This window comes from Puma concolor, chromosome C1, assembly GCF_028749965.1.
Source record: "Puma concolor isolate L17-30 chromosome C1, mPumCon1.1.hap2, whole genome shotgun sequence".
Taxonomy (NCBI): Eukaryota; Metazoa; Chordata; class Mammalia; order Carnivora; family Felidae; genus Puma; species Puma concolor.
Genome location: NC_141674.1, coordinates 16,621,642 through 16,692,418, shown reverse-complemented (window position 1 = coordinate 16,692,418; position 70,777 = coordinate 16,621,642). Strand labels below are relative to the sequence as shown.

The following is a 70,777-nucleotide window of genomic DNA, read 5'->3' as shown; positions in this document are numbered from 1 at the left end:
GCAGCCCTGCCTGCTCTCCTCAAAGCCCCTGAGCACCTGGAAGGCCGAGCTGTCCAGGAAGCAGATAAGAAACCTGTAGCTCCTGGGGGCTGGCCCTCAAGTGTGGGTGCCTGCTGGGACAAGTCTGGACTCTGCCTCTGACTTAGCCGGCACAGACCATTGCCCAGCTCTCTCCAGCTGCACTCCCAGCCCCTGAGCTCACCAGGAAAAGTTGGTTGGACCCATGGCTGGAGGTTATACGGAATGATCAAGGCCATTTGGGGAGTGCGTGCCAGACCCTGCTTTCGGCACTTTATAGACTTGCTCTACTTTAAGCCCCGCACAGCCTGCAGGCGAGGTGCAGCTAAGGAAACTGAAGCAAAGAAAGACCATCGTCATTCGCCTTAGATCACACAGCTGGTTAAATGCTAGCAAGGAGCTCAGATCCAGATCCACTGGACTCTAAAACCCACTTCGTTTCCGTGCATCTTTCTTCGTTATAGAAAGGGGGAAGATAGCTCAAGTTAGGAGCCCTTTCCTAGCACCAAATGCCTCAGACCAACTGCTCAGACCACCTGCCTCAAAGATGTAGTAAGCCCTCTGTTACCAGGAGCATTCAAGCAGACACTAGCTAAAAGCCGTGCAGGGATGCTACGAAGAGGGGGATGTTGGGGTAGAGGCAGCAGATTGGACTAGACTTGGAGAGGCGAACTCAAATGCTCACGTGAGACGGGCAGGCAGCCCGATGAAACCAGCTAGGGGAGTCTTTCCAGCTTCAGCCACCATTGCCGCGGGGATGGGGGCCTGATTTTCTGTGCTTTCAAGAGAGGTCTTATAACTGGAATTTTTATGTGGTTATCTCCCAAGGTACAAATCTGGCAGTGAATGCAAACCTTTTAATAACAGCACAGTGTGGGCAAACCTGTAGGTGAAGTGGCCACAGCTACCAGGGCTCTAGATCTCCCTGCGGGGCACCCCAGATGGAAGAGTTCGTGGCTGGCAACTCGCTCCTGGAGCACGGTGGGGAGTGAGCAAGGCAGGACCGGAAACTGCAGACAGAGCGCAGGATGCAGTCACGAGCACTTGTGGGCATCTCCTACCCCGGACCAGGGCTCCCAGAAATATTTGTTGATGGGAGGAGGCTGGGGTTCTGCATTTCCAGGTCGAGGTGGAGCCAGCCAAACCTGGGTTTTGCCCATATTGCAGTCTTCTGGAACTGGGGGACCCTTGAAGGACCGGGTGAGCGTGAGGGGCCATTCTCTGTCAGGCAGGGGTGTGCTCCATATTCCGAATCCTCTCTAGCAAGATTAGAAATGTATCTCACCCGCGTTCCGTCGGGGGGAAGAGCGGCTTGTGTTCGGTGGTCTCCTCGCCCTCCGAAACTCCCAGGGTGTCCCAGCCCAGGTGTGCCCTTTCCCAGGGTCTCTCCCTCCCACGCCCTCCCCTTCCACCTGTCCTATGTTTCCAAGTGGCAACTCGCCCACCCACCAATGGGAAGGAAGAGGCCACTAGACCCTTCTTCTAGAGAAGTGGGTGTCTCAGCAGAACCTTCGGGAAGAGGGGGCCTTCCTTCCTCTCCTGAGTGGTCAGGCAGGCAGGGCAGCTGGGGAGGGGCCGTGGGTGAAGGCAGGGGCAAGGCTCCCCAGTGTCATGATCGCCGTCACCGTCACCGTCAACGCTGTCATTCACTGTGCATCTCCCAGGCTCGACTCTGCATCCCTTCTCTCACGCACTCCCTGCGCTCTCCCCATGTTCAAGGCTAGGAGAGGAAGACTCGGGAGGCCCTAAGGATGGGGTGGGAAGCTCTGTGAAGTGCACCGGCAGGACTTGGGATGCCTGTGGCTGGTTTGTCTCCCCTCCCTGACTGGACTCTGAGCCTCTCGAGGGCAGCGGCCACGGAGGGTCGCTGGCTGGGTGCTCCGGGAACGTTTGCTGAGTGAGTGAATGAGTGAGCAGCCGGTCGAGGGGCCCACACCCCGCTGGCCAAGTGCTTGAGGCCACGGTTGCTGAAGGCCATGCTGGGCTGCGGGACAGCTTGCTTTCTAGATCGCTGTGCAGGTGTGCTAGCCAGGCCTGCTAAGTGGGCTTGACCTCGACTCTCCAAAAGGCGAATCTGAACAGCGCCCAGCCTTGTGCCAGCACGTGGGCCCCTTGGGACCTTGCTCTAAGGGACCGGGTAAGGTGGGGGTGGGGCTCCGCCTCTGACTCCTTCCCCACTTCACAGCTCCTCCCCCCCCACCCTTGACTTTTCCATCTAGGAGTGGGAAGGGGAGTTGCAGGGAGCCTCACACAAGCCCCATTATATTCTCCATTTCCTGGGAGAAATGCCCTCTCAGAAGTACTTCTCACTTCACCGTTCTGAGCCTCAGTTTCCCTCTCTGAGGATCATGAGGATGTGTACCAACTCGAAGGGTTGCTGTGAGACTCATGTGTAGTCACAGGTGCAAACACGCATGGGAACCTGTAAGGAGATCTGAGATGGGGCGCCTGGGTGGCTCAGTCAGTCGGGTGTCTGACTTCAGCTCAGGTCATGATCTCGCGGTTGGTGAGTTCGAGCCCCACATTGGGCTCACTGCTGTCGGCGCGGAGCCCGCTTCAGATCCTCTCTTCCCCCCGCCCCCCGCTCCTCCCCCACTCATGCTGTCTGTCTCAAAAATGAATAAACAAAATTAATAATAATAAACGTTTTAAACAGAGATCTGAGACAGGAAGGTGCTAACCGTGTTTTAGAGGATGGGGCTGGCACGGGGCAGTCCTACACCCAAGGGGAGAACTCCACAGGGCACCCCTTCCGGCGTAGGTAGGAGGGATGCTCTAGCAGGAGGTGGGTGGGTGTGAGTGTTGGGGTAGGGGTAGTGGATAGTGGTTAAACCCCACCCTAACCCCCCGCCCCGGACATCCTGTTGCCCCCAGGCCGTCTCCCTCAGACTCCTGATGAGAAGCCCACCCCACGGCCCCTTCTCACTCTCCCTGGGTTTACTCTGTGAGGGGACTGGCTGGAAGGTGGAGCCTCTGAGATCTTAGGAAGAGCCGGATTCCTAGCATGAGGCCCCTGTTGCTTCCTCGCTTGGGGCCTCAGTGTTCCCATCTGTAACGTGCCCCCTCTACCATTTTCTTCTAATGGGCATTTCTAATGGGCATGAAGGGCTCTACCATTTCTAATGGGCACGAAGGGAACGTGCTGGTGGCCCACTGGAGATACGGCCCTGCCCAGGAAGTGCTCACAGGCTGGAGGGGAGACGGGCACCGGGACACGCGTGAGGAAGTTCCTTCCGTTACATAGGGAAGAGTCACCCGGACCGCGGGGAACATGTTGACGCTTTGTCCTCTGCCTCTAGAGCCAGGGCAGGAATGCCTAAGATAACCCCAGCAGATGGAAAGGTCGTGTGTGCCACCTTTTTTCGCTTTTCTTTTCTAGTAGCCGTGTGACCAAAGTGAGAAGAGAAAGAAAAGAAAGAACGGAAAGAAAAGAAATAGGCCAAGTTAAATGTGATAATGTTTGTTGAGTGAATGTTGCCTGGTATGCGATACTAATTTACTAATCCATTCGCTAATTCAACAACTCCGTCTCGAGCCCCTCCTGGGGCGCGCGCAAGGTGCTGGGATTAAGACGGTGAACCACGCAGACGTGGCCCTCCTTCTCACAGAGCGTCAGCCTAACGGGGAGGCAGATAATTAAACAGGCAATTACAAAATCCCTCTCCACATAAGGGAGCATTTCAGAAACTGTAGGCACCAAAACTTAAAATAAAATTTACAATTTAAAACATTTCAAAAAAAAAAAAAAAGTCCTCTTTTAAGCAGAAAATACCGAATGTAATTTAGCCCTTGCTCAGTGGCTCAGAATCGTCACTGTGAACAAAGGATCATTGCATATTGATGTGGGAAAGGGACTTTGAGATGAGTTAGTTCAAGCCACTGGTGGTGGGACAGCGTAAGACAGAGGTGCCTTCAGGACCACGGGTGGGGGACCTGCTGGCCCTGTTCGCTACATGCTCCCGGGGCTTCTCTGCTAGAAGGTTCCGTGTCCTTCCTGGCTCCTCAGCTGCCAGCTTCTTTCCCTCTGCCGCAGGGGCTCCTGCCCCTGACAGTTCCCACCTGTCTCCTGAGTTGCCGCTCCTAGTGTAGACTAAGAAAAAATGAGCGCTTATTAGAATTGTATGTAAAGTAAGACTCAGTGGGCTCTAAGTGAGGGACCTCCCTGTTAGTAAAGACTGAGTTTGGTGTCCATGGCTGTGGCTGCTCAGAGGTCCCTTCGGTGTATTTCTGGCTGTTCTCAGGATATTTGTTCTCAGGTTGGAGGGTAAATGAAGTGTTCTTATAAATACCTAAGAGGCTTATTAATGGCCGGGCATGCACCGACTAATTGCTTCCTCCTGTTTCCACATAATCAATCACTTCCACCGTGTGGAGCCACAGGCAGCGGCAGAACGCGGTGGAAGGCAGACGACACCGGGATGGGCCTCCGAGCTCTGGGCGGCTAACTCCTTGTGCACAAGTCCTTCCTGTCCTGGAAAACCAAGCCATGCCATCCCCTTGTGCCTCATTCCCCTGACCTGGGCTATCCCCCTCTCTCCTCCCCCTCCCAGGAAACTTCATTTTTTTTTTTTTTAAGTTTAATTATTTGGAGAGAGAGACAGAGAGAGAGAGACAGACAGAGAAAACATGAGTGAGGGAGGGGCAGAGAGAAAGAGAGGGAGAGGGAGAAAATCCCAAGCAGGTGCCTCACTGTCAGCGCAGAGCCCAATGCGGGGCTTGAACTCACAAACCTTGAGATCGTAACTTGAGCTGAAATCAGGAGTCGGATGCTTCACCAACTGAGCCAGCCAGAGCCCCCCCCACCCCGCCCCAGTAAACTTCTTGAAGGAATTGTGTCTTCTGTGGACTCCACTGCTTTCTCTTTCAGTCTCTCCTCATCTCGTGTCACCTCCGCCACCCCTCAAACTCCACCTGCCCCAGACTCACGCCCCACGGCTCTCTGCCACGTGCCTGGCCCTCACCCAACATTACCGTCTACCCAGCTGTACAAGTCAGGAACCTGAAGTTGGTCTTGTACCTCCTTCTCCATCGGCCGAGTATCCAGGACGTCCCAAACCCTTGGGTTTTACCACCAAAACATACGTTGCCACCTGCCATGGCCACCAGCCTGTGAGCCTCTGAGCCCCCATCACCTCTCACCAGGGCGACTGGCCTCTGTGCCCCTTCCCTGGGTCCCTTCAGTCACACACCCCAACTCCTTCCCCGCCGCTGATGAGAGCCTTTCTAGAGCCTTCCCCTCTTCTCTCTGGACAAAGACCCAAATCTTTATCACGCCCTACAAGGCCCAGTTCAGGTGGTCTGGACCCTGGCACCTTTCCAACACTTCCTCTTCCCTCTCGGTGCTTTCTTGAATGTGCCGTGCCCCTTCCCACACACAGACTTCATCCTCAGTTCCGTCTTCTGGAACATTCTCCTACCTCCATAACTCCTGTTTGTCCTCAGGAAGCCACACCCGACCCCTGGCCCAGGTCAGCTCCCAGAGAACCTTGCCTATCTCCATCAGCACCCTTGGCTCAGTCTGGAATTCTGCCTGCACGTATGTGATTCCTTGATTCAAACCACCTTCTTATGAGAGCAGGGACTCCCTCTGCCCTTGCTGGGCACCAAGCCTTTGACACCTGGCACACGGGCAGCCTTCTAGAAGGACGTTTTGCCTCATCCCTGGCTCCCTTTGTGAGGCCTGGAACTGGAGCTAGAGTCTCTTTGCCACTAACTGCCTGTGTGACTTTAGGCAAATCTCACGACCTCTCTGGGGCGCTGCTCAGCCTGGGGGAAGGTCTCCAAGGGCTCCCAACATCTAGGATGATATGTCGTGTCGCAATATTCACTCTGCTTGTTAAGCTAAACAACAGCCCTTTGAAGTAAGTTCTGTTATTATCTGTACTTTATATATGAGAATAATTGGGAGCGGGCAAGGTGACATATTTGTCCAAGGGGCCACAGCCACTAAGTGGCAGGCTCAGGATTCGAACCCAGATCTGTGTTTCCAGAGCCCACACGCTTAGTCGTGAGGCAGTGGGAGGGCGCAGAGCGGTGGCTGTTCAGATGAAGGGAAAGTTCGGAACTTGGGGTCGGTCATAGGGAGGGAGCAGATACCACGGGGGCTACTGATCTGTGGGTCACCGGGTGGGTGTGCTGACCCTTCCCCCAGACTTTTGGGGGAAGGTAAAAAGAGCTCATGGCCCCGAGGGGAGGCCACCGTTAGGCCACCACAGGGGATGGGACAGGGAGGTTCTGCCACGTCTGGTGTCTACAGGGCCTCGGCCCCTGTCAGAAGGCTGGATTACCCAGCCAGGCCCGGGGCCAGGGCCAGACTGGGCCTGACCTCTCAGCTGGACGATGGGGTGGAGCGGGGACCCTCCCTGTGGAGCCTCAGGATAATGGGGCTCCTGGAAGCAGTTGAGGGAAAGTCTCTAAATGTGTTGGGAGGCGGCAAAGAGCTTGAGCTCTGGAGTCAGACCCGCTGGCATCCCGGGCCTGACCCTTGCTGTGTGCTCTGTGGGCTTCGAGAAGCCACTCCCCCTCTTTGAGCTTCAGGCCCCGCCCTGTCCAATGGAACCGCCACCGCCCGCCCTTGTATCGCGAACGTTGAAAGGGTGCCTGGCACCCAGGGGGCCCTCCTGCATCTCAGCCTTTTGACACCCCTCCCAACCTCCCTCCCCCCGCCTCAACTGCCCCCAACCCAAGACCTCCCTCAGGGAGCAGGAGGGATCAGGCCACGGCTCATTATCAGAAAGAGGAGTATTAATATCCCTGATATTAAAAAATAACCTTATCATCATTCTGCCTTGTCGGGAGGAGATGAGCCCACATCAGCATTCTGACAGATGGGGAGCAGCTCTCTGTGTTTTCGGGTATTTGCGGGAGAGAGGGAGTGGGGGGAGGGAGCGTGCGAGCACACAGTGTGTGAGAGGGAGAGCCTGGGTGACAGTGACTTGCGGATGGGGAGGCCGGGGTTTATGTGGGTGTGAGTGCAGGGGTGGGTGGGTGGGTGGTGACGGCACCTCTCCAGAGCAGAGTTTTAGGAGGGTGACTTGGTAATACCCATTATTGAAGGTATTGAAATGCTAAGCAGCTCTAAAGATCTATGTCTGATTTTCATTAAAGCTGCTGAGGCCGAGGGTGTGCTGGGAGGGCAGTGGCTGCCTGGGCAGGTCTGATGACAGGAGCCAGAGCCGGGGTCGTGACCACGGTGAGGTCCCTGCCGCCTTTCCCGGCCCACCACTATTATCGTCACTAGTCACCGCAGCCCACGGGAAACCCTGGCCCTACACGAGGACGTCTTGGTCACTGAGCTGGCCCCTGCTAACCGATGGCTGCCCCCCCACCCCGCACTCCATGTGGGCAAATCGCCCTCCCCCACCTCTGGGGCCCACGTGCTCCTCTGTCACATGGCCAAAGAACCCCTGTCCTGTCTCCATCTCGTTCCTTCCGTGCATGTTTTCTGAGGCCGGGCAGTGTTGGGGCAGGATCCGGGGCTGCTGGGAGCGGAGGACATGTCCACTGCTCTCCGGAAACTGCTAGTCTGATGGCACGGACAGATCCAGAATAGGCCATTTCCTGGCGGTGGGTAAGAACTCCTAGAAGCTAAGGGAGGAATGCTAAACAGCAGGGTGATGGTGTGCATGTGGGAGGGAGGAGGAGAATAGTCACAGGCCCAGAGAGGGCAGCTGACTTCCCCAATGTCACACAGCCAGCAGCAAGTGTGGGATCAGAACCCAATTTCCGGGGTCCGAGCCCAGTGCCCTACATGAGACCACCTCGTGAGAGCAGCCAGAACATGGAGAAAGGGCCGGGCTATGGGTTTGTTCACGCCTTGGGGCGAGGCACCGTAGGGGAGCCTGTGTCCTGCTCCCCAGCAGGGCAGGAGGAAATAATCAGCCGGAAGGGGTCGTCACTTGTGAGGCGTCCACGGTGGGCTGGATGGTTTGTAGTTCCCCTCTCCAGTAACCCCACTCCAGGGCCTCTTACATTAGGCCCCCAAAAGACTCAGAGCCGGAGAGCAAGCTGTCCAAGGTCACCCAGCCAGGAGGCAGCCAAACTGAGATGTGAACCCAAAGGTATCTGACCCTCAAACCTGGGTATGTGTCCCGCTCTCGGCCAGACAACCCACTGGGGGCAGGTTTCTTGGGAAGGAGACAGAGTGTAACTTGGAAGCTGGAGACTCTCAGTGGCTCGGGGTCACCTAGAAAGGAGCTCCCAAGGGTCTAGTTTGATTTGGAACTGTCCCCAAAGCAGATTTACTCCCTGGGATACAAGTGGAAGAGGGGCTGAGAGCCCCGGGCTGCTGGGGGCCCAGGCTGTTTGAATTCTAGCCAAGCTGTTCCGTTCTGGCCCAAGGTCATTTGTTCAGGGAAGAAAGCTTCTCCGTCCTGCGAGCCCCGCCCTCCCTGCTCTGAGCTGGGAGCTGGGGGAGGCTGAAGGACAATGTTCCCGGTGGAAGCAGATTACCCCGCGAGTGTGAGGGGCCGGCTGGGCGGGATGGCACTGTGGTGACAGATCCATCAGGCGCGCCTCGCCTCTCCGAGGGGATGTTTCCTGGGGCTCCTGGTGACAGCCTCCCGGGCTGTGGAGGGAGTGCTGATGAGGTGGAGGCAGCCTGGCCCTGGGGCTGGAGACAGTGATCCAGCCCCTGGCCTCTGGGCAGGGCCTCCTCCTGAGAAGCCCCAGAAATCACCCAGCCACCAGCCTGGTCCCAGCTCCCACCAACCTTTCATTGCATCTGGCCCCTCTTCAACTCCACCCCCTCCCCCACTCCTGCCCACAGCCTCCCTGCCTCCAGGTGCCCCACCTCCAATCCTGCTCCCGCCCACTGCCAGGGTAATCTTTCTGGAACACCACATGCCCCTGCTCACCTGCCTACAGCGGCCCTACTGCCCCAGCAGAAGGCTTAGCTCCTTGGCCTGCAACGCAAAGCCCTTGACGGACTGGGTCTGGCTTCTGCTTCTCTCTGGGGCTCCATCTACTCTTCTCTCTCTGCTCCGGACCTTTGCACATGCAACTCCTTCACCCCCATGGGGCCTAAAGCCTACTTCTCCCTCAAGTCTCAGCTTGGACTCACCTCCTCCTTGAGGTCTTCCTTGACCTGAAACCCTGCAGCCCGGGTTGGGGTGGGGGGGGGGGGCAGGTCCTCGGCACTTATCCCTTGTCATCCTGGTCACTGTCACTGTGTTCATCCTGACAGCTGGCTGCAGTAGACTCCCACGCCTGCAGGGCAAGTGCTAAGTGCCCACATTGCCTCGCTCCCTCCGGCTCCGCCCAGAGCATGGTAAATGCCTGTGTGTCCATCTCACCCACCAAACTGGGGTGCCTTATGTGTACCCCCTTTATAAAGAAAGAAACAAAGACTTGGAGGGGGAGTGATTGCTCGAAGGCACCAGCAGGGAAGTGGCTGAAGTGAGTCAAGAGTTCAAGGGTCCTGACTGTCCACACTCGATGCCGGATCCCACCCGCCCTCGGTGTCTCAGCTTCTGGGGGCTGTTGCCCAGTTCTGGCTGGAGGTCAGCCCTGTTCAGCCGGACTTTGGCAGGGACCAGCCCCCCCACCCCCAACCCCAGCAGCCGTGGGCCTCTGGGCCCTGACAGTTGTAAACAGCTTTCCATGGCGGCTGGAGGTGGGGGTCGGCCGGGGCAGGGAGGAGCTGAGGCTCCCAGGGCAGCCAGGAATCCATAGCCTCTCCTCTCTGGCCCTCCTGGCCCCTCAGCCCCTCAGCAGACTCCTGGAGCTCCTGACCCCACCCGGTCCTGACCTCTGGGCTCCTGGACCCTGCCTGCTGCAGATGCAATAATTCCGTCCTCGTCCTCGCATTTCCGACCAGACCTCAGCCCCACCCCCCACCCCTCTCCAGCTTGCGGGCCCGTGTGGTGGCTGGGGTTGGGGGTGGGGTGGAGAGAATAAGCATTTCTGACCCTGGATCCTGCCTGAAGCCCTGCCCCTGGCCCTCAGTCTGGGCTTGGGCTTGTTCCATCAGCCTGTCCCCACCCCCCCACCGGAGCTTTGAACCCCAACACGGAGCTTAGCACTCTGGCCCCACCTCCTCTCCCTACCACTGCTGAGGGGCTGGGGGGGCGGTGGGGGCTGGGGATGATGAAGTTGTCTCAGAAGGAAGAAGCTAAAGATGTAAACGAGTCCGTGAAATCCCCGATGACAGCCGTGACCACTGTGGCTCCCGCCATTAAACACGGAGCTTTAACGGCCCCTGAAATACACCTGGGGCACTTGTCGGCAGCTCCGGCACATGCGGGCCGTGCACATGCGTGCAAACACGTGCGTGCACACACGGTCTCGGCGAGCACCACAGAAGGGGAGGATAGGGGACCTCGGGAAATGGTTCCAGTGGTCCCCTTGGCCGAAGGATGGGGAGACCAGGGTCCGGGTGGAGGCCCAGGCCGGCTTCCCTCAGGGCAGCCTCCTCTTCCAGACGGCACTTTGTGTTTGCACCGCGCTCACCCACCCCCCGCATCCTTCCCGGAGGCTTCGATGTGGGTCAGCTGCTGTTTAATATCCATGCCTCCTCCGGCCCCACGGCACAGCCTCCGAATGTGCAGCGCGGGGCCGGGCACACAGCAGGCACGGGAGGGAGGTGCCGACGGGGTACGTTCGACAGCACCAACCATCAAGGAGAATTCCCGAGACCTGGCACCTTGGTCTGAGACCTCCCCGCAGTTGAGTTGAAAGCTCTGGCTGGGGGGCCTGGGCTCTGAGTTCTGGCCTTGCCACTAACTCCTCTGCGTGACCTTGGTTGGCCTCCCCCTGTTTGGCATCAGTTTCCTTATCTGCAGAGTCCCCGTCCCGCCCCAGTCATTGGAGCATCGAACCCGTGGCTCCTGCAGCCTGGCCGGGAATGGCGGCCCCAGGCCCCTCGGGGCTGAGGAGGCTCCGTCGGGGCTGCTTCCTCTGTGGGCAATCATTCTTCACACAGAACTTAGCACAGGCACGTGGAACAGGAGGGACGGTTGGTCTGAAAGTCGCCACCAAATCCCGAAAGGGTGAATTTTCAGGAAGCATCTGGGAACCTCTTCTGTGTCAGTTCCCCACCACGAGAATTCTGTTCCTGGCTCTCGCTTGCCTCTCCAGGCAAGGGTCTCACCACCCCCACTTCCTCACTCAGAGAAACAACCGCTCGGAACTTGCAGTCTCCCCCCTCTGCCGCAGCCAGCATACTCCTCTGCCCTGCCCGTTTGCCTGGTGAGCTCAGCCTCGGCCTGCCCAAACTTCTGGTCTCCAGAAAGCCCTCCCTGGTTCCCCACGTCTGGCTTGGGTGCGTCTTCGGGAAGCTCGGCCTCCCGAACTTCTGCCGTCACAGAGCTGATCACAGCAGCACGTCCTTGCTGGCTGGGCCGTGTCTCTCCAGGCGCCTGGGAGTGTGAGCAGGCGGGCGTGGGGTCGCCCCCATGGCTGGCCCCAGCGCACGTGGGCATCGACACGGCCTTGCTGAAAGAATCAATGACCCAAGAGTGGCTCGGGCTGGCAGGTCTCTGGTTCCCACCTCGTGACTGTAAAGCCCACCTGGCTGTGTAAGCACCTGAGGGCCTGCCACACGTGGCCGTTTCTGGGGCCCAGATGCCTTCCTGGGCTGCCCGTTCCGGAGAGCCCAGGGCTGCAGTCAGTCTCGGCCGGGGACCGTCCTTAAGTGCCGGGCACAGGGCCGGTGCAAAAAAAAGCCAGCCGCTCTCTCCCGGGCACCATTTCCTTCCAGGGCCGGCCCCTCTCTCCGGCTCGCCAGGGCCTCAGGGCCCCATCTGCCGTCTGTCTCACTTACTGTCGACCTTCCCAGGGGTCACTTGTTATAGATCACAGGAAGCAGGGTGCCAAGGACTTTTATTTGAAAGTTCTTGCACAGAAAGCTGCCCATCCTCGCCTGATGGTAGCTTGTGACAAGACCTAACTGCAGAGTATTATCTGCGGTGGAAAATGTCAGGCAGGTGGGGGACAGGTCACGGTGGGAAAGCAGGCAGGCCGTGCTGGAAAGTGTGATGGCTCCGGGCCAGCGGAGAGAATGGCGACAGGCCCTCGTTCAGCAAAAGCCACGTCCGCCAGAAGGGACGGACACGGGGGCGGGCAGAGGGTTGCCAGGGGAAATGTAAGTGCAGGCGGTTGGCAAGGGGCAGGCTCAGGACGGAAGTCTGGACCCCGGGGTAGGGCACGCTGTAGAGTGTGTAGAGGGCGGGGGGGGGGGGGGGAGACGGTGGGTGGGGAGGGGCTGTGAGCAAGCCACTTAACCTCTCTGGCCCCCTGTCCTCATCTGTAAAATGGGGACAATAGTAGCTTCCCCACACGGGGTCCTGAGGATGAACCGAGTTACCATAGACACAGCTTAGAATGATGCCGGACGCGGAAGTACTTGCCGTGCCCGTGATGACCACTGCCAGCACCCGTGCGGGCTGCTGTTACCGCCACAGAGACGGTGACCCCTTACTGTGTGTGCAGGTGCCACACAAGTGGCCGCTCACTTCACCCTCACACCCTGTGTGTACAAACTCTCATCTGGGCTTGCAGAGCGGGCCTAGGGTGGTGGTCGCATTCCCTGGGTCACCCAGGGAGCAGCAGAGAGACAAGGACCCCAAAGCAGGGTCTGTGGGGAGCCCACACTCAGCCCTCTGTCCGGGGCCTCCTCCCTGACCCTTAGCTCCTGCTTCCCAGCAGCTTGGGGCTCGCTGGCGCCCCGTGGGCAGAGGCTGGCGGCCTGGTGAGGCTGGTGGCTGACCCAGTGAGCGTACTCTGAGGGAGCCCCCGGGGGTGACCACCGAAGGCAGGGCGTGTGGGGAGCCCACTCCCAGTTCCTGGCGTGGTGGCCCCGTCCACACCCTCTGGCCACCATCTCATTTTAACAGCAATGGCCAGCTTGCTAGGGGACTTCAAAGAGAGTATTTGAGGAATTTTAGCAGCTTCAGCAAAACTCTAATTTGAATTTCAGGCGCGGGTGTGTGATTTCCTTGGTGACAGCTCCGAGGAATGCTTGGCTCGGCTGTCATCCAGTGGGGCCTCCGCTGGCTGCCGCAGCCGCCTGCCTTCCCGAGGAGGAGAGAGACGGCAGGCTGAGAGGAGCTGGGGCCCCACTGGAGCTCAGGGAGGGGAGGCACACGCGAGTGACAGGGAGAGGGCGGGCGAGGGAGGGGACCCGAGAGCAGAGACGGGAGCACAGAGAAGCAGGAGGCTTCGGAGGAGAGAAAGGGAGTCCAAACGGGGGGAGGTTGGGGGGCCTGGGGGGAGGAGGGCCTCGAGAACAACAGAGGCGGGAGGTGGGGAGATGAAACCCAGAGGGGAAGAGGCAAGAGAAGGGGGGAGGAAGACAAACTGCTGGCCAACATCCGGACTGAAGGAGCAAGAGAGACCAGACCGACAGTGGAGGAGAGGTGGAGGAGCCCGAGCACGGAGGTGGAGATGGGGACACAGGAAGACAGCAGAGGGCAGGGAAAGACAGGGAAGGGAGGAGGGAGAGGGGCAAACTGAGAAGGATGGGGGTGGTGAGGAGACCCTGCGAAAGATGCCCTCGGCCAACCCCCATTTGCTAAGCGAGCTCAGTGCCAGGCCCACAGGGGTTGCAGGGGGATCTAGACAGGGTGGGGGGCAGTGAGTCTGTCCCCCAGCCCCCCCCCAGAAGCCCCTCCCATCCTAGCTGGTGGGGCTGTTCCAGGGGTGAGGGGCGCTCCCACTGAGGCCGCTCAGAACTGCCTTCCACCTGCACCCGGGCCCTGCAACGTGGGCCTTTGGGGCCCTATCCTAAGGCTGTGGGCCGGATGGGGCTCATTTCCCATGGAGCCCTCCCCGACACATGTGCACTGCCCACACGGACACACGTGTGCACATACACATGTGGGCACACACTCACCGCCGCCCCCAACACACACATACACACACACACACACACAGCATTGGGAAGGAGAGAGGAAAGGGAGGCACAGAATGAAAGAGGGATCTGGGAGCAAGGGAAAGGTCAGTCCATCTCTCTGAACTGCAGGTTCCTCGTCTGCGGAAACCCAGGAGAGAACAGCACACGTCCCGTGGGGTCCTTGGGTGGTGAGATCAGATAATCAAGCAAAGGGTTTAGTCCAGCGCTGGCTCAGATGATTCTCAGCCGAGGGGACACCCATCCAAGCGCAGGGACCCTGGGTTCCGAGGTCTACTTTCCCCGTGACGTCGCTCCTCCTGGGGGAAGAGGCAGGCAGCACCCCTCCACCTTCTCCTTCCAAGCTTCCAGGCAGCTCCACAGGTCTCCACCAGCCTCAGAGCCCCTGAGGCTGCAGTCCAGGGTGGGGAGGGACTACGAGGGAGAGGCAGCCCACAGTCCCCGAGGGGACCAGAGTGCTCCTGGGTGTCTAGGAGGGAAAGCTCAGGCGCAGGACCAGATGGGAGTTCCAGCCCAGCACTGTCCAAACCACTGTGCTAAGCAGCCTCTGGCCGCGTGTGGCTATTGAGCACTTAGAATGTAGGTGGCCTGAATTGAGATCACTTATTATGAAAAAAATATAAACTATCTCATGAGTATTTTTGTATCAGTTACATGTCAAAATGAAAATAGTTTGGATGCATCGGTTAAGTAAAATATATTAGTCTCAGCTGTTTCTCTAAAAAATTTTTTTTAACATTTGAAACTTATTTTTAAGAGGCAGAGAGAGACAAAGCGCCAGTGGGGGAGGGGCAGAGAGCGAGCGAGGGAGACACAGAATCCGAAGCAGGCTCCAGGCTCCCCAGCTGTCAGCACACAGCCCGACACGGGGCTCGAACTGACAAACCATGAGATCATGACCTGAGCTGAAGTGGGATGCTTAACTGACCACCCAGGCACCCCTAACCTGTTTCTCTCTTTAATGTGGCTATTAGGAAATGTAAAAGTCTACGTGGCTCATATTATCTTTCTATGGGACTGCACTGTTCTAGAACGTCTAGATATCCAAGACTCTGGACCTCCGTTTTATTAATGGGCAGACTGAGGCCCAGAAGGAAAAGGACTTGCTCCAGGTCACACAGCCGCAAAGGGGCATCTGGAAGATTCATGCTTAGGTCTCAGGGGCAGAGCTGGGGAGACAAACACTGGCATCGACAGACCACCAGTTCGTCGACATAGTTCTTGAATGTTCCAACACCGGCAAGGAGGGTGAGGAGCTTGGACAGGCTCCTGCTGGGCAGTCGCAGGGTCCCTACCTGGGGTCCGGGCCCTCCCCAAGGATGGAGGCCAGAGAAGCGATGATGCCACTGTCACCACTGAAGGAGTGTCCTCGCTTAAAAAGCGGGAAAAAGGAAAAGCTGACCCATGAGCAATTATGAAGGCTGTAGTCTTTACCTGCTTAATAAAAGGCAGCAGGGGCGCCCTGAAAACATGACCCGTCCCTCGACTAACACCCTCAGGGGACCCAGCAGAGGGCTGTGTGAAGAACAAAGCCCGCGTCCCAGACCGAAGCCGGCTGGGTGACCTCGGGCCACACCATTAGCCTCTCTGGGTGCCAGCTTTCTCGTTTGTGGCCTGGTGTCTAAGAGTGCAGGCTTTGGAATCGGACGAACCTGGCCACCGGCTCTGCCATTATCCATGACCCTGAGCCAGCCACTTAACCTCTCTGGGGCCCCAATTCTTCATCTGGAAAGTGTCTGACTCCTACCTCAAAGGATCGCTGGGAGGATGCGCGGACGACAGCCGGGCGGTGCTCAGCCCCTGCCGACACACGGGAACAATGGTGGGGCACCTGCATTGTCCGGGGCCCTGGGGATCCCACAGCGAACAAGGCAGGTCCCCGCCCCTGCGGTGCTTATGATGCAGGTGAGGAGAGAGGCCAGTGGGTACTTGATCAAAGTTTCGATCGTGATAAGTGCTGTGAAACACCAAAGGCGGGTGGAAGGTGGACGGTGGCATGGGGCTGATCTCGGCAGCGTGGACAGGGACGGCTCTCCGGGAAGGAGGCCTCTGAGCTGTTGTTCCTATCAACACGATCCGAGAATCCCAGTGTTGGAGAGGTCTACAAAGGCCGCTGACCTCACAGCCCCCACCTCCCCCCCCCCCCCCCCCCGTCCCCCAGGAGGGCTCTCCCAGCACAGCCGAGAGACTGTGACAGCCCCAGCCCCACCTCCCAGCAGCTGCGTGATTCTGGGCAAGTTCCTTTACTTCTCCAAGACCCCGTTTCTTCACCTGGATAATGGGGGACACCCGCAAGGCTGCACTGGCTCCTGGCGAGGGGCCCTGAGGCTCTCATTCCACCCACTGATGCCGAGCAGGCCGGGCGACAGCCGAGGGTCCCAGGAACAGGGAAAGGAGAAGGTTCAGCCGAACCACAGAGGACAGATGGGCATTCTGACCCAGGTTCGGGGAGCAGGGACTCCTCCTTCTTGCCCCAGAGGTGGGGCTGGGCAGAGTGGGTGGCAGGGGCCATTGGCAGTTTGATAACCAGAGAGTGACAAACGAGGGAACGGTGAGTAATGGAGGCTGGGGAGGCCGGCAGAGGCCAGGTCTCCGAGGGCCCTGCCTGGCTGACTGAGCCTCCAGGACTTTCTCTCAGGTGCTGTTGCGGGTGGAGCCAGGGCACCGTGAAGTCGGATCCCTCTGACAGTTGAAAGGCCTGTGAAGACAGCTTTAGGGCCCCTTGGGCCTTCCCTTTTCTGGCTTGGGGTCTCCAGGGCCTCCTCCAGCTGCCCTCCATCCCACCTCCTCAGTGTGGCCTCCACTTGGAGGTGGCCCCAAGGACAGTTAGAGATTGTGGCTCTTGGATGGACAGCCAGGGCCACCCACGGGAAAGCTGAGCACAGAGGACCTGTTAGGGCCCATGCATCTGCTTTCCTAAACCCACCCCTATCTGTGTCTTCTCACCCCACCCATGCCTTTCAGCCGGTGGGTTTGAACCCACCCGGCTCTTCCACTTACTATCTGTGTGACCTTGGACAAGTGACTTTGTGCTTCAGTCCCTCACCTATAAAATGGGGAGATGGGGAGGAATCTTCGTGTGTGTGTGTGTGTGTGTGTGTGTGTGTGTGTGTGTGTAAGCTCACATATCTAGAAGCCATGACCCATGGCCTCTGTGTGCCTCCCACTTGGTGAACACTGTGTGAAGAGGAAGGGGGAAGGGACTGTGCTATCTCCCATTTTAGAGACAGGGAAGCTGAGACTGGAGGGAGGTGGTGGCCTGCCCAAGGATATTCACTCAGCACATCAGGGGCACAGCTGGGACCAGGACTCAAGTCCTGTTTGGGCACATGGTCTAGAATTCTTTCCACCATGTCAGGTGTCATCCAAAGCAATATCTCGAGTTGAGGGATGAAGCTCTAATGGGGGGATTCCAAGCATCAGCCAGTAGCACAGCATTATTCTAAGCTGAGGACATGACAGAAAGATCTTCTCAGTCTCCCCTAAACCCATTCCGCACCCCACCTACCCAAAGGAATCACTCTACGTAGGCATCTGCATTCTCTGCCCCTAGACAGGATCTGATGGGCTGGCCTTGCCCAGAACTGTCTTATCCACCTGCTGAAGTCCCGTTTGGCCTCGTCTCTGGAACCTTCCTGATGCTAGGGCTCCACCTCCACTCCCTGCCCCTGGCATGGCCCTTGTCATCGGGTATGATGATTGCCTATTTTCTTCGTCTGCCCCTTACTAGATTGTGGGCTTAAGGGCAGTGTCCTTTTGCTTGGTCACCTCTGTCCCCAGCACCAGAACTGAGCCCTCTATTACTGTGTGGTCAAATGAGTGTGTGCTCTAAGCCCTGACACTCCCTCCCTCCCTTAACCTGGTGTTTCTTACTCTTCTATTCAGTATTGTTCCCCAAGGAGCCTTGTAAGACATTTTCCCCCTAATCTCCACCCCTATGGAATCAAATACTACAGATAACACTGCATGCCTGTGTATGAACTCTACACGTGTCTGCAGTTTACGTAGAGAGTATGATTTTGTCACCCTCCCACAGTCAACTGCCAGCCCTCTCAAGCATGCAAGCTTTAACTCAAGTCACCTGTGAGTCCTGTGGACGGTAAGCCACCCTGGCTAGGTTGACTGGATTGCTTCAACACTTAATCACTTCTGGGTGAAACATGAAGAGGGCAAAATGAACGTCAGGGCGCATTTGCTGTTCCGATGGGTGTTCCGGGAGCAGGGAGCTCCGCCTGAGCCGTGGGGGCCCAGCTCAGAGGAGGGCAAGGGCAAGCCGGCCTCGCTGGGGTACTGGGAGGTCTGAGTTGGTGAGTCTCTTGAAGGTTGTCTGGTCCAAACTAATTTTACCGATGGAGAGACAGATGCCAAAGAAGGAATGTGGAGGCCCGGGGGTGAGAGTTTGTAACCAGCTTGTGAGTCTGTTGAGGGGACTCGTTCTTGGGCCATCAATGGGACCAAGATGTGCAGGGCATGGTGGGTGGATGAATGGATGGACGGACTGATGGACAAAGGAAGGTCAGACTGACGCCCAGTCTCTTCCCCGCACTGAGGAGGTGAGAGTCCCAGCTGCAGCCCAGGCCTCTGGAAAGCTCTGGTGATGTCAGGTGCCAGGTAGGCCTCCAGAAACAAAACAGGAATGCCGGACAGAGTGACCTCTAACTCTCCTGACTGCAGACTCTTGCTTCCCCTGCCTCCTTTCCATCTCTACTCGGGCATGTCACAGACACCTCAGACCGAGCATGCCTCGAAGTCAACCCGCCGTCTTCCCTCTGGGACCTGCCTTCTCGTGGTTCTCCCCATCGCAGCACACAGAAATCTCGTGAGTCACCCTTGGGGGGGGGGGTCTCTCTTTTCCCCTGAGACCCCACGTCTGGTCCATCAGCAGATTCCACTGGCTCTGCTGTCAGCATCTGACCCCTCTCCACCACCACCCTGGTCAGGCTGCCGTATCTCCCCTTGCCTGGCTGACAAGCCGCTCAGAAACTTACTTAGGTCCTAGCCTCATTTTCATTTTCAAGTTTCGAGCAACTCTGCTGTGACGAGATATGGCAACAGCCCCAAAGCAGTCTCCCAGCACTCACCCTTCTCCCCATACTTACTCTCTACCCACAACCGCAGCACCGCACCCAAAGCCACCACCAACCAGATCCTTGACATCACCCAGAACGCCCTACATACTCCAGACCCCAATTATTTTTCTAGCTTTATCTCCCACTACTCCCCCACCGCCCCTGCCCACTCTGCTCTAGCCACATCACCTCCTCCATACTCCTCAGACAGGCCACGTGTACTCCTGCCTCAGGGCCCTTGCACTGGCCCTGCTAGGGGGCGGGGTGTCTCCCCCAGACACACAGCCAATCCCTCAAAGCCATCGGATCTTTCCTGAAGATACTTGTTAAGTGAGGTGGCTTTTCCTGGCCTCCCTCTCTGAAACTACATTTGCCTGATGTTGCCAACACTCTCCGTGACGCTTAGCATTATTTAGCATACTATATACTTCAATTATTGTCTGTCTCCCATACTAAAATATGAGCTCCATGAGAGCAGGGGTTTTATTCTCTTTTGCTCACTGTGGTGTCTGTAGCACTTAGAACACTGTCTAGCCCTTAGTAAGTGCTCAATTGATGCCTGTTGAAGGAAGGAAGGAAGGAAGGAAGGAAGGAAGGAAGGAAGGAAGGAAGGAAGGAAGGAAGGAATTTTGGCTTAGGGATGGGAGAGCAGTGTGGAGGGGCCATGCCTGTCTCAGGAAGCCTCTGGCATGGCATGATCTTTGTTCTTTGGCCTCTTTACCTGCTCTTTTTACTCAGTCACTCAGTAGAGGCCCAGGGCTCTGTGGAAGGTTAAGACACGAACAGAGACCGATACTGCACAATCCATTTCTGTGAGAAACACAGACTAATTCATAGACAGGAGGCGCAGAGAGGTGTCCGGGGCCTGGGAGGAGGGGGGCTGGAGTGAAGCTAGCAGACTTGGGGCTTCTTTGGGGGGTGCTGAAAATGTCTAGCGGGTAGAGTTTCAGTGCTGAGAATGTTCTGGAAATGGATGGTGGTGACAGTTGCGCAACAACGTGAATGTATTCAATGCCATAGAATTTTGCCCTGAAAAATGGCTAAAATGGTAAATTCTTTTGCTGTACTTTAGCACACACAAAAAAGGCAATAAAAAAAATGAACAGAGATTACCACATGCTCAGAATCGTGGGCTGCAGAAGGAATCAGATGAGTCCGGAAGGCACTGTGGCTGGTGTGACCGGGGGCAACTTTGTGGAGTGGGGGATATTTGGGATGGGCCTTGAAGGACGGGGAGAAGGAGGGTGGGAAGATCTGGCAGAGGACGCAGGTGGGGGTGGGGAAGAGGACGGCCAGGAGGTAAGTCTGGCCCTGTGTATGTGTGCTTGGCTGGGGGTACACGCGGCCCCACGCGGGGGACCCTGAAGCCCCGTCACCTCCCCCTGCCCCCTGGCAGCCTGGACCTGAGCTCCTGGAAAGGCTCATGGGGAGGCTTCTGGCCAGGAAATAGGGGGCAGCCCACGGTACCCAGGGAATCCTAGCTCCTCGGGCCTGCTGAGTGGCGGGGTGAGGACGCCCCCGCAAACGCAGGGTTCAGGGCTTCTTCACCCGGCCAGGCTGGACTACCCTGCAAGACTCTGGGCCTTGGGCCCAGACTCCCCCTGTTAGTGCCGGGGCCACGACGTCTGCAAGGTCAGGGCCGAACGCCTCGCGTGGACGCCCTCCTCACCATTGCCCTGTGGGCACTAGAGTCCACATGACAAAGCAGAGTCTCCTGCAACCGCTGCCCTTTCCAGGCTCAGGCCCAGGGGAGCTAATCACAGCCACCTACCGAGTCCCTTCTCTGCCGGCACCGCACGGGGGTCTTCATGGGTATAATCCCGAGGGACAGACAAGTACTGGTACCCTCCCCATTTCACAGGCAAGGAAAATAGGGCTCAGAGAGGCTACATGGCCTGCCCAAAGCCAGAGCACTCAGGTTGGCATGTGACTGACTCTCAGTCCCTGAGCTCTGGGCTGGCTTCAGACCAGGGCTCGCGGGATGGCTTGGCCACTGTCCCTGTGTCCCACTCTCCTCCTGGGGCAGCACCTCCCCCCAGCTCTGGAAAGCTTCCCTTTTCCTAGGCCTAGATGGTTTTGTCGCCCGTCCCTGCCAGCTCCTGGGGGGCACGGTCTCCAAGGCCCCAGCCCTCCCTGAGGTGAGGGGAGGCAGGGCTGCCCTGGATGGAAGCTGCCGCAGGAGGCTCCCATTGGTGCCACTCTCAGCACCTGTGCCAGCATTTTGGCCCAAAGAGGACAGGTTTCCCCTCCCATTGAGGACAGGAGTTCCTCCCACGTCTGTTCCCCACGAGTGGTTATGAGGTACTTCGCTGCGTGCTTGCCCCAGGCCGGGCTCGGTGCTCACAACACTGCAGGGGCAGCACCGGCACAGATGAGGAAACCGAGGAGGCCCAGGGAGAAGTCGCACAGGTGCAGGTTGCAGAGCGATGCCCGGAACCCGGACTGCCCCACTACCAGAGCTGTGCAAGGAACCACAGACTGCTAGACTGGGGCCCTTAGAGGCCGTCTGGTCCAGTTACCGGGGTGGGGCCTGCGGCTCGTGGGTGATGATGCATCCAGTTTTCCTAGGACTTCTGTTCTACATACATGCTGACACGTTGCCACAAATCTTGTTAGTTCCAAGATAAACAAAAGTCACGTGTAAGTTTATGGTATGCTTTAAAAAACTGTTTAATTGAGGGGCACCTGGGTGGCTCAGTTGGTTAAGCGTCCAACTTCAGCTCAGGTCACGATCTCGCGGTTTGTGAGTTTGAGCCCCATTGGGGGTTCTGTGCTGCCAGCTCAGAGCCTGGAACCTGCTTCAGATTCTGTGAATCCCTCTCTCTGCCCCTCCCGCAACTCACACTCTGTCTCTCTCAAAAATAAATATTAAATAAAAAAAATTTTTTAAATGTTTGAGGCAAGTACCTTCTACTACGGTAGCCGTCACAATGGCACCGACACAGGAAGGTGAGCCTGCCCTCCGAGAGTGTGCCTGGCCCCCACAGCTCACTCTATGTGGACATTGGCTGGCGCCTGGGGCAGCACGCTCAGTGTAACCGTGTCCTCTCAAAGATGGGGCAGGCAGAGGGTTTCCTGGCTGCCCCTGTGGCAACTTCTCATTTGTTTAGCTCTGGTCTGGACTTTGTGTTTACACCAGGGTGACCCTTCCGGCAAAAGCTGGCTGACCTCAAATTCCTCCACCCTGTTGAGCTCCAATGTACCCACCTGCAAAATGGGCTAAAAGTAATGTCACTAGAGAATCAGCATCCCCGACGGGGCAGGGAGAGCCCCTGGTATCTACGCTGACTCAAATGACGGCGGAGGAGGGGACAGAACGGGGATGGTGCGAGCCTTAGGCGCATACGGCGAGGGACACCCTTAGTGAACAAAAGGACGCACTCCTGACCTCACTGACACCGTCCACCGCTCAAGTGCCTGTCCCTCCTGGCACTGGGCACCAGTGGAAATGTCACAGGCTTTGGGGACAGACTTGGGCTTGAATTTGGGTTTCGCTGCTTCCTGAATGTCTCTCACTGAGCACGACAGCCACTAGCCACATACAACTATTTAAAATGTAGGGGCGCCGGCGTGGCTCAGTCAGTTAAGCGTCAGACTCCTGATTTCAGTTCAGATCGTGATCTCACCATTCGTTGTGAGATCGAGCACCGCACGGAGCCTGTTTGGGATTCTCTCTCTGCCCCTCCCCTGCTCACAGGCACGTGCTCTCTCTCTCTCTCTCAAAATAAATAAGTATGTTTAAGACATAAATTAAAATAGAAAATTCGGTTTCTCGGTCACACTAGCCACATCTCAGGGGGTCAAAGCCACATCTGACCAATGACTCCCACACCAGGCAGCACAGAGCAGACCGTTTCCCTCATCACAGGGAATCCTACCGGGCAGGGCTCATCTGGTGACCCGAACGGGATGCGATGTCTGCGCTGGGGACGACCCGCACACAGCCCGGCCCGAGGCAGAGGGCAACGAATGGAAGTGCTCAGCCCGCCCCGGCCACGAGGACTGAGCAGTGCCTTTCCCTGCAAAGTGCACGTAATGCTGGGTCGGGCTGCTTGGATCGCCATCCTGCTGCGGACTTACTGGGTGACCAGGTGAGGTCGCCTCCCGGAGCCTCAAATTCCTCATTTGCAAAATAACGATTCATGCTCTTTTAGCCCCAGAGCACTGCTGCCTGAGCCGAGCGAGCAAATGATTCCAAATGCTCTGAAGTATGGGGGCCACGGTGACAAAAGGGACAGCAGCCCAGTGGAGCGGGAAAAGCCCACTTCTGGTGCCAGACACCTGGACGGCAACTCCACCTCTGACCAGCCGAGGACGCTGGAGCCCAGAGAGGAGGCCGCGTCTGAGCTCCTTCGCTGCAAAAGGAGTAATGACGACGAGACTTAACCTTCCGTGTTGCTGTGAGGCCGGATAACGACCCGAGGACGGCAGAGCGCCACGAAGAGTAGGGCCTTATGGGCCTGCTGTTACCCGTGCAGGGAGGCCAAACACTAGGGAGGCCACGCCGGGCCAGGCGTTTGCCACCTGGTCTCCTCGCTGCGCTCCGCCTGCCCGAGTCCCGCTCCACCGGCCGGGAGCCCTCCCGCTGCTCCAAGCGGCACACCCGCGGGGGACAGAACTGGAGGCACCAAACGGACCAAGACACCCTGTTCTGCTGATGCCAGAACAAGGGGCCACAGGGCCAGGACCTCGGGGTGTGCTCCAAGCTGAGAAGTCGGCCTGCAGTTGGTGGCACGCCCCTGGGCTGCAGGCTGTAGCTCCAGGCGGCTCTGCGGTGCAGCAGGAAGCAGCAGCAGGAGCGTGGCTCCCAGGCATCCAGACCCCAGCTCTGCTTCTGGTTTTGCTGCTCACCTAGTCACTCAGGTGTTTCCTGAGCCCCGGCCATGCACGACCCTAGGGGAATGGGGCATAGAGAGGCGGCTGAGGAGGCCCTGCCTTCCGGACACTCTGTCCAGCTTGCCCTCTCTTCCCTCTTCCTCCCCCACCCAGAAGCCCACCTTGCCTGAGCTTCAGAAGTACCAGTGGGGTCTCTGCATCGGGGCAGGGACCACTCCAGAGCTCTGGGGCCCCTGTTAGCATGAGTTGAATTTTTTTTTAAAGTTTATTTATCTTTGAGAAAGAGAGAGAGAGAGAGAGAGAAGCAGGCAGAGAGAGAGGGAGAGACAGAATCTCAAGTAGGCTCTGCACTGTCAGCGCAGAGCCTGATGTGGGGCTCAAACTCATGAACCATGAGATCACAACCTGAGCTGTAATCAAGAGTCGGATGGATGTTTAACTGACTAAGCCACCTGGGCGCCCCACGAGTGGTATTTTTTTATTGAGCACTTTCTACGTGCAATAACCTATACCAAAGCATTATATGTGTTACCTTTAATCTCCACAATTACCCTAAGAGTTTTTATTACCTCCATTTACAGACAAGAAAAAAAAAAAAAAAGAAGAATCAAGGTAAAGAGAAGCTAATACCCAGGGTCACACATCTAACAAGGGACACAGCAGGGTATTGAATTTAGATCTGAATAGCTCGGAAGGGTGGCTCTGAACCACATTTCATATAGTGTTCTAATGAAATACTTTCCAATAACTTTGGCTGCCGTTCTGAAAAACATTTATCTTTTAGGAGCCCAGGATTAGGGGAGAGGTGGGGAAGTCAGAGAGGCCAACATGCTTCCCGGAGCTGTGTGGGTCCAGGAACCACCCTCGCATACCTGTGCCAGGCTGTGTAGGCCTCTGCTGCTCCTGTGGGGCTCAGGCTGGTCAGGTGACTGTCCTTCCACGCTCCAGGGACTGGAGTGAGCCTGGACTGAGGTGGCAAGTATTGACTGAGGGCTGGTGAAGCCGGGGTGGGCCCTTGGCCACAGACCAGCTAGTCCCAAAGCCAAGGCAAAGGGCATGACACCACATTTCTAGCGGATAAAAGCAGAGGTTTAGGCCTGACTGGCCATCTCGGGAGGGATGGGGGGAAGGGAAGGGAAAGGAGACAGCAGGCAGGGAGCCTTGCTAGGCCCTCTGACAACAGTCCGGGTACGGCAGGCCGGGCTGTCAGGGACTGGTAGTATAGCTGACTAGATATTTTCTGGCCGACTAGGTATTAAGCAAGAAATGCTTGGCAATTTCTTTTTTTTTAAAGGTTTTATTTTGAAGTAATCTCTACACCCAACGTGGGGCTCGAACTCACAACGCTGAGGGTCAAGAGTCACACGCTCTCCCAACGGAGCCAGCCAGGCGTCCCAGGCGAGAAATGCTTGGATATAGCGTCCACGTAAGAAAAAGCTCTGGAGTCAGAGTGCCTGTGTTCGAACCCCTGCTCACCAGCTCTGTCACTCATTAAGTGACTTCTCTGGTGTTGGTTTCCTCACCTGTAACACAGGTTAACAGCAGCGACGTCACAGCGCCGGGGAAGTAAAATTACACAAAGCTCTGTGTCCCAAGCGATTATTATGAGAATATTTCAAAAAAATATTAACCACTCCTATGTAAAAGAAAACAGAGAGAGAGAGAGAGAGAGAGAGAGAGAGAGAGAGAGAGAGAGAGAGACACAGCATTTATAGGTACTTTAGGTCTCAGTCTGGACCGGCATGGATGCTTTTGGTTCTCGTTTCTCATAAATAATCTTTGGGCAACATGACTATCGATCCCCAGCACGACCCGACCTCTACAGCATCTGGCGTGGGACGGACGCCACAACAGGACCTCAGAGAGCCCAGAACTCCAGGGAGAACAGACCTTTTGCCATCAGGCACCAGAGGTGCCTGGTTAACTGTGTGCACGTGTGCGTCTCTGTGTGTTAACAGAAACGATGATGTACGGTTCTTGCCCTTGAAGGGGTCACGTTTCAGTGAGGGAGGATCTTAAGTCACCCTGTGACAACCTGATAACCCCATACTCCCAAACCCACCCTCACTCCTGCCTGACATGTCTCAGCCCATGGCGTGCGCGTGCACAGCCGCCCTGTTCCCCGTCTTACCTCCGCTCCCTGGGCTCACAGGCAGCTCCAGCCCCGGCCTCTCTGCAAGCGCTGGCTTTGGTCTGGACCCTGTGTCGAGCACAGAGGTTCCGACCTTAAAAGGAATGAAAAGCTGTTCGGTCGTGCGCCAGCCCCGTGGGCCCTCTTCCCACCCCCTGCCCATTTTTATCAGACCCTCCTGATGGCAGGTCTATGAAATCTTCCCTGGAGGGGGCTATGGGTCCCTGGACTGACCTTGTCCTGATGTGTTTGATCAGCTGTTTCTGGCCTACGCTGGGGGAACCAGCGCGAGAAGAGTGGCAGGAGTGGTGTTTGATCAGAGCAGCTGGGGAGCTCTGGGCCTGGCTAGCTGCTCTGAGCCTTCTGCTAATCTCTCCTCGGAGGACAAAGGAAGGAGGATGTTCTGATAGACCAGCCCTCAGGTGGCCCGGGGAACAGCCTCGCTGGCGGGGGGGGGGGGGGGGGGGGGGGGGGGATGTGGGAGGGGGTTTCTCCCCGAGGGGCACGAGGGCAAGCCAGACAAGCAGCATCTACCAAGCACTTGAGTGCACCGTCTGGTGCGCTAAGTGTGCAAACAGACGCAGGTGTCTTAGTGGGCACGCGCTGACTGACAGGGCAGAAGATGGCACCGGGGCACAAGAATAAAGCCTAAAGAACGTTCACAAGAAGAAATAAACCTCCTTGTGGGTTTTTAAAGGTTTTATTTTTAAGTAATCTCTACACCCAACATGGGGCTCGAACTCACAACCCTGAGGTCGAGAGTTGCGTGTTCTACCGACCAAGCCAGCCAGGCACCCCCGAACCTGGTTTCTATGCCCATGTCCTAGACCCTCTGTTCTAGGTGAAGCCTTGGGTACTGGAGTATTTCTCAGTGAAGGGTGAAGCCCTTTGGTCTAGGACAAGTTCACACAGAGGCAGCCAGAAGCTACATTTCTCTTTACGCCCAAACACATCCCTGAGCACAAGCGTGGAGGGTAAGAGAAACAATGAACAGGAACACTCCAGAGGCAGGGTGGGAAGACCAGACATCATTACATACTCCGTGTTCCAACTCCCTGGTTCTCACCGGGTGCTGCCCCCACCTGTACTCAGACAAGACTCCTCGGCTGTGCTGCTGAGGGGCTCCGACAGTCCCTGCTCCACTTGGGATGTCCTGTCCCCCTCTAATCCCCATTCACTTGGGTCTGGGACAGAGGCCCCAGGATTACACGGTATGGCCCAGAGAGGGGAGTCTTACCTTGGCCTTGGGCACCCCGGCACTCTATTCCAGGCCCTCTACCTTAAGGATGTGTTGGACGTACTCCTTCTTGCCCTTCTCTGCCCCCTCCCCCCAGGCTCTTTAAACGCGTTGCAAACATCATTTCCAAAGCATCTATATGCTGGTAGAAGGTTAGGAAGGCCTTGCCCAAGGTCATTCGTCTAGTTAGTCCATGCCCTTCCCACTGTGCTGCTTAGCCTCCTACAGCAGCCCCCAGGCCCAGGGCGGAGATAACTGGATTGTCAAGGGATCACTCGGCCCATTTCCCACCTCTGCACACATTCACCTTCGTGGCTGGAGCCCAGGGGTATGTTGCCATCATCCAGAGCCACCCAGCACCCTGTAAGGATTATTGCTTACAACAGAGGGCTCCAGCCTCTCTCCAAAGACGGCTTAGGCAGGGGCACTCCTTCATAAAGGCCCTGTGGGCTCTGGACAGGGATCCATTCGAGCCACTCCAGGACTGTCCCAGGAGACGTGAGCACAGAGCCACCCTGCCCGCCTGCCTTTCCCCAGCCTCAGGGCTGACCTGACCTTAGAGGACCCCTGGATAGAACGCGCCTCCCCTTGCCTTTCACGCTGATTCTTCCCGCAGAAATGAGGTACATCCTGCCCGTGTGCGGCCTCTCGGTTTCCTCGTTGGCTGCCAGCAACGTGACATTTTCAGCTATTTACCACAAAAGGTTTCTGCTTATTTTATACTCATCCGCTCAGCACTTTGTGCTTTGGGGCAGTTGAGATTCAAGAGATAAATGAAAAGTGGTGGGTGTTAGAAGGTTCCCCGAGGGTTCAGAGAGAGAGAGAGAGAGAGAGAGGGAGAGAGGGAGGGAGGCAGGGGGAGGGAGGGAGAAGAGAAACATGAAGGTGCAGGAATGGACACCCGCCTCAGTGCCAGCCATCGCAGGGACCGGCTGACCGCCACGTGAAAGACTTCGCGAACAATTACCATCTCAACGCTAAACTCATTCATTAAAGGCAGACCTGGAACCTCCCTACACTCCCTACAGTTCTGTGCGGCAGTATCCGTATCCCCCATTATAGATGGGAGTGGGGAGGGGGGAGGCTGAGAGGGTGTCTCCCCCAAGGTCACACAGTCAGAAAGTGGCACAGCTCGGACATACCCAGGTGGCGCACCTACGCCCATCCCTGAAACACTGCAGCACACTTGCTCCCTGGGAAGAGGGCTTCGGAAAGAGCCTCCACGTGACAGGACGGCATCCGTCCACCCCCCCCCCCCCCCCCCCCCCCCGCAGGCCAGGCCGTGCTCGTGTGGCCTGAAGGCACAAGAGCCCTGAGGACACCAGGCCTATCAAGCCGGTGCCCATCTGACAGCTGGCCAGAACCAAAGAGGAAACAGGTCTGTAACATCACAGTCCATTTGAAACTCAGGCAGCACAAGATTTTCAAAGTACGTATTTTATTTATACAGAATAGTGCAAGTTAAATGAAAATAATGGTTTGTAATCTAATTTACACAGCACCAGGTGCTGGCTAGTTGTCCTGACCGTGGTGGGAGGTGTGGCTGGCCTTGGGAAGAGAAACGACGAACATTTCCACGGTTGGGACGCCATGTGAATTAGCCCAGGAAATAATTTTTCTCAACGTGATCCCCAGAACACAGGCGGCTTCCCTCATCCTTAGAGGCACAGCTGTATGCGCAGGAAGTTTCTGAGTTCTGGCTGTGCTTTGAGCCTTTGGCCCAAGTCCTACCAGCCCCAAGGTTTTCCATGACAACAAAACAATCATCATCAACTTGCTTCCGATACCCTCTTCGACCCACAAATCTTACTGTTAATCCCATTTCTTCCCTACAACTCAAGGGACCCTGGGATACACTGGACCAAGCGGAGCAGGGCTGAGGCTGCTGCTCTTTCTTTGGGAGGAATAATTAAAACATCCCAGCAATTTCTCTGTCACTGTCCAGCTTTCCAGTCCCGATTTAATAGAAATGCTGCTTGTCCCCTACAACCGGTCTATGCGAGGTTACCAGTTTCTTCCATCCCTTAGGCAATTCATAGATCTCAGGCACATTGAGATTTAAAGGCACAGCCCTCCCATCTCATTAATATGTCATCAGCCTGTGGAGACCGCGACATCACCTGCAGTGAGAAACTCTTAGGGCCCATCTCATCTTTCTCGATTCTGAGAGTACACCTGATTTATTGAAAACCATGAACAGAGTAGGCCACTTCCCCCACCCCCCCAACCCATTCGCCCTGTCGGACTGGACCTCATTTTGTCCCTCAGCACCTGACCATCAGAGCTCTTCCCTGGGGCATGTGGCCAACGCCCGTGGTTGGTGGGAGAGGAGGGTCAGTGTTTCCGCACAGAAGCCCTGGACGGATCACGAGGATTCATCACGGAACCCAGGATTCACAGCACAGACCCTGGCACTTGCCGGGCTCAAAGGCTTCTAAGCATAAAGCTTCTGAGACAGAAGAGACAGGCTCTTTGCCTCAGCCCCTCTGCTGCCCTGCCGGCCCCAGGTGCTGCTCAGGTACTTGGGACAGTCCCATCTTCCTCGGGCAACCCTTGCTCTTGAATCTCCTATTTGTCGTCTCACTTACCTGGGATGGCAAATCCCGTTCCATAAATGATCCCCATTATTCCCACAGAAGCAGACTCCAGCTTGAAATCTGACTGCCTTTCCACTCCTCACTGGCTGCTCCACGAGCTCTGGAAGCAGAGAAAGTCTGCGGTCCTACTGAACGTAGCCGGGAAGCCCACAGGCTCCTCCACTCCACCGCAAATGCGCCAGGGTTCAGCCTGGAGGCCAGCAGGGCGCACCCCTGGCAGACACCTCTGCCATAAGAAAGCAAGTGACGGGGACCGAGGAGAGCACAATGACAATGTCCTCTGTGGCAGACATTCAGAAGGTCTCTTGGGCAGCAGTGGGAGGAAAGAACAAAAACAGCAGAGCTAGAAAAAGTCTTCCTACAATTAAAATCCATGCTTAGGCATCTCTGGGGAGGGACACTGTAAAATCACCGCCACGCAGTGCCCTGCAGAGGTCCACTCGGAGCAATGACTAAACTCAGGACGCACCTTTCCTCACTGTCGACTAGAAGTGGCACAGGGTCCGTGCCTCCCGCCGAACGGGCCACGGGGCAGGCGCGCACCTAGCACAGGTCCGACCCCTCTGTTTGCTCCCAGCCAGTGAGCTGCGGGTCTGACGATTCTGGAGGAAATGTGTGGCCGTGCCACAATGTGGGGCTCCACCGGAGACCTGAGAAAGGATTTCTCGGTACTTGAAAAGATATGGAACTTGGTTTAAAAACTTCAGCTTTCCTTCATCAGCAGACTTTTTTAAAAAGAAAAATCACTTTTCCCTACAGGCCCTTAGCAATTAAGTTTCTATTTGTTTTTCGACTAGAAGGGAGTCTGACGGCGCTGCAATCCCCAGCCACCGCCGAGGCTCGTGAGGAGCGGCACTCTTACCCGCCGGGCTGGCGCCCGTGGCCCTGTAGACACGGGCCACTCCATTCTCTTCCGGAGGGTTTCGTCTGGTCCCAAGGGGCGATTCGGTGCCACTCTGCCAGTTGCAGATCAAGAGCTCTCCCGGTCTGACAGCTCACAGGACCGAAGAACCTTCAGAAGAGACCGCCGTGGCAGGAGCAGTGAGGGCTTCACGTGGAGGCCACGTCTTAAGGGTTTGAGCACCATCTTCTGGTCAGGTTTTGGCTTTTGAGGACTTGCCTTTGAAAACTTCATTTACTCCACAATGGGAAGATCCCTGAGCCGACAAGCTCAAGTGACTTGCATATCAAAACGAGGACACGAGTGGAGGCAGGAGCAGTTAGCTGCCTGGTGTGCACAGGCCTGCGCTGGAGCTCACCGCCCGCGCTCGGCCAGATGGCCGCAGCGAACGCCCTGGTCAGTGACAAGGCTCCGCCTTCCGCCCTTCCAGCAGGGCGCGGAGGCGGTGAGGTCCTCACCGGGTCCCAAATTGACCCCCTGCCCCTGCTTGTACGGGGTGACGCGAAATGTGCTCGGCAAGGAGGCGTGGGCTTGCGGGGGGCCGACGCAACCGGGCACTAGCTCCGCGGGGGGTGAAGCCCCTCGCCGTGGCAGGGAGCCCTGCCTGCTGTGTAAACACTGCACTAGCAGACTGCGACCTCCTGGCATTGAGGAAAGGAAGACAAATGCTAGTCGTTCCCTCCAAACGGCGGGAACCTACATCCATCTAATTGCACTTCATAATGGATTCCACAAACCATTAATTATCAGATTATATTTTAGGAACCGCACATAAAAAACTTGGTGAAATTCAGACTCCAAAGGCTCACGACCCTGTGGTAACAGCGGCAGCCTGGAGAGTCGGACGACAGGCCCCTCGCAAGGCAGGGGGCGCGTGGCCGGAGGAAGAGCCAGGGGCAATCACGGGCACCACCGCACCCGGCCCGGCACTGGTTCATTGGCCGTAACACCAGCTCCAGAGTGAGGGAGCCAGGCTTGCGGGCCACGTAGGCATTTCCCGCTCTGACTGGAAATAGGGGTGAGGGGAATGCGGGAAGGCTGCGGGAACCAGCCTTCAGGTACAGAACACCACGGAAAACATCCTGGAAAGGCAGGGATTGTCTTTGCGGCGGGACGGCCCCACACTGACTGCTTCCCGCAGAAACATGGCAAGGCCTCGTCTGGGGAAGGGCTGACGGTCCTGACGAGGTGGGACTCGGCATGGAAGAGAGGCCTTCCCGCGTTAACACGCCACTCCCCATCCACCGGGAGTGGGCTGGGCCTCCCGAGCAGATGGGAGGATGACAGGGTGAGGAAGAGGCCAGTGTGCACCAGCCTGGGGGTCTCTGGATGGTCCGTTGTGCTTTGCTCTCATTTTTAGACGGCCAGAAGGCACCGGAAGCCCCGATCTGTGGGCCGCTGTCCCCCACACCCCTGCCATTCTGCACAGGGAAGGCTGCCCCCGATACGTAACCGCCGTCCCACAGGCACCTGCCATTCTGCAGGGAAGGCTGCCGGCACACAGCCCCTCTCTGGTGCCCTGGCCACCAGCTCCCGTCCCACTGCTCATCACAGAGGCCACTGCAGTAGGCCCGTCCCCTCTGAAGGGCAGCGGTGTCGGTGCCGATGACTCCAACACTGTTGGTTCTATGAGACCGAAGTGAGAGTGCTCCGGTTGGTGGAGGCTAAGATGCCCGCTACTCGGGCCAGCTGGGGGCGGAGGGCAAAGGGCAAAGCTGCGGAGCGTTCTCTCTGTGGCAAACGCAGGGCCCTCCCCTGGATGGGCAGCCGCTCACTTGGCCTCGCCACAGATGAGGGTCACGGTACCATCTAGCAAATCCTCCACGGTCACCGCCACAAGCTCAGAGCTGGTCTGAGATGTCTGTGAATCCGGCAAGGTCACAAACACCTGTGACCCAGCAAGCTGGGTCTCCTCCAAGGTGATCACCTGCTCCGTCGGGGCCGCCGGCTCTGGGGTTTGGATCACCTGAAAGGGAAAGACCGCGAGACCGCTCTGGGCAGTGTCCACAGTGGGCTCCCCAGAATTTACGTGGTTTTCGTCTCATGCTGTAATGATGATATTTATGTTTTCACCTGAGGAGAGCAATTGCATGTGCCTAATGGGAAGAGGCAAGTCTAACACAGCAGCGATGCAAAAGAGAAGGCAGGCAAACAATTTAAATAACTCCGTGAGCTAAATTGCTATAATTTAGCTCAGTACGCCATCTCAGGGTGCCCGGACTCTATGATTACCCACCGGTGAACACGGGCTCAGTTTCTTACACTGGGTTTTCCTGCCTCGAGGATCACGCTGCAGAGGGGAGCGCCACTGAAAGGAATGCTACTGAAGGTGGCCGGTCTCAGGCTTGACCACAGAAACGGAAAGACTTATCGGAAGCCTTGGCTTGCCAAAGGCGGTGTCTCTGGCCCTCAGTCAGGCAAAGAGCCTTCCTTGGAGGCTGTGTGGCTATAGAACTTGGGAGCAGGGACGAGTGGAGGAAATGTGACTTCCGTCAGCTCCCTCGTGTGGCTCCCCAGGCTGGCAGCCCCCCTCCAAGGCCACACGGACTTCTTCCAAATCCGGGTCACCTGTTCCAGACGGCCTTCCCATCCCAGGGAGAGCCAGTCTGTGGGGAAACACCCATTTCCCGCCCGGACCTCCACGCTGATGCTCGTGGCCTGTGGAGCTCGGGACAGCTTGGTGCCCCCTGATACTCTGAAACCAGAGAGCCCGTAGTGGGCACAGCCACCCTGGCCCTTGAGAATCAGCCCAGAGTGAGGAGCAGAGCGCTAGACCTGAGGGGGCAGAAGGGGGGAGGCCAAGCTCAGTCACCTGTCTGTGCTGTGGGGGTGAGGGGACTAATTCTGAGGTCTAATAAAAAATCACCCGGGATAGCAGTTTTCAAACTGTTTCTCCTTATTCTTTAGCATCAGAAACCTTTTTCTTCGCCCTCTTCATAAGACATCATAACTTACCAAGAATCCTAATATATAAAAAAGATCAAAGCAGAGCCATCCTGGGTGACACAGCAGCAGGGACTTCCCTGGAGCCTGCCCACCTGTCTTGCTCTCTGCTCGCACAGAGGCCCGTAAGAACACGGCTCACAAAGGACTCATCTGTGGGGCTGGACAGCAGGACGTTGAAGGAGTTAACGCTTCCGTTCCAGTCCACCCACAGACGATCGACAGAACTGGGTTTCTTTTCCTCCTCTACCCACCCTCGCTGGAGAAGACAGGAAGAGCAGGAAGAGGACCAGGGACACAGACAGGGGCTGGAGCAAGCTTAGTTTTGAAACATCAGAAGAGGCGAGCTTCCCCCCGGGAAAGGTGAATGGCCCTGACACACCCAATGTGTTTCGAAGGTGTCTCTGGCCCTGAAGGTGGTTGGTCTCAGGCTTCAACGGCCGGGGTCCCGACAGAGAGCTCACCCCCTCTTCTCTGAGGCCTCCCGCAGCTCCTGCCGTACCCCAGGGTGTTTTGCAGAAGATGGGGAGTGTGTGAATGAGGAGAAACCAAGCTTGTTGTGCTTTTGGAAATTCTCGTTCCAGGATCCCTCTACCCAGGGGCCATCTGCATGTGTTCGCCAGGAGACTAGAATTTTCTGTTTTGTTTGGTTAAGAGGTCCAGAGAGACTCTTCTACAAGGCCCTCTTGGTCGTGAATATAATTACTCATGGGACCCTCTGGGAGCCCGAGAGAAAGGCCAGGTGGCGTGACAGAGCTGCCTCTAGAGAAGCCTTAGGAACCCCGTGTTAGCACCCTCGTATCCGAAGGCCCCAGCATCACCTGCCCCACCTGTGAGGCTGCTGCTTGAGTCTCAGAGCCCGTCACCTTTGGGTGTTCAGATTCCAAGTGGCCATCAAGCTGGGCCTGCGAGGTGAAGAGCTCCCCGCAGAGCTCACAGGGGAAGGTGCTCTCTGACTGCTTGAAGTGCTCCGTGGTGACGTGGTGTTGCAGTGCTCCCGGGAAGCGGAAAGTAGCCGCACAGTACAAGCACCTGAACGGCTGCGACCCTGGAAGAGGGGGACACAAAGGACGGGCTGGGGGTGGAACGACCGAGAGAAGGAAGAGCAGGGACAGGGGAGAGGCCGCGCGGCCGGGATCAAGGTGCAGATGCAGATGTAGGTTCTGAGGGGCCTGAAGCTTGTAGCTTTGGGGATCCTCTTTAGGAAAAGCAACGCAACATGAAAGATACAGGAATGGGCTCCACGCAGGTGAGAGGCTCTGCAGCACAGCACCAGCACCAGATTCAGGCTCCAAGTGCCTCTGCTGAAGCCCATTCTTCACTTAACTGCAGGTAAGGGTGCTGCTGATACTACACTTCATCAGGTCCCAGAGGCACATTTTAACATCCCTGACGCGGAGCCAACGGCATCTCATGACTGCTGCGGGCCAGGCGGCGGGCGACGTACAATTACCAACGGCTGCACGGGGACGGACATCTAAGGTGGCGGCACCAAGCCCTGCGGAGTGTGCGTCCAGGGCTTCGAAGGAAACCCCCGAGACGGGAGCAGCGCACGTTGCTAGCTCACAGGAACCAAATGGCTGAGGAGGGACGCGGTAAGCGGTGGATGCTCAGCTACCTCCCCAGAGCAGGACAAAGGGGGCTAGTTTTCCCTAACGCTCAGGGGACCAACACCCGACGGCCTGCGTGTGCCCGTCCCCAGTGCTGCTGATGCGGAGCAGACATCACGCACGATGACACACGCCCTGGCGGTCAAACTGAGAGCTACTCTGAGAAGCGGCTGCTCACCGTGATTTCTGTCTACCTTCCTCCCGACGTGCACACACAGGAGTGGGTACAGCCTACGTCACATTAAGTCCCAAACGGCACTGAGAATGGCCTGCAAATTCTAAGTGACAACTAAGTATGGTTTAATTGGCAGCAGTGTTTCTTTCTTAATGGCTCATTAAAAACTAGCATTTCAGGGGCGCCTGGGTGGCGCAGTCAGTTAAGCGTCCGACTTCAGCCAGGTCACGATCTCGCGGTCCGTGAGTTCGAGCCCCGCGTCAGGCTCTGGGCTGATGGCTCGGAGACTGGAGCCTGTTTCTGATTCTGTGTCTCCCTCTATCTCTGCCCCTCCCCCGTTCATGCTCTGTCTCTCTCTGTTCCAAAAATAAATAAACGTTGAAAAAAAAAAAATTAAAAAAAAAAAAAACTAGCATTTCAGGTTTCATGAGACACAGCCCTGACTACGATAATCACAGTGGCGCTTGAGGGATGCTCACTGGGGTCGCGCCTCCCGTGTTCTCTGGGTACGAACACATTCAGTTTGCAGTTACGCCGTGAGGAAGGAGGCACTACGATTGTCCCCGTTTAATAGATGAGGAAACTGAGGCACACATTAAGGGTCCTGGACCGCACACTGCACAGCCGTGGACGGTGGAGAAGAGCATCCCCGGGGCGGCGGGGCCCAGGAACATCGTGGAAGGGGCACTGACCTGAATGCTGGCACTTGATATGAACCTGCAGCAAGGCCGGTGTGGGGAAGAGCTCCTTACACTGGTCACACTCGTGGAACTTCGTATCTGCGGGGCACACAAGGAAAGAGGTGCTGGGAACGAACAAGAAGACGGCCCTCTCGGGCTGGAGAGGCACAGGGCTGGGGGTGGCGGTGACGGCGAACACTTAGCCAGCATCTCCCCGGGGCTGGGAACCTCGTGCCTACGACCTGTTAGTGCGGTCTAGTGTAAAGAGCACCAGATCAGAACGGGCCGCCCGAGGAAAGTAGGGCTGCCGTGAGAGGGGAAGGAGAAGGCACCCACCAGAGCTCAGTGTGCACCTCGCACAAAGGAGATGCTTCAAGCCCGCAGTGATTACCCCGCAGGCTGACCTGCGAGGTAGGTATTAAGAACTTTCTGAAGAGAAGGAATCTGGCTCAGAAGAGAGCGGTCACCGGCCGAGGTCATGCAGCCGATCAGTGCCGGAGTCAGGAGTCCACCCAAGCCCGTCTGCCGCTTCCCGGGTACCATCATGAACCACTGTCGCTCAGGGGCCCGTAGGAGCTTATGGTGCTCCAGGCCTCTGGGTCTGAGAACCACAGCCACTCAAGCTGCTGCTTACCGTTACCGACGGGCCAGTGCGGTGGTGTGCTGGGACAGAACGAAGGCAGTTGCCACACCACACCACAGCCCCGGAAGTTGGGGTTGTGGACAGAGCTCAGGATGCTGTCATCTAGCCACTCCACCCGTCAGCTCCCACCCCATCTACAGGCACCCGAACTTCACCTGCATGCTCTGCTTTGATGTGCTTCTTGTGTTCAACGGTGTTGGAAAAGGTCTTGTCACAGGAGCCGCACTGGAGCGATGAAAATTTGGAAGATCGGTGATTCTGAGCGGCAAACACATCAGGGTGGTGGGTCCGGTTGTGGTACCACAAACCAGACAATTGCTGCAAGGAATACGGCACATGTTAAGTCTTGGAACGTTCCAACAAGCTGGAGAGTTCACCAGGCCCTCGTGAGACAAATGAGCTTATGGGTCTAGACCCACACTCTTACCTGTCACACTGAGAGCCCACGTGAGAGGAAAGGCTGGGGAACAAGGCACCTGTGTATTTGCCAAGAGGCTACTATGGGGCAGGGCTCAGCCTGGCCCTTCAGAAACTTTTCACCCCTCACAACAAACCTATGAGAGAGGGGCCAGACCTTTCTAGCGAGGTGGAAGCTGAGGCACAGAGGGGCTAAATGATTTGCCCAACATCATATGATTTAGTACAGAGCAGGGCCAGGATTCAAACCCTGGCCTTCCACCTGGAGTGTGTGGGCTGTATCCCACTGCCTCCCAGAGGCCCAGGGAAGCAGCAGAGACCCTCCTGGAGCAGAAGCATTTGTCGTCCCTGCTCCATAAGCAACTGCTACTCCTTTCTGGGCTCCAGAACAGCCCCGAGACACTGTGCCTACAGTTCCGCTTCCCTAGAGGCCAAGCCCAGGCCTTACTCAGCTCTGTAACCCTGACGTCACAGCACCAGCTCGGCACAAAGTTAGCGCTCCATTTCTGTTGAGCTGAAATTAGCTGCTGTGCTTCTCTCCGTATACCCAAATCTTACAGTTGTCACAAGAACCACTGTTTTCTCTGTAGTTTTAGAGTTGAGTTTCTCGTATGTGGTTTCTTTTTAGTTCCATATGGGGTTTCCCTTCAATCACATACCAAATTCGAACGTGAAAAAGCAGACCCCCTTCCCTGGGAGTTACACAACCACCACCACCCAGTAATTGTGCTAGATAAGGGAGTTCCAGGCAGTGTTACGCAGCCATCGTCACGCTCACATCCCTTAACACACAGGGTCAATGGGTTCCACAGAGTGTGAATGTCCGCAGGGAAAAGCAGCATTCAGTTCGTGACAAGGCTGAGACCTGAAAGGAGAGGTGTAGGAATTCTCGGCAATTAAAGCTCCCAACAGCATTACTCTGACCAGATCACCCTAGAGAGTCTGAGTAATTACAAGCTGCATCCTTCACGGGAAGCGGCCACATCAGCGTCTCCAGGGCTCCCAGCAGATCGAGGGGAGGGCAGCCTGGGGACAGGGGGAGGCGCTCCTGGCAGAGCCTGAGGTCACCTGGTAGGCCTTGTTGCAGATCCCGCAGCTGAAGGGCTTCCCCCCGACGTGGGTCACCATGTGCCGCTCCAGCATGGAAGGGGCGCTGAAGATCTTCCCGCACGTGGGGCAGGGGTGGTACTCCTTGGAGTGGACCTCGTGGATGTGCTTGCGATGGTCCTGCAGGGTGGGGAAGCTCATCCGGCATTTCTTGCAGTCGTAGGGATCTTCTATGTCTGGTGCCACAGGCCATCGTGAGAAGAGACGGAGGGGAAAAGATAGGACAGGCAGCAGTCAGTGAGACGCGGGCCGTGTGCAGCTCCAGGTGCCAGACTCCGTTCAGACGTCAGGCACGGCCGCAGACTCTGAGGACCAGCTGCGAGTGCGGTGGTCACCTGACTGCCCCCTACCTTCGTCCCGGGAGGAGGGACTCCCCCGGGCCTCTGTACTAACCACCTCTGCGGCATCAAGCGGTTCATCCCGATTCCTCACGTTACACCCTACAAGTTAAATTCCGCGTAAGTACTTTGCACGGAGTAGTGCCCTTGCTCTTTCCCTGCTCGCGGTGGGCATTTCTGAGTTTTCTCGTTTTCTACAGAGATTTCCAGCAAACTCGCCGGAGCATGCTATCTCCTTAATTGTCAGCACATGACTGACAGGAAGAAGGCTTCCTCGCTCCTCGCCTTAGACTCAAGAAAAGAAACATTTTCAATGTTTAATGAGTGCCATGCAACAGGCATGTTTTAAGTGCCTTACACATATTAACTCCCTTTATCCTTCCAATAATCCTACGAGTGGGATCTATTATCATCCTGTTTTAGAGATTAGGAAAAGCAAGGCTTACAGACTGCCCGCGCAGTGACACAAGTGGGAATGGCTGAACTGGGTGACAGTCCCAGCTCTCATTCCCGTGGCCCTGCTCCGAGCCACCTGCTTAACTGGACATGCCAACCCTGCAGTGAGGCCTCACAAACAAGAACCAGCACCGATGCAGGAAACGTGTGCTGTCCCTTTGGCAGGAAACTTCAGTTTATTTTTTCTGAAAGCAACAGAAAGCAGAATGTTTTAATCCTTTCCCCACAAGCCAATCCTACACGTGCACCAAGTCAGATTAATTCAAGAATCTGGACGCGCAGCAGCACTCGGTGTCATCAACTAGTTTCCCTGTGGACACGAGCTCTTGAAATCTCAGTTTACGCTGCCGTCAGGGCGCTCTGAAGCGGTTCTCCGCAAGCCACGATGCGGGCCTGTGACACAGGTCAGGAACAGTTCAGGAGAGGGGCCTGGATGCTGGCCTGCCACCGGGGACGCTTCCTAACACCCACAAGTCTTTGGGGTCCTCTGCGTCCTGACGATTGACCGGTCCCGCCCTCACCCCTCTCCCCGGTAATGCTACCAGGAAAAGGAGACCAGAGGAGCATGGCATTCAAAAAGGCTGAAAGGACATAAAATGATGGCACTAGATCCAAGCCAGATCTCACTCATCTGGGAGCCTCACGAGCTGGACGTTGGGACCCAGGAACACCTCGGGGGGAGGGGGCAGCCCTGTGTATACCTCCTGCATCGTCCACAGTGTCCAGCCCCGGGCTGGGCACAGAGGAGCCCCAACAATGTCCTTTGCCAGCTGGCAGATAACAGATTTGCATGGGTCGACATTAAGTACATGTTTGTGAGGCCCTGTGTTTGCCAACAGCTAGAAACTGGTGTGTGGGAAACAGAGGCGGGGAGGGGAGAGGAGAGGGGAGAAGGGAAACAGAGGTGGGGAGGGGAGGGGAGAAGGGAGAAGGGTATGCAGGGTGCATGACGTGCTAAAGAGACCGGCTTTGACGGTGACAAATGGCATCTGGGAGGGCTGCTTTCATCCAGTAATAACATCTGGCATTTAGTGAGCATTTCTGTGTCACGCTTTACACGGGATACCTCACTAACTCTCACAGCGATCCAAGGTGGCGGCATCACTTTCTCTCATGTACAGAAGGGGTACGGGAGGCTTAGAAAGGTAAAGAAATCTGCTTAAGGTCTCAAGGAAGAAAACGGCAGGGTCAAGATTTAAGTCCAGGCCCGTGTGATTTCAGAGCCCAAGCTCCTCCTGACTCCCGGGGACACGGTGTTGATCACACGCCTGCTGCTGGAGAAGACGCAATGTGGCCAGCCACACACCACACTGGCCATCTCCCGAGGCCGGAATGAGGACGGAGTTTTCTTTACCTTCCTATGTGTGTGTCGAACAGTAGCACATCTTTGTGTCAGTGCCAGTAGAAGGGGACAAAAATGGGGGCAGAGCCCACTGACCAAGTGGCCAGGGGAGCCCTGGAGAGAGAACGCGGGGCAGAAGGCTTTCAGGGCGGCGTGAGCAGGGACCACGTACAACGGTGTGCGTGAGCTCAGACAGTGTCCGGCCGCTCCTATGGGGAAGGCGGGTAGGGCTATGAGATGAGTGGGGGCGGGAGGGGGCGTGGAAAGAGAAGCTCGGTGGACTAATGGGAATATTCTGGTGCTCTGCAGCCTGTTATCAAGGATCTCCTTCGAGCATAATTTGCCTTTGTCAGCCAAGCAGTACCAGGTGGTCTAAAAAGGAAGACAAGGAAACAGCCTGGACGTTACACGATGACACGTTAAAATGGGATTTTTCTTGGAATAGGAACAAGGGACTCGGTTTGCAGGAGAATAGGGGAGGGGAAGACAGCAAACGGGGCTGGCTCTGGTGGAGTGTCACTTTCTGTCATGATTGCTACGAGCCCTCTCAGAGCCAGAGCCTGACATCCACTCCACAATCTCGGTACGTACTGTGAAAGGTGTGCAGGTGGATGGACAGGCCATTGGCTTGCCGGAAGCCCTTGCCACAGTCCCTGCAGACATATGGCTTGTCCCCGGTGTGGGTCCTCACGTGGCGGGACAGCTCAATGGACTGGGCGAACACAGCATCACAATACTGGCAGGCATACATTTTCCCTGGAAACATACACGAGTTTACCCATTAGAAACAGCACCAAACATTTACGGCATTCCTAAAACAAGCTCACGCTGCAAGGCACATGGTGGGGAATATGATCTGGGAGAGGACATTAAACCATAAGCAATTTGCAACACACCGGGTGAGAGGTCTGAGCCCCTCTATCAGACGGCGGCACACACACAGCTGATGGCACAGTGTGGTCTCTCTCCCCTGAGGAATGAGGACAGAGTTCTCATCACACAGACCACCCATCTGCTAACCAGGCCACCCCAAGTATGGAAGAGCTCATTCCACTCCCAGGAAACAGATACATCCTCATGCCCAGAAATTCTCATGCCCAGATACAACCTCATGCCCAGGGTCTGGATCCCTTGCCACAGCCACAGTGCAGAATTGCAACGTCACGTAAAGGTAACAGACGGAGACTCAGAGAATGGAAGCCTTCTCCCGCTGACTTGCTATAAAGTTATTATAAATCATTTGGCTTCTCTATTTCCTCACGCACATTATGAGAATACAATAACCAGACTGCCAAAGACTGTTAGAAAATACAGGTACAGAGCAAGGCTCAGATGCCGGCATCTGTAAGCCACTCGACCAGCTGTGCCTCCAATGTTCATTATGGGCCAACAGAGAAGTGGAGAAATCAGTGAGGCAAGGGTCCAGGTCCCCCAAACCCTAGGGCCTGCTTCAACGAGAGCAATCAATGCCATTTTCATTGTGCACATGTTGGGCTTTGAAATAAGATTCGTTAGGGAAAAAAGGGTTTCTTCAATCAAGAGTGGAATTATTAAGAAGCCCAGGACTCAGCCCTTGGCCTTCCTTATTCACACTTTGTAGAGAACCTTATCTCAGAGCTCAGATGCCATCTGTACCCTGACGACGCCCACGTTTTTGTCTCTGGCTCCCAGCTTTCCCCAGAACTGCGGGCCTGCACATCCAACCGCCTATCACCCTCCTTCTCCGCCTGGAGGTCTAACCGATACTGCAGACACAGCTCCCAATTCCCTGTCCCCAGCAACCCCAGCACCCCCCACCCCCACGCGCTCCAGGTTCCTCACTACAGTGAACGGCAGCACCATCTAGTACTCAGTTGCTCAAGCCAGAAACTCCAGGCCGCCCTAAACTCCCCCCTCACATCGGCACCCAGCCCAGCGTGGGTCCTGTACTTCTGTGTCAACAACGCATTCTCAAACATGAACGTTTTACAACCGCTCCTAGCACAGCTCCAGCTGAGCGCCTCATCACCTCCACACCAGATGACTGGCCCACCTCGCCTCCCTGGGCACACTCTTGCCCTATTACAGCTGACAGGCTGGAGTCGCCAGAATTAACTCCAAAACCCCTAAGTCACATCCTAGGGATCTTCTGCTCACAACTGTCCTATGGCTTCCTGCTGTAGAATCATGGCCCTCAAGGACGTCCGCGTCCTAGCCCCTGAAACTTGGGAATGTGTCCCCTCACATGACAAAGGGGGCTTTGCAGATATGATTAAGTTAAGGATCTTCAGATGACAGGATTATCCTGGATTATACCAGCAGGCCCAACATAATCACCAGGGTCCTTGGAAGAGGGAGCAAGGAGGGTCAGAGGAGGAGGCGGGATGAGGGACACAGAGGTTGCAGCGGGATGAGGGACACAGAGGTTGCAGCGCCACGGCCACGAGCTGGGGAAGGCAGACAACCTCTAGAAGCTGGGAAAACAAGGAACGAGTTCTGCCCCGAGCCTCCAGAAGGAACACACCTGCCAAATTTTGACTCTACGCTCATTAAAACTTCTTTTGGCCCCCTTACCTCTAAAATGGCAAGATAATACGTTTGCATTGTTTTAAGCTACTGTGTGTGGTAATTTGTTACAGCAGCAATAGAAACTAGCACTTTCTGCATAACAACCAGTCCCGACCTTGACTTACAAGACCCTTACAGGCACCTGGGTGGCTCAGTTGGTTAAGCGTCCGACCCTTGGTTTTAGCTCAGGTCGTGATCTTGCGGTTCGTGAGTTCGAGCCCCACATCAGGCTCTATGTTGACAGTGCAGAGCCTGCCCGGGGGGGGGGGGGGGGGTGTCTCCATTTTCCCTCTCTCTTGCCCCTCCCCTACTCGTGTGTGTGCGCACACACGTGCTCACTCTCTCTCTCTCTCTCTCTCTCAGAATAGACAAATAAACTTAAAAAAAACAACAACTTAGAAAACAAAACAAAACAAGACCCTTACGAGACCTGGCCTCTGGCAACCTCTCCAGCCTTACCTCTCACCCTCTTGTCTCGTTTACGCTGCTTTGGCCCCTTCTAGTTTCCTGTGGTCTCTCAAACAGGCAAAGCTCATCCCCACTTGGAGAGGGGGTTCTGCGCCTGTGAGGCTTTTCTAGATCTGCCACCGGTTCCGGCTCTCACTTCACTCGGGTTTCCACAAAAACCTCATTTCATCGAGGCCTTCTCTGACGACACAGAGGGCGCCCCACCCCAGCCCTGCCGCCCTCCTGCCGCTCACCCTGCTTTACTTCTCGTCAGGGCAAGTACTACTATCTGACTGTATATTACACTTTTGTTCATGGTCTCTCTTACCCAGTGGGATGTAAACTCCACGAGAGCAGGCTGTGTATAGTGACTCTGCCCCTGCTACCCGGAATCGTGCTCAGGAAAGTCATTCAGTCAGTAAGTGTTTACTGAGTGTCTATCTACTCTTGCTAAGTACTATTCTAAGTTCCAATAATACGCAGTGGTGGGGGGAAAGACTAACAGCCCTACCCTCAGGGAGCTGGCATTCTGACAGGAGGAGACTCACTAGAAACACAGTAAATTAATGAAGCAGATAAGACAGCCGGTGACAAGTACTGTGGAGACAAGCTACGCAGGGGAACGGGGGCTGGGGCTGAGATTTCACACGGGGCGGTCAGGAAAGGACTCACGGGAAGAAGTGTGAATAAAGAGCCCAAGGAGGTGGGGAGGGATGAAAAGCATTCCAAGCAGCGGGAAGGACAAGAATGCGGGGCCCACAGCAGGTACAGCGGAGAGAACCACAAGGTGTGGGCAGGGGAGAGGTCCCAGGGGACCTGGTCACACGGAGCCTGGCAGGCTATCGTAAGGCCTTCAGATTTTCCACCAAGCGAGGCGAACAGGCTTCGCACACAGGTTTTGAGCAGAGAAGGGGGAGGATATGGTTTAGTTTTGAAAGGATCCCTGGGGCCTGTGGACCGAGAACACAGTCCAGGGAGAAGGGGAGAGCCAGGACACCAGTTGGGTGGCTATTCCTGCAGTCCGGGTGAGAGGACGGTGGGACCGTCACTTCCACAGAAATGTGCCGAACGATGCAGAGAATCTCCCGAGAAGCCTTCTCTGACAACACACCTCCCCTCTGACTGGACTAGAAACCCCTCCCTCATTCCTCCATCTCCCTGGTAGTGTTACTCCCTGTTCCAACGGCACCTGTCTCTTTCCCAGACACACCCTAGACCGTCAGCTCTGTGAGCACAGGGCGTCCAGCTTCATCACTCAGCCCCTGCCGCTGCGAGCGCCACAGCAGGTGCTAAACCAAGGTTTTTCTGAAGCTTGAATTCCACCTCGAAGCCCAAGGAACCCCTGGCTTTATGTAGATTCCAACTATGAAGTCACCAGCCCAGGTGAGCCAGCCTCTCTTCACAAACTCTCACCGGAGCATTTTGCACACCTGTGCACCTATGTACTCCTGGTCATCCGTGTGCCCACAGGCTGCACGGTCGCTGTTTGTAAGCTACCTGAGATCTTTATCATGCCTAGATCCACGGGTTTTTAGGCAATTCATACAGTTAAAGTTGGCGGGGAAAATGAAGAAATTCTCCACGCCTTGCCTTCCGAGTGCTTCTTCTTGGTGTGGTAGGCCAGGGCAGAGGCCTGGGTAAAGGTCATGAGGCAGTGCTTGCACATGAACGGGCGGTCCCCAGTGTGAAGGCGAAGGTGGTTCTTCAGGGTAGAATTGGCCGCAAACTTTGCTCCACACTCTTCACAGGAGAAAGGCTTCTCATCAAAGTGCTCTGTCAGTTTGTGGTACTGCATGCCTAGGGACCAGAGGGACACCAGTAAGCAACGTGATGAAGCCAGCAGGAGGACACGAGAGCACTGTCTGAGACCGGGCCCCAAGAGGAAACCCAGCATGAACCACAGGACAGCAGGCCACGCTCCCTCCAACCTCACACAGCCATGCTGCTCACCCACCCACCGCCCAGCACTCCAGAGGTCACCTCGGTCCCACCCGTTTGGTTCAGGCACGAAGTGTTCTGGGTTTATCTTTCCCATCCCCTCTTTCTCTTAAATAGGACCTGCCACAGAGGAACAAAAACTCACTTTACGTTTCATTAGGTTTCCCTGACATCTGGGATAAGGGTAAACAATTTTGGCTATACACCCCACGGTTTCTGTGACTTACTTATTATTGAGAAACAAGTAACAGCATGGAAACCTAGGAGTCGAGTGTTAAGTAGCTGGCTGTTATTCTGAATAATAATGGCCACAGTTCACGAAGTCCTAACTCTGTCGTAGGCACTGCACATCAGGTGTGTAACCGTATTATCTTAAATCTTGACAACAATTCAAAAAAACGGGTGCTATCAGGGCGCCTACTTAACAGGTGGGGAAGTTAAGAGAGCTGACGCCAAAGCTCATGCTCTTCTCAAAACATGACCCCGCGTCTGTAGGAACCCGCTCCGTTCCCCAGGCCAGTCCACGGCCCTCACTGCATACGAGACACAAGGCCTGGAATCCACACCGTGATGTCCAGAATTATCACCCTCTTAAGTTACCTCGCCCGCCTCAAAGTACCTGAGGCGTGGGCAAATTCTCTCCCACAAAGGTCACATGTCACTGGAAGCCTCTTCTTCTTCTTCTTCGGGGCATCGGGCTCTCCTCCTCCACCGTGGGCCTCCAGCTGATGTTTTTCCAGCTCCTTCTTAGACTCCTTGGTCTCACTGCACTCCTTACACTGCACCTGTTTGCTCTTGGCCACCCGGCAGCGCTTCATGTGCACCTTCAGACGGCAGTAGAAATGGAAGCTTTTGTCACAGGCCTTACAGACGAAGCTCTTCTTGGCAGGGTCTGGGGAGGCAGACGTGTTTTTCGCTTGTGGCTCTGGCAAGGAGCCGGTCTCTCCTTGACTGCTCTGCTTCCCAGACCGGCAGCCTTCCTCCGCTGGCTCGGGTACCTTCTCATCTGTTCTGTCGTTGGCTGCGTGGGGAAATTTACTGCTCACTTTCCACCTTTCCTTCTCTCCACCTTCCTGAGTTTCAAGGAAGCCTGCATGTAAGAGAAATCACATGGCTCTGGAAATTCTCCTGTGTTTCTACTTTGCTTCCCAACTTTTCTTCTTAGGATACACTGGAGACCCTCCTCAGACTCTCAAGTGATACCCTTGTCATCCTGACTCGCCGACACACGTAAAGAGCATCGCTTCACACGTAGCCTAGGACTCCTCCAGGTACCGAGAGCATACAGAAGGAGTAAGGCAGCAATGGATGAACTCTTGTGCAAACTACTGCCTCTTCTCTCTAATAGGGGAACCACCCGCGGGCCTGACAGGACCCCCACCCCACTCTGTTCCTTACCAGTGTATGCCAACTCATGCATGACAGGCTGCAGGCCTGGGAAAGATCTGTGGACACTGCACAGGAGGGAACATATTTCAACGGCCGCGACAGATTTTTCCGTGGCTCTGCTCAGCACTGCTTTCAGGGAAGCTTCAGGGCTGGCTGTCTCAGGGGAAATGCTCAGAATCTAAATGAATACCAGGAGACAAAGGTTTGTGGTTAGTATCAGCAGTTTTCTCCATGGTTTTCAACTTAAGGGAAAAAAGCTGATTTCAGGAAGGCACTGCTCTCTCTGTAACAAGTTTACATTTCTTGTGATAAATGTGGAGAACCCTCTTTTCCCCAAGAACAGGGAAATTGGCAAAATTAAAAAAAAAAAAAAAGAGACAGATGTCAAGACAAATGTGCAAATACAAAGAAGGCACAAGCAAGGAAGCATTAAGCATTTTCTATGAGAAATATCTTCTCAGAAACCAGGAGTCTCCAAAAGAACTTTTCTAGATCTTAATATTAAAAGCTTGGAAAGCTATAGGATTTGGTAGCTGGTGGTTCTGTCTTGAAGATCAAGATCATTTTTCATAATATATAATTGTCTCAACGTCTGGAAGTGATTCTGCATGATCAGTGGCCTCACATTTTTAGACACTTAGATGTACCCTTTTAAACATTTTCTTTCATGAAAAAACTCAGCTTTTTAAAGAAGGTTCAAATAGGGGCTTTAAAGAGGCCAAGAATATGATTTCAAAGCCATCCTCTTTCAGAATGTTACAGCTATCAGCAGAAAGAGTCAGTACACTGAGAAAATAAAGCTAAAACCATCCACAGATGGCCAAATGGAATTTTCATTCGGGAAGACATTTTATTTCTGCTCTTTTCAAGCCTATCTAAATAAACCTGATGTCCCTGGAGGCAGGCCTGAGACTCATTAGCGAGGCTCAAACTCATCAACTGCAGGAGCCCCATTCCTGAAGCACGAGGCGAGTTGGAGAGAGCCTAGTGGTACGTCTTTCCTCTGAAGCCCCGAAGAAATACGCACCACCTTCGTCACATCTGAGAGTCAGGCCAAGGTGGGGCTGTCACCTGTGTGGACAGAGCTAGAAACCAGCCCTTCGGCACACCATCCACGCCTACTTGGATTAAAAAGCACTACAGGTGAACCTGTAGTTGAATTTCAGTCCCTTTAGAATTCTTCCCCCCCTGGAGAAGCACACGATCCTGGGCTGGACAGCCATGAATCCCCCCCAGCCCCACCTGGTTTTTCTGGGATGCGGGCCACACCGAGAAGCCTTACAGAAAATGAGCTGGCGCTATTTGCTACCCCATATGGGCAAAAGCTTTGTTCTATCTATGTTTATCTTGGCTCTTCCTAGACGCCAGAACAGAGTATGTAATAAGACCAATTTTACTCTCCTCCCTTTGAAAGCAGTTGCGTCTTAGAACGTGTTGGGGAATAGTCTCATGGTTCCCTTTGAGTTTACCTAAGTTTAGACAAATGAAATACAGCTAGGTTTGAGTCACATGAGCCTGGGTTCAAATCCTGGCTTCAACTCTGACCAGCCAGAGCATCCCAGACATGCTACGGAACCCTTTGGAGCCCGGGTTCCCTTATCTATAAAATGTGGATGACATCACCTGCCACACAGAGTTGGGAGAATAAAAAAACAAAGAGGTGCCGCGAAGGGTTGGCTCAGCAGGCAACAGGCACTCTGCGGAATTTGGTGTCTCTCTTAGGAACAAGAGCATCCCAGGCCTGGTAGAATTCTCTGGAAAAATGTTTGTCATTCCCCCCCCACCCCCAGCCCTCTCGCACCTCCTTCACAGCCTCTGCCAGCTGCTCCTCCTCTGCGGTAAAGCACTTGAGTCCAGTCCCTTGTTGGATGGCCTCTAGAATCAGTCTGCGATGCCTCAGCATGGCTTCTAAGGCCGCACTTTCTGGGTTGGTCGCTGAAAGAAAGGAGGATTAAAAACTCATGACTGGAACTATGAACACCATTTTTCCTTCACTCCTTCTCAGCTCCACTCTTCATAGTGAGAATACACTTCACTGATCTTCTTCCTGGGGCTGGGAGTGGGGAAAATGGCAAACATCACTGCAATTACAGTATAATTAATATCAGCTTAGATTTCTGCATATTTTCAAAGGTTCACAACCCCCCATGTCCTTGAACAAAATTTCCAGTCCTTACTTCCAATGGTGGGGATGTGGAGGATGACCATAGAGAGCTCTTTCTAGTTTCTGGCAAGGCTGACGATAATCTCTACCAGGGGCAAAGCTAGGACAGAGATCAGGTAGCCTACCTGCCCGGAAGAAAGCATCGGCACCAGGCTCCCTTCGTATTTCCTCCATGAGCAGGTTCAACGGGCAGGTCTTTGTCTCCTGAGCCACCAGCAGCAGTTGCCAAATGGCTGTTGCAGAGACAGTCTGCTTTTCTAGAACTGCTGACATCAGAGAACTGAAACCACCCGAGCCAGAGTCCTGTTTCACAAGCTTCTCCATGACCTTCAAAATGTGGCACAAAAATACAGTGAGGGACTTTCTAGCCACCAGACAAGTGGCAAAGCTGCAAGTCGGGGTCCTGGGTTACAGTGGACGTATTTCTGGGGAGGGGTTTTTCAACATTCTTCACCTCCCAACCTGAGAGACTTTTATACAAGACCAAGTTCTTCACACTTCCTTCTGAATGCCTTTCTTATTACTGCAGAAGTTACAACTTCCAACTTATCGCTGTGCCCTAGAAATTAAATCATCTTGTTTTCTTTCTCCTCTACTGACTCCTTAGCATTTCTCAATATGGCTGTGTGTATATTTATGTAATATAAATATATTTTTAAAGTATGCATATAAGTTCATCTTTTTTCCTTCTCTCATTTTACCCACCCTCCCTCCCTCCCCCCTTCTTTTTCTCTTACCTCTCTCTCTCCAGGGGCTAAACCCTTCATGTGTGGGATCATTTTTAGTAATGTCTGGTTGTCTGTGAAAATCTCCAAAAGGTTTTCGTGATACCGTCTCAACAGCTCAGTCCCATAATCATCAGGGCTTGCTTGGACTGCAGGGATATTAGCAAAACAATAATGTTTGTGACAATGAAACACCCCTACAGGTTTCTCCTACACAAGGTTAGGGGAGCTGACAGAGGAAGAGAGCTGAAATGCCAGCGCTCTGTCTCCTCTAGAAGGCAAATTTGGCTCCCAGCTTGGGGCCTCATACACATGTGTTCAGATCTCCTTTGGTCTACCCTTAAGCGCTTGGTGCTTCAGGGTCACAAAACCACTAATGCTTTAAAAGTCAGCGCTCAGTGGCAGAAGCTAGTGATTGCTCAACAGGGAGGTAATTAGAAGGCACACTTGTAAGAGAGATCCAGAGGTACAGATTTAAGGGGTGTTACTCCTCGAGCGTGAGGTTAAGGATCCATGCGGCAATCCAAAACACTAGCAGGCATGACTCAAGACTCTGGTAGTGAAGCTATACTTAAGTTTTGTGTATATGCCCTTTGAGCCAATCTGTAACTCTCTCTTAAACAGTTATATTTAATTTAAAAGAAAACTAAAAACCATCAGGCATTTCCTTTAGCTTTACAAATATTCTCCTCTTTGGCCCAGTAACTCCACTTCTGGGAATCATGCATTAAGAAGGGGGTGCCTGGCTGGCTCAGTCAGTAGAACACCAGACTCTCGATCTTGGGACTGTGAGTTCAAGCTACAGGTTGGGTGCAGAGATTACTTAAAAATAAAATCTTAAAAAAAAAAAAATTCAAAACACTTTTAAAAAGGGAGGTGGGGAGGCACCTCGGTGGCTCAGTGAGTTAAGCTTAGTGGGTTGACTCTTGGTTTCAGCTCAGGTCATGATCCTAGGGTCACGGGATCGAGCCCTGCATCAGGCTCTGTGCTGAAATGTGGAGCCTGCTTAAGATTCTCTCTCTCCCTCTGCCCTTCCCCCCATTCATGCACGTATGCACTTTCTTTCTCTAAAAAACAATAAAAAATAAAAATTAAAAAAAGAAATGCTCTGAAGGGAAAAAGTCTGTGTACAAAAGTATCTGTCACTATATAATTTGTGATGATGATGAACAGAACACTTAATATTTACTGTCTATGATGTGCTAATATCATAAATATCACTCATTTACTGAATGTCTATGATGTGCTAATAAACGTGCTAAGTATCGTACATATATTATCTCACAGTGGCCACAAAAATTAATGTAATGGGTACCATTCTTACCCCCATCTGAGAGAGGAGAAAATGAGGTTCAGAGAAGTTAAATCGTTGGCTCAGGGTCACACAGCTACAAAGTAAGTCAGGATAACAAACTCAGGTAGTCTTTTTTTTTTTTTTTTTTAAGTTTATTTATTTATTTTTAAAATTCATTTTGAGAGAAAGTGAGCATGGGCAGGGGAGAGGCAGACAGAGAATCCCGAGCAGGCTCTGTGCTGCCAGCGCAGAGCCCAACGTGGGACTCGATCCCACGAACCGTGCAATCATGACCTGAGCCAAAATCAAGAGTCAGAAGCTTAATCAACTGAGCCACCCAGGTGCCCCACGAACCCAGGTAGTCTTGATAGCCCTAACCATTACGCTACACGTAACCCTAACAGGGCATGAGTAATACATGATATATACACCCTTATGATGGAAAACTACATAGCCTTCAAAAAATAGGGTTACAGGGAGTTTTTCGAAAAGTGGGGGAGAATGCTTATGGTACACTGGAGGAAATGATAAAATTATAAAATATGATAGAATATCTCAACGTTGTAAAAATAATGTGACAAAATAGGTCAATGTCTTAACACTAAAATAATCAAGTGGTAGGGTCCGAGGTTGTTTTCTTCTTTATTTTTTAAATTGTTCAAGTCTATAAGTATTCATTATTTCTGTAAGCTAGAAAAAAGTTCTCTCATTTTCCAACTACCCTTTCTCTGAAAGCCCTGTCAGTTTCAAGTGCTCTGGGACAGGGGAGAACTGGCTAGACTTGGCCCATTATCCTAAGGGCTGGGACACGGACTCACTTCCCCCAGACAGAAGGTACATGAGGGGCTTAAGGTTAATCCGGGGGACTGCCAGAGCCAAACAGCACTCAAACGGGAGTGGGAAAATCAAGATCTGAGTCTTTGCTGCTTGTATTTATCAACACAGCTTGTCAAAACCATGCGCTCTGTGAGCCCGTCTGCTCCTCAGGCATTCACGGGTGCCATGTGAGGCAACCCTGGAAAAACCACACCTTAACAAACCCCGAACCACAGGAACATCATGAGGGAAACGTGATGGAGAAGAGCAATTCTCAGATTCCAGATCTTCACTCCAGAACTATGGAGGATCACTGATCTCTGACAGCTAGTTTCTGTTTCACGAGGGCATCTCTTACCATTATCTCATCTCCCCAGCATGGAGCCAAAAGGGTATTTAAGCTCTAATTTTCTGGGAGAGGTTCCAGTCCAGAGAGCCGACAATTAACTAATACCTGTGGTGCTTGGCGAAGTGGCTAATTTCTGCAAATTCTCCAGCAGAAGGCCCAAGTTTGGGGACGTCGGTTTCACAGCCTGAAGGAGTTTTACCAAACTCTCTGCAGTCAGAGTCTTGTCTTCAGACATTCTGTGCAGCAGCTTTTCTATGGTCTCCTTGGGGGTCCCGCCCTCGCAGCAATTCAGGATCACCTGCAGCGGCAAGCAATCAGGCAGACACTGGTTACTAGCGATTCACGGTGCATCTAACACACCGCTGGCGAGCCCAGCAAAACGGGAGGACGAGGCGCCTGTCCCCGGTCCTCCTCTGCCGTCTCTAGTGCCACTGTTCCCACAGTCTCTTCTTTGTGTTGTGTCAGTACAAATCCCGAGCATTCTCCAAACAAATAGCTCTGTGAGAATCCTTCCTTCTCAAACGCAGGTCTGTGTACATTCTTTGTCCCCCAATGGTTTGCATTTTGTGAGAAGATTCCTGCACGAGGCCTATATGGCAGAGCAGGTAGCTTACCTCTCACGTTCTTCAGATCTGATTTGTTCAGACACAGACACAGACACTGAGAAACAGACTGGAAATTAATGAGTACAGTTACAGTGGTTTTCAGCCTCTGTTCAGTACAGTTCATGACCATGGTAAGAGGCTGCAATTTCAGAGCAATCCTATTATTTTACTTCCTTTTACTTTATTTGCATAGCAATTTGAATGCCCAGATAAGTTACACGTTAGTCTGTGGCCTCCGAAATGATGGATTTAAAGTGCACTTCTGGATGGTTTTTCTCGTGGATTCTGCATTCTCGATCTCTCTTATCAGCTCTGCACATACATCAGCTCCAGTCGTCAGCCCCCACCTCTGCCCCCTTTTCTTCCTCGGTGTGCTAGAGGATTTACTGAGTCAAAAGGACACGGGGTTCCAGCAAAAGGTTGAAAGGTAAAACAGATGACTGTTATTTTACAGCTGTTTTCCTATTAAAATAGTCCTAACAGACTACGACTCACTATGTGGAACTAGGCTCTTCTGGAACTGATAGATAATGTGGAAGATTATTTCAACACATGTAATCTACAGATTCCCAGTAACCAAATTTTGAGCTTTCTTTTGGGAAAATGCTAGCTTTCAGGAGAAACAGTGGAGCAGGTCAGTCACAGTTGCATGCCAGAGGATGCCATTGTCAAATTAACTCCCATTTAAAAGTAAATGTAGTTATAAAACCAAGTTGGTTTCACGTATACGAAAGGAACACCTATATACATACGAAAGGCGTGCATACATTATAAATTAAGTGGTCATGTTCCTCGTCAGTACAGAACACAGTCATTCTCTTTGTTTAATGTCTAATATGTACTAGATATCTACTAAATGAATCATAATTTAAAGTGAAAGTGTCTCTATCTAAAACCCATACTGATTTCACTGCTATGTCTTAGTTCCTAAGTAATTCTCTGATACATAATGAGGCAGCCAGAAACTGTCAAGAGTGGGTACAGGCTTTAAAGCCAGACAGGCCTAGTAGGAACCCCAGTCGTAAAATTTATTGCCTGTGTGACCCTGGGTGAGTTATTTAATTCTTTGAACCTTATCTTCCTATCTGTGGAAGAAGAGAATAACAACAGCCCTTGCACAGTGGTTATGAGGAGTCTATAAAGTGAAGTCGCTATTTGTAGAGCCTGACATAACTTCTAGGACACATGTGATCTTTAAACGATAGTGGCTATTGGTATTATTACGAAGCACTATGCCCAGCGGTTAAGAGAACTGTGCTTTGCTTAGAGTTCCTGAGTTCCAGGACTGGCACCCAGCAGCTGTGTCTTGGGGTGAGCTGCCTAACCTTCTCAAGTGTCTGTTTCTTCACCTTTATTTTATTATCTTTTTAAATGTTTATTTATCTTTGAGAAAGCGCAAGTGGGGGAGGGGCAGGGAGAGGGAAATAGAGGATCGGAAGCAGGCTCTGTGTGACAGCAGCGAGCCCAATGCGGGTCTAGAACTCACGAACCGTGAGATCGTGACCTGAGCCGAAATCGGGTGCTCAACTGACTGAGCCACCCAGGTGGCTCCTGTTTCGTCATCTCTAACATTAGAGTAACATCCATGACGGCATGGAATTGCTGCGAGGGCAGACCTGAGGAATGTTTCAAAGGTCCTCAGCACACAGTAAGCAGTAAGTTAAAGACAACTGTAGGGTTACCCTCCTTGTGACTGTTTCCAATCCTGAAGTAAAGACATTTCTATTCACCATTTCTTACAGAACCCAGGGTATGGATAGATAAGGGCCACGGTGCCTTGATTAGCATCATCCCGTAACAGGGAAAAGTTCTAAAAGGGCTGAGTGAACGCTCCACACCATGTCAAAACACGGCGGCGATTCGAATCAACATTCACCTCTACGCTCCTGCTTTATTATTTTGCTTCAATTTTCATGAGAAGAAGTAGCTTAATGAAGCTCTGGTAGAACCCCGATTCTAAGAAGTGTTTTTGCGATTTAGAACTAATTTAAGTTCTTCTCCTTCAGTCCTTTCTGTCAAGTAAACTGAAAGTGACAGAAGAAAATGATAGCGTGGTCTGTCTTGGTGCAGGGAATGCGGCTCCGTTTGGGCTCTTCCTATAAATGCTATTTCACCGAGATAATGAAACAGTTCAAAGGACACATTCAATCCAGCTAATAACAAAAAGGTCTGAATGAGTAATCGAATGAAATCCCTAAACAGGGAATCAAGTACTTCTCAAGCTATCAGCAACTTACTTAAACTGAGTGCCTGAAATTACATTTAATTTTAAGTCTCAGGAGAAACCAGAGGTTTAACCTTATTTTGTATACGGTCTTTCTCTAAGAAATTCAAAGGAGTTGTAATTTTGGAAACATAATTTATAGAACATAATTTTGAGATTATAGATTGCTCCCATTTTGTATGAAAAAACTCCAGTTTCAGATCACTGAAAACAGAGAATCTAGGTAGGAGCCAGTCTTCACTACTAATCCAGTGCTCAGCCATTCTACCACTACTTTCTAAACACTTTCTCTCCCCAACATACAAGCCACTTCCCATAGTTTTAAGAACTGATCCCACAGAAGTGCTCTGTCCCCATTCCTTCCTTCCAGATATAAAACTATTTTTAGCACAAAGTTGAAATCAATAACACCAACAAATACAGTTATCTAGTTGACTTGAGAAGTCATGCTAGCAGTTTTATGAGGATTTTAGTAGCTGGCTGGTGGGAGAGTAAATTGGCACAACCTTTCTGAAGGGCAATTTGGCAAAAGAGAGCAAACACCTGAACATTTTGACACTCTCTGTTCCAAAATCTTACTTCTTAGAAATTACTCGAAGGAAAATATTTGAGAGGTATGCAAAGATGTGTATGCAAGGATGTTCTCTGCCACCTCATTTATCATGGCAAAAAAAATCGGAAACAGATCTGCCGCAACAAACAACTAATGAATTATGGTGTGTCCATTAAACAGAATACCATGCAGCTACCAAAATCCAGCTTACGGGGACGAAGTGTAGTCGCAGTACAGTAAGTAGAAACACCAGGTTATCCTGGCTACTAAGCCTGTCTCTGGGTGATTCAAACGAGAATACGTAGGGGCACGTGCTCCAAAATGTCAGCAGTGGTCACCGTGGAGTGCGAGACGGTGACAGATTTGAATTCTTTTGTTTTTGCTGGTTTCCCCACTTTTTTCTACCGATGAACAGTGTACCCTTTCTATAAAGAAGGAAAGTGTCATAATAATTACAAATGCGCCTGGACGTTTTGACCTTTGAGGCAACTTTTATATTAAAAACTCACTGAGTCGGAGCAGGACTGTGCACCCACCCGCACATCTAAGCGTTTAATTGTACGCCATGACGTGCGAGGCCCTCAGCAAGCTGCTGTGGGGGTACAAAGAGACGCGGATCAAGAACGTGAACCTTAGGGTGCTTTCTATGCAGCGGGCATAGAAACACTGCAAGGGAGAAAATGCTACGTGCCACAGAGAGGTTAAAAACTGTGCTACGCAGATTCAGGAGGGAGGAAGAAATGCTTGACACGGTTACCCTTCTCTCAGCGCCAGTTAGGAATTCCTCCTTGGCTGTTTCCAGGAACTCCAGGATGGGTCTCAGCTGTGTGACACACAGGATCAGGTCCTCTTTGTGTTCCAGTAACAGAGCAGACAAGGTCTTTCCCTCCTCTGTGCTCCCTGGGGGAGAAAGAGTTAGAGACACACACCAGAGAAGCTAGTCAATTTGAAGAAAATGACAGCATGGTTTGTCAAGAGAGATCTAACGGAATAGGAAAGTGATTCTCAGCCTATTTTGAGCACCCGAATGCAGAATCTCTTTTTGGAGAGGAAAATACTTTATTATTCTGTTTAAACTCTATGAAAGGAAAAATGTTTCATTTATCTGTCGAAACACAAAGCTGCAGAGCCAGCCAGAGGTTAACTTCTGGTTGGCAAGACCACTGCTTTGTACCTAACCCAAGCGGGAGAAACTTCAGCGGCAAGTGCTGCTGGCAAACCAGTTCACGTGACCTGGGCAGTCAGAACACTGACTGGGATGTGTGGCTTTTTGAAGGGGGCAGGAGAACACGGACCGTCTGCTCCAACTTCAAGGTGTCGGACTAGTTAACTAGGGGATAGAAATGGAGGCTCAAGTTTAGGTTGTATACATTTAACAGGCGGCTTCTGGAATTACAGGCAGAATTGATGTGGAAAATCACTTCATGGCAACTAAGCCACTGGAGCAAACTTGACAGCATCTTCCCAGAACAAAACTCGAGCCACTTGGGTGGACAGGGTTTTCTCCTACCTTCTGGCTGCGCTGCTTGTACGTCTTCTGGCTTTCTGTGTAACAACGCTGCCTTTACTGCAGGATTGGAATCTTGGTATAGCCTCAACAGAGACACAACAGTCTGAACATCCAGGCTCTCATCTCTTACTTTATCCAGGATTCTCTGGAATGCTGAACGTCCTTCTTCACCCTCAAGACACCCCATTATAGTCTGTGAACACAAGTAACCAACAAGAGAGATCAGCCGGCCACAAGAACCCCGAGCTCTTTGGATTTGGAGAGTGAGGCCCTAACCAATTTGATCCCTGCCTGTTTGGCCTTTCTGTGGTATATGGCATTTCTGTGTCCCTTGCATGAGACAACATTGAGTGGGGGAGACGGGGAGAGAGGAAGGGGGAGGAGAGAGGGGTGCGGGGAGAAAATTAATCTTAAGCAGGCTCCATGCTCAGCACAGAGCCCGACACGGGGCTTGATCCAATGACTCTGGGATTGTGATCCGAACCAAAATCAAGAGTAGGATGCCACCCAGGGGCCCCGGGCTCCTCTGACTTTGTAACACTGAAGCATTTGGTGTGGATAAGCACCAGCCTTTCTGACCCCTCCTTCTCAGCCTTCCTCACTGGCTTTCCTTCCAAATCTCTACCTATCAGCAGTACCAAAAATTGGTCTCAACTCTGTCCTTTTTCTTCCATTATGCTCTCCCTTTGGAAAAGCTCTCACACATATACTTTTTATATCACCTCTAGGCAGATCCCCCTGAAAGCTAGCTCTCTAATCCGAAGCTTTCCGTTTAAGTCTAGAGCCACACAATTTCCCCCAGAAATGCCTTATCCTCCAGAGGTCTTGGCACCAAATGCCACCATCTGGACTCTTCTGACCCTGGAGTACTAAAATATCAGCAACTCTGGTGGTGAAATAAAACAAAATTAGCGGGAGGAAGGCCAACTGGAAAGAAGGGTTAATATTTCTATTTTAGCAATAACGGGTTTACTTTTAAAAATAAGGAACCGAAAGTTAATTTCACGTGCATAGCCTTTGTATTTCCAGTTGGCAAAACTACAACCTACCTTTGATCATTTTTAGTGTCGATACTATAAAAGAAGAGTTTTTGCACAAGAAAGCAAAAAGTTATGGTTTTCTACACATACAGACAACATGAAAGGATCTCATGAAAATCTACACTTGCAAAATTCATCTAGATAGTTCTTATCAATTCTGGTAGTAATTACAGGTTTAAAATTTTTGTTGAGAGAGATTTTTATCCTTTTCTCCTCCTCCCAAATAAACAGGAATTAGGAACGAGTTAGGCTTTGTGTTTCTTGGCTTTGCTTGAGCTTGCTTTCTGATCACAGAATGGCTGTAGAAAGCCAAGTTAAACCTGGTTCCTAGGATTTTTAGTCAGGTACAAAAGTAAATTCAGATAAAACCCAGTTTAGGAATCCATATTAAGTGAATTAAGTAACTTCCAAGAACCTGAAGTCACTCATCTTGTCTCTATTTTAAAAACAATAGACAAACGAGATACCCACTCAGTTGAATGCTCAATCCCCTTCAGTCACATTTATTCAGCCTTCTGTACCTTTGTTGGTCCACCTAAAACCTCTTCAGAGAATGCCTTTTCTCTGATGGCAGTAGGAGGCAGGCAGCCCCCGTCACCAGGTATTCGTGCCCTCAGGCTGAGACCGATGACGTGCTTCTAAGGCAAAGAATATGGCAGGAGTCACGGGAAGGCACTTCTGAGCCCAAGTTACTAGGACTTCCGTCTCGTCTGTGTGGGCGTGGCCCGTCTTGGCTCTCGAGGCAGGCTGCCGTTTTGTGAGCTGCCCTATGGAGAGGCCCACGTGGCGGGAACTATGTCTCCGGCCAACACTCAGCGAGCGGGCTTGAAAGTCAGTCTTCAGAACCCTGCCAACAGTCACGTGGGTGTACTTAGAACGACACACTCCCCACCCCCACTCCAACCCAGCCCAGGCAGGGGCTGTCTGCGGCCTTGGCTGATGCACCCTGACACAGACCTCCTAGGCACCTTGAGCCAGGGGCTCGGCTAGGCACGCCTAGATTCCTGACCAACAGAAACGGCGAGGTCATAAATGTGTGCTCTTTTAAACTGCTAAATGTTAATCTGTTACAGGGCAACAAATAACTAACACAGACCCAGTCAGTGCTAATGCCCTTAGTAACTAACGGGTTTCTCCCTCTTCATTTTCACTTTCCTTCCACTCTTTCTTCGATGCATCTTAACCGATACAGCATTTAGCCATCCTCCTCTATCCGAAGCTGGCGTTCTTTCACCCGGAGCTCTCTGAATATCCCGAATCCACCTCTCTCCAGTATCCAATTTGTCGGGCATTATCACATGAGCCGGTGGGGAAGAAAAGCTTTCATCAATGGTGGCATCTGATGTGCTTCTCATTATCCTCTCCGCTGTCTCCTCCTCGGCAGAACTGCTCAGCAGTGAAATTAAAACATTTGTTAACTTCATTGCTCAGCAGTGACGCTAGGGTGTGACCATCTGGGAAGATGAGCAGGGGTGGGCTGATGAAAGGGCCAGGAGGGAGCAGTCAGTTGCCTGGACAGCCCTGCTCTTTGCTCTTTCTTCCAGAACCTACTGGGGACCTGGCACCAGAGCCAGCATTTTAACTGTTACTCCATCAGCCTCCGAAGCTGCCTGGGGCTCCGCCGTGCGGTGAGCCCTTTTCTGAAATAGCGTATCTGCCTGAACAGAGGGTGTCACATATTGCGGCAGACTGAGATTCACTTATGGCGATCGTGTACCAGAACTCTGAGAGATGAACCCAAAACCGAGTTTTGCTCTTTAACCATACACTTGGAATTCCTTGGATTCTTAGAGTTAAAGGTACTTCAATAAATTCGTATCAATTTATGGTCACACATGTATTCACAGAGTACTTTGATTTATGAATGAATTACAGGTCAGTAGATTTAAAGATGGGACAGTTTCCTTTTAAAAATTTAATCTTTGCCTTGTACGAAGGTGTTTTAATTGAATTTACTTATTTTTCCCAACTGTCTGCCTACTGCCTTTGGGTCTGTTTGAGCTATGCTATATTCTTGTTCACTCACTCCTCCCTTGAATGCCGAGCCAGATGATGGCACTAATGATACAGACCACACGAGCTCAACACCATCCCAGACACTGTGCATATATGCCGTCTCCTTAACCCCTCACATCAGTCCTAGGGGGCATTACTTCTACAACTACCTAAATGAGTCAAAGAGGTGAGGTAACCTGCCCAAGGCTGCATGGCCAGGAAGAAGAGTTCCCTGGAGGAAACACTGAGCTGATTCCATTGACCTGGAACCCTTTTCATAGTTCCAACTCCCAGATTTTGAGTATACCCAAATCCGTTTATACTGCATTGTAATGGACTTACTAGAATCAACATCACTTTGAACACTGGGTCATATCTTGACCATCTGTAGCATTCCTCCTGGTACCGATGATTTGTACATAGACTGGTACACAGTAGGTGCTTAATAAATACTTGTTTAACTGCATGAAATTCCCTTGCCATAAAACCAATAGCCCTTCTACCTATGGCTGCATATCTTAGACTTAATAATTTGCAGAGAGAAGCTTTGGAAAAACAACAACTTATTTTCATTTCTCATAGGCCTTTAAAATGAATCCTATTAACTTCTCAACAGGGTCACCCTACAATGTCAGTGAACACAGTCCACAAGACACAGACCTGCACTTCTTGACAAACCTCCAAAATAGTGACGTGTTTGAAAACATCACATTCACATGGGAGACTTGTTTGCCTTTGAAACAAAGTTGAAGGAGAAAAAAATGCTACTAGATCTTAAGCTTTGGGAGTCTTTCTAGAACTTTAGGAGAAAAGGGGATCAAACAGCAAGGAAATCAATAGTAGAAGTTATCTCCTTATTCTAGTCATAGATTCACTCTGCTATATACACAACTAATTAAAAGCAGGGACATGGCTAGGAATAAAGAAAAAAGACAATTAAAAGTTCCTGCATTACAGCTGAAAAAAAATATGAGCTTGCCTTTAAACAGAGGTTTTGCTCAGCTCAGCCAGAAAGCCTGTTAAGGTCAGGATCTGCTTTTTCTAATGGGCAGCAATATTACACTGAGATAAAGACAGGCAGAAGCCACTTTCCCATCCCAGCACCCAAGAGATTTCTCCTTAATCAGTTTTGGCTTTGGTTGCACACAACCCAAGCAGCCCGGCCTCCTCTCATGTTGCCGCAATCACCGCTCGGGGAATGGCTTTGCCACCTTTCATCATATATCTCAGGAAAGAGAATAATCAGGACACTAGTTGATGGTGTCTTCCTGAAACCCAGTCCAGGCCAGGTGCACACCCTATATCTGTGTTTCAGAAAAGGAACAGGCTGGTCCATCTCAACAGAATGCTCACAAGCCTTAACAAGCCTCAAAATTACACATCTAAGCACAGATTATTTTTAATGTTAAGCTGTCTTCTTAATGTTATGCTGATTAACCAAATAACAACAGCAAAAAGCATTCAAAGCTCCTTGGGAGCTAAAAATGTTTAAACAGAAAAATAACAAACAAGCTCCCAACCTTTACGATTGTAGCTGAAATGCAGACTGATGTTTCAAGTGAACAGTTTGCAGATGCTTTCAATACTGAGGCCTTCTGGGGATTCCCATAGTTTGGGGACTTCCAAAAAATAATTACATGTGTGGCAGGACTTCTTTGCTATAAGGATAGGGATCCAGTCTTATTTCCTTTTCTTTTCCTAGCAACCAGCTCAATGCCTGGCACTTACCAGCTGCTCAGTAAATATTTGCTGAATCAAGGGTAAGCAAAGAGTAACACTTGGGAACAATGTTGCTTGGTGGCCCCTCAAATCACTGAGAGGCAGCAGCACACTGTGACATCTGCCATCATACATGAAGAATTGTGTGAGCCATGAACTTCTCTGACAGTGCTTCTGAGAAATGTGGTCTACAGATACCAAAGCAGCAAAACGGGGAGACTGTTAAAGACGTAGATTCCCCAAACTCTACCACAACCTAAGAATCAGACCCTCTGGAAATGAGGTTTGGAGGTGTAAGTTTTAACAAGTACACCGGATAATTTTTATATACACTGAACCTATTGTCCTAGAGACCGATGGCTTTGTACAAGACGCTACACCTGCAGTTCGGGAAGGTACTTCCAGGCGGGTAATGGTACCTGTTTAAAAGCATGACTTGCAAATTAAACTTAAAGAAACAGCGATCCATCTCATGTGTCAGAGAAAACGACCATGGAACGAGGATATTATAAGGCATTAAGTAAAAAACGCGTTTCAAAGTCAACTAGGCCTAAAAATAGAGAGTTGATGTAAAAACAAACAACAGCAGTCACCACCAACTGAGCTCTTTCTATGTGCCTGACATTTTAGTGTGAGTTTTACATCAATAATCTTTATTAATTTGACAACGATCCTGTAATGTAGGTGATAACATTCCTGTTTTACAAATTAAGAAATTAACGTTTATAGAGATTAAGTTGTTTGAGAGCACAACACTAGCAAACGGGAGAGCTGAATAAAATAATTGTATATCCACACTGGAACTCTGCTCGGGCATAAAAAAGGAATAAACATACAATGACATGGATAGACCTCAGAAGAATTATACTGAATGCAAGAAGCCAGACCAAAAAATATATATTGACTATATGACTCCATTTGTATATAATACTCTAGAAAATACAAATTCACTTACAGAGAGAAAGCAGGTCACTATCACCCAGGGATGGGTAAGTTGAAAGGGGGGAGCGGGGGGAGAAGGGAGAAGGGATTACCAAGGGCATAAGTAAACTTAAGGGTGATGGATATGTTCAATATCTTGCTTGTGGTGATGGTTTCAGGTTTTAAAACTTATCAAACTGCACACTTTAAATACATACATCTTGCTGTATGTCAATCATACCTTAATAAACCTGTCTAAAGGGAAGTTAAAAAGTGACAGATGGGGCACCTGGGTGGCTCAGTCGGTTAAGCGTCCGGCTTCGGCTCAGGTCATGATCTCTGGTTCACGGGTTCGAGCCCCGTGTCAGGCTCTGTGCTGACAGCTCAGAGCCTGGAGCCTGCTTAGGATTCTGTGTCTCCCTCTCTCTCTGCCCTTCCCCCACTCACACTCCCTATCTCTCAAAAACAAACAAACATTAAAAAAGTGAGACAGAAGTACAGGGCCTAAGTACAAAGCAGCACTTCACCAACTCTATATGTTAATTTAATCTGATGCTCTTTAGCCGTTTTTCTTTTTCTTTCTGTAACTGAAAGGTTTATTATGGACTATAACAGACTCCGTTTTAAATACAGCCACCAAGTGATTTGTAGAGCTCTTACTCTCATCTCTAAAACTGAGAAAAAATAACATAAGCCTATAATGATCCCCAACAGTGAATCAGTGTTCTTTCAAAGTATTATTAATGTTACTGCCATCAAAAGATTAGGACAAGAATCAGGAGGGGAAAAAATGTTGAATGAAACCATGTACAGCAAAAATTTCTTGAGCATTTGTTATTTGCCGCACATTTTAGGTACCAGCGTTAGAAAAAAATGCTTAACACATAGTTCAAGCAAGTCCGTCCACAGGCAACACTAAAAATTTGGGTGTTGCTGGTCTAAGGGATGCTCTTGCTCCTCCATAACCAAAATTAAGTGGAGAGGAAGTCCTAAGAGAACAAATGAAGAGATGTGTCTATAAGCTATCAAGGTAACAAACTAGTGACAAAAATGATACACCGAACAGTTAAGAGAACATCCAAGTGCAAAAATATAAAATCATAATGTCCTTCAACATAATCGGTACAAAGAATACGAAGGATTTGTACCAAGATACCAACCTGTATCCTCCCTACCAGAGTCATCAGGGTTAACCCAGTCTTATAAAAAGCTTCTCTCTCAAGAAAATAATTTACAGCCAACTACTGATTAACCACGGTCAAAGTAAATACTTGACCTTGAATTTTTTTTTTTTTTTTTTAAGTAACTTGCTATGAATCGGGGAAATACTTAAATAGTAGAAGACATTTACTGCTTGGATTATGGTAACTAACAGCAACATGGGAGGCCTCGCCCACCCCACTCCACCCCTCAGATGAGCCTGCAGGCACAGTGCCCGCTGGCTGTGCCAGCCCCTCTCAGCACGGGAGGCACGGCTGGGTGAAGAAAGAAGCACAAGGAGTTCTAAAGTGGCCGTGGAATCCATCCTGTAGGTTCAAGATCTGAGGAATCAGGTAGTGGGAAGCCCACAGGTGGAGATGCGTCTTACCAAGATACTGAAAAGGAGAAAAGGTCAGCTAAGAAAAAGAGCATGATAAGCCATTGGGCGGTTTTCTGTCGGGCAATTCTTAAACATTTATACATACATGACAAATGTGTATCATTTTTACCCTACTGGCAGTAAAACCCAGTGTGCAAAGGAACAGCTAGCTCTAAAGTCAAAGTGGTTTGGTCTGAATTACTGCTCAGTCCTACGAGCTCTGTGACCTTGGCCACGTTATATTACCTCCTTGAGACAGTTTTCTCTTCCACAGAATAGGGCTAGAAAAGAGTAAAATCCACCCTGGTGATTTCTGTCAGAATTAAATGTGATAACATGTGTCCCAAGTGTAGCATATTAAGTACTCAATAAATGTTCACCATTACTGTTTTGTGTCTGAAAATGGCTACTGTATTCCTAAACACTGACTACAGTTCACTATGTAAGGTTTGTATTAAATCCTTGACGTGCCACATTTTGAATATTTCCTGTTGTTCTGCTTTGGTTTTTATCATTTGATCTTGATTTGGGGTTATCCATGACTACCCTCTGCTTCATTTTACCCTTGATTAATCAGGAGGAAATGGTATGATCAGTTAAGCATCCTGGATCAAAACCGGTTGAAAGCTGGGATTCAGGATTTGAAAGCACATTGCCTAGTACTGTTGAAAGACGGCTCTTTAGAGACTAAATGTCAAAAAAATTTAAGTTTGAAAAAATTGAGACCTGAGGTATTTTGCATTTTCATCGTTCTGCCCCATATGGAAGGCTGTCTACACCAGCAAACAAACAAAACTCGCAGGACCTACCTCCTCCTGTGCACCTTTAATTTCTGAACATTCTTCTAGTCTTTTTAAAACATCCTGGGTAACCAAGAGTGCATCAGAGAAGATACTTTCATTTTCTAGAAGAAAATTCAGCTGACGGCGTTTCCTCTCATACTCTGAGTGCAAAACAAAACATAATAAAAAAAAAATCAGTGATTCATTATTTGAAGTGATTTTTAAAAGTTTAAGCTGATGACCTTTAGGGCATATACTGCATCTACAACTGACACCTGACACATCAGTTATGGGTAACAAAGAACAGTGTCTCCTACAGCTTCTTCTTTGGTGCCAGCCTCATCCCGGTTAGAATAATGGGTAAGCATCAAAACTGATACATCACTATTTCAGTATTGCTTTTCTGCTCTGTAGTTCATCTTCAGACTTCCAACACTCAAAAACACAAACACTTTTAAAAGAAGAATGCCCCAGGAGGAGTTTTGCTTCGGATTTTGTGTGGGACTGGACTAGATTTTGGGTGCCTATCTAGCAGTGGTCTTCAGTAAATTCATCACTGAAACAAAAGAATTCATGGGGCGCCTGGGTGGCTCCGTGGGTTGAGCGTCCGGTTCTTGGTTTCACGCAGGTCACGATCTCACATTTCCTGAATTCGAGCCCCGGGTTCACTATGCACTGGCAGCCCGGAGCCTACTTGGGATTCTCTCCGTCTCCTTCTGCCCCTCCCCTTCACTCTCTCTCTCTCAAAAATAAACAAACTTTAAAAAAAAGAAACAAAAAATCCACAAGAGTCACTGAACATAGTAACTGACAACAGAGGGAGGATCCCAAAACAACTATTACGTGAATGTTACCTGGTTCCGTGCTCGCCTCCTTCGCCGCACTAAAGGCTTGTCCGGCAGGGGAGGGGGAACAAACTTCAGCTGGACGAGGAGTCTCCACCGGGGCGTCTGCATTCCCCGGAATCTCCTGGGCAGTGGAAGGACCCACGCTCATCTCCTGTGCAGCCGTATGGACCGCCTCCTCGGTCTCGGCTTTCACCGGGCCCCCCGGAGGGGCAGAATCCTCCAGGGAACAACGAGGCTCTCCGGCACCCTCAGGGGAAAGGATTTCCACCTCGGGCTTCTCGGGCTCCTTCCTGAATGACTCTGAGGACGGTGCGGAGACATCCCTCGCCACCTGGCCCTGAACGGAGCAGCTTACGAGGTCGGTCAGAAGGTTTTTACAACTAACGGCCACATCAAACATCTGCAGGCTGTCGGCTAAAGAGATGATTTTGGAGAAGTTGTGCTTGCCCACAGGCAGCTTGCCAGTGTACATCATTTCCAGCAAGAGGGCAAACTCCTCGGGGCTCACCACAGACGCGTCGATGGAGATGGTGTCGGTGTTGTCCAGCAGGGTTTTGAACAGGAGGCTGGCCGCGGCCAGGACGAGCTTGTGGGCCCGGAAGTAAATGGTGCCAATGGAAATGGTGCAGTCACAGAACTGCTGCTCCTTGCACAGGGTGTAGAGCTGCTGCAGCAGCTGCCGGCTATAGTTGGGGAGCTCCATCGCATCAGCTCTGCCCCGAGGACGTCTCCCCCTCTCTTCTTCCGGAATCCGCTTTCTGCGGATCGGCGCTACATCCCAGGGAAACCCAGAAAGCGCCACGTTAATACCTCACCGGCACAAAGGGAGACGCCACGAACGAAACAGTCAGACCAACAGGCAACTCACTCGTGCATTTGACAAACGTTTCTCAACAGGGAGGGGCGCTGCGCCAGGTACGCTAAATCATGACGGTAACCATCACACGTTTAATACATGGAAGCGACCACGCTTAGCGCTTCATCTGGAAGCTCTCACGGGATCCTCACAATGACTCAATGGAAACCATCCCCATTTGACAGATGAGACTGGAGCTCAGAGGTAGTGAGAGAACCAGCCTGAGGAAAACAGCTGTTCAACAGCATATGCATACCACCCGTGTCAGAGCGGTACGCGCCCCTGCTTCAGGTGAGTTCTCAGCCAAACGAAGAAGGCTCATACAGTTACATAAACGGACTTTCAATACGCTGTCCTCACCTCATCTGACCCATGTGCAACACAGGACACGGGTCATCACTCCCTCCCGCTGCAAACACCTGTTTCACTTGCTCTTGCTCTCTCTGGTTCTCCTGTGACCTCACCACCCAGCATCCTTTGCTGGGTCCTCTGGGTCACACTGGCCTCTACAGTTTGGAATATTCCAGGACTCAGTCATCTCTCCTCCTGTCTTCTGTCCCATCTAATTCCACACTTTTGAAATATCAACAAATCCTGGGGCACCTGGGTGGCCCAGTCGGTTGAGCGGCTGACTTCCGCTCAGGTCATGATCTCGTGGTCCGTGAGTGAGTTCGAGCCCCGTGTTGGGCTCTGTGCTGACAGCTCGGAGCCTGGAGCCCGTTTCAGATTCTGTGTCTCCCTCTCTCTCTAGCCCTCCCCCGTTTGCGCTCTGTCTCTCTCTGTCTTTCAAAAATGAATAAATGTTAAAAAAATAAAATAAAAAAAAAAAAGAAATGTCAACAAATCCTGACTATGCAGTTTCTCCTTATCCTGTCAGCTTGCAGGGTGACATCTCGAGCTCAGTCCTGTCCTCTGGAGTCCAGATGCACACCTCCAGCTACCTACTCAGCATCTCCAATCGGAGGCCTGATAGGTTGTTTCAACTTGTATCTGAACCTCTCCTGCCACCTTCCCATTTTATAGCAATTTTGTCTTTCTAGCTGTTCAGAACAAAACTCAAAAGTCAACCTGATTCCCGTCTTTTCCTCCTACTCCGTATGGAATCTGTTATAAATCCTGTTGGCTCTACCTTCAACACACATCCAAAACCCAATCACTTCCTGCTGCCTCCACTGGCTCTCTCTGATCAGTCCAAGCCCCCGTCCCCTATTACCTGGACTACGACAGCGATCCCTTCTAACCGTCTCCATGCCTCTGCCCCTTTCCAGCACTACCCCCAGGAGTCAGAGGGGTCTTCCTAGCACACAGCCACATCCTGTCCCTTCTTCGCACAAAGGCCTCCTGGGCTTCTGGTCTCAGAGTAAACGCCAAAAGCCAAAGTCCTCCTAATGGCCTACATTCCTCCTCATAACCTGGTTGGCATTAACTCTCTGATGTCACCTTCCACCCGCTCTCCCTCACTCATTCCACCTTAAGCACACTGCCTTCCTCACCGATCACGGAACACACTAAGCATGTTCATCTGCAGGTGTCTCCACACGTGTGCATGGCTCACTCTCACTTCCATCAGGTCTCTGCTCTAAGGCCCCATCACCACTGAAGGCTTCCCTATGTCCTTTAAATAGGAGCCTCTTCTCCATTCCATTCCTCTTACTCTATTTATCAGCATAGCATTATCACCTATGACATGTATTTTTACTCATCATCGTGTATCTCCCTTCACTGGAATGTAAGCTCCTTTAGGGAAGGAACTTGTTAAAATCGTCTGCTATATCCCAGAGCTTAAAATTCTGCCTCACACGATGTTGTTGATTAGATGGTGGCATTCGTTGAATAAACGAATGGAAGAAAAGCTAATGGCAGAGATTTGCACCCAGAAACCCAGCTTCGGAACAGGGGGGTCAGGCAGTTAGAGGAGCTGACCGGCCTGAATAAATGAGTAGGCACTGACGAGGGGAAGACAGTGAAAGACAACAGGCGCTCGAAGCAGGGAGCCTGCGTGAGGCACATGAACAAGAAAACATCCCCAGCAGTGGTGAGGAAGGGGAGGAGGGGGAGCTGTAAGGATGTCAGTGATACTGGACAGGGAGTATCAGGGGCTAAATCTGGCAGGGGGTGTGGCCACAGATACATGGGCCATGCTTAGGAGCTTGGATTTATCTGAAAGGGAATGAGGAACACTGAAGAGTTTCAAAGGCTTTAAGTAGGGAAGTTGCATGGTCAGAGAGGCATCTTAAATGTATCATCTAAGTGACATTTGCACAGAATTGAGGGAGATAATGCTGGAGACAGGCTCTATTATTGCATGAGTTCAGAGATAAATCAATGAAGGCTTTGACCCGGAAAAGTGGCAAGAGAAGAGAGAGAAAGAGACAACCAAAAATATTCAGAAAATGTAACTGTCATGATTTAAGAGTCTGAGCGGATGCGAGGGAAGAGAGAGACAGCTCCCAGGTCCTGGTATGGTACGTGAAGGTGGATGCTGAGATGATCCAGACAACATAAGAAAAGTTTAGGGAAGAGGACATCCAGTTCAGTTTTGAGTTTGATGATCTTATGATCATAGCCAAACTGTATAATCTCACTCGGATAAGGAAAAGAAAGTGCACTGACAAGGGGGTGGGGTGGGGGGGACAAATGTCAGAATAACACTGGTTGCCTTTGTTAGCAAGATTGTGGATGATCCCCTTCTAGTCCACCACCATTTCTTTAATTCCCCACATTTGAAGCTGACAGATAAAAATACAAATATTTCTGGGGCGCCTGGGTGGCGCAGTCGGTTGAGCGTCCGACTTCAGCCAGGTCACGATCTCGCGGTCTGGGAGTTCGAGCCCCGCGTCAGGCTCTGGGCTGATGGCTCAGAGCCTGGAGCCTGTTTCCGATTCTGTGTCTCCCTCTCTCTCTGCCCCTCCCCTGTTCATGCTCTGTCTCTCTCTGTCCCAAAAATAAATAAATGTTGAAAAAAAAAATTAAAAAAAAAAAAATACAAATATTTCCAAGTTCTGGTTTCTGGTCTGGCATGGAAGGAGCTTAGGAAGTCACCATTCCATCCTGACAACAAGTAAAAAGCTGAAAAAAAATGGAAAGGTCAACAACTCTTTTTAGATCTGTCAGAGAACCGAGGTCACAGGGCAAAACTGCTATCCCCCAAATTGGAGAGAAAGACAGGCAGATTCGGAGAACTGCAACTTCTCAGAACAGAAACCCACCAACAGACACACGGTGGGAACCACACCAGGAACAAAACAAAAAAATGAAATTGACAAACTGCCTCAGGCTCAGGGTGGACAAGTCTGAGTTAAAAACTCCAGAGGGACCAAGTCATAATTTTGTGAGTTCTACCTGCAGGAGCTCTAAGGGGTGAATATAGGAGAAAAACCTCCTCCTGCTTCAGGCAGAGGAAGGGAGGGAACTAACCATTTTTAAATATACCAGAGCACTCTGTTCTTAACAAGGCCTAGTTTCAGGAGAAACTATTTTACCAGATTCATACCTAACTGGGGGAAGGAAAATACACTTCACCCCACTTTTAGCCATCCTGCCCCAAGATGTATGTTGGGGGGGTGGGGGGGGGGTTCTGAAAAACACTGGTGAAGTTCACAGACCAGGGGCACAGGCTCACCAAACCACTGAGACCTAATCATCAGTCTATAAAACACTTCCTCCCCTGTACCTTACCATCCCATCAACTATAGGCTTATTTACCACAATTTCTTTCTTTGTATGTATGTATGTACATATATATGTGTGCATATATATATATACACATACACACACATGTATTTTTTATATTTACGTAAATATAAATGCTCACTCATTATATATTTATATATATACATATACATATATACACGTATATACATATATATATTTACTTATTTACTTATTTTTAACGTTTATTCATTTTCTGAGAGACAGAGTGTGAATGGAGGAAGGGCAGAGAGAGAGAGGGAGACACAGAATCGGAAGCAGGCTCCAGGCTCTGAGCTAACAGCACAGAGCCCAACACGGGGCTTGAACCCACGGACCGTGAGATCATGACCTAAGCCAAAGTCAGACACTCAACCAACTGAGCCACCCAGGCACCCCTACCACAATTCCTTTTACCCGGTACTTTATGTCTACCT

The 70,777-nt window shown here is 52.2% G+C and overlaps 1 protein-coding gene across 1 annotated transcript; it reads right to left on the bottom strand.

Annotated features, from left to right (window-relative positions):
- Positions 1-28,561: 28,561 nt before the first annotated feature.
- ZBTB40 (zinc finger and BTB domain containing 40) lies at positions 28,562-68,462 on the bottom strand. Its single transcript, XM_086715985.1, has 18 exons — positions 67,864-68,462; positions 65,801-66,565; positions 64,974-65,107; positions 56,911-57,103; positions 56,158-56,300; positions 52,124-52,316; positions 49,572-49,708; positions 48,960-49,161; positions 48,472-48,605; positions 46,680-46,848; positions 45,901-46,371; positions 44,934-45,140; positions 40,941-41,105; positions 38,175-38,389; positions 36,845-37,007; positions 36,059-36,145; positions 34,412-34,629; positions 28,562-32,604 (listed from the first exon to the last, which is right to left on the bottom strand). The coding sequence occupies exons 1-18, from the start codon at positions 67,898-67,900 to the stop codon at positions 32,410-32,412; spliced, it is 3,828 nt and encodes a 1,275-aa protein (XP_086572111.1). The 5' UTR covers positions 67,901-68,462; the 3' UTR covers positions 28,562-32,409.
- Positions 68,463-70,777: the final 2,315 nt, after the last annotated feature.

Excerpts from the sequence above, each read along its gene's own strand:
- ZBTB40 (XM_086715985.1), bottom strand. The coding sequence starts at position 67,900 with ATGGAGACGGTTAGAAGGGATCGCTGTCGTAGTCCAG. Across the intron at positions 56,301-56,910 it reads ACAAGCAGCGCAGCCAGAAG|GGAGCACAGAGGAGGGAAAG; the intron begins GTAGGAGAAAAC and ends TTTCTCCCCCAG. Across the intron at positions 46,372-46,679 it reads GCATGAGTTGGCATACACTG|GCTTCCTTGAAACTCAGGAA; the intron begins GTAAGGAACAGA and ends TCTTACATGCAG.